The sequence below is a fragment of the Artibeus jamaicensis genome, unplaced genomic scaffold (genome assembly GCF_021234435.1).
Source record: "Artibeus jamaicensis isolate MK-2021 breed Jamaican fruit bat unplaced genomic scaffold, CSHL_Jam_final contig_3152, whole genome shotgun sequence".
Classification (NCBI taxonomy): Eukaryota; Metazoa; Chordata; class Mammalia; order Chiroptera; family Phyllostomidae; genus Artibeus; species Artibeus jamaicensis.
The window spans coordinates 1,496,369-1,563,822 of NW_026521729.1; the positions used below are offsets into that span (position 1 = coordinate 1,496,369).

Genomic DNA, 67,454 nt, shown 5'->3' on the forward strand with positions numbered 1-67,454 from the left:
GGGAGGGGTGCAGTGGTCGCTGCTCCCCGGCCGCTGTGGCTGGCCCCCCTGCGTGACATTTCTTGGAGCTGTAGAATCACAAGTGCTGACAGCAGACAGAGCGAGAGCCCTGAGGTTAGGCCCACTCATCTGAGAACCAAAACCTGAGCCAGGGCTCCAGCTCAGGAAGCGGGAGGCGGGGGCATGGCTCCTGACTCAGAGGGCGTCCGCGTTTCCAGGGCAGCTTGGCCCAGTCGGACCCAGGCCCACCTCGGGGGCTGACACAGATCCGTTCCCCTCGGTGCGCCCCCTCCCCTGCCGCAGCCCCGAAGGAAGAAAGTCACCCCATCACACGGAAGGGGCTGCCACACCCTTCCAATCTGCTTTCCAACTCATCTCCGAGTGGTGTCCTAATAATGAGTACGTCTTGTGCGGGGGTGGGGGTGGGGGGTGGAGGGTGGAGGGACACACCAAGGGTGCAAAATTTAAGGAGGTGCTTGCTGTCGGGCGTTGAGACCCAGCACCTCACTTCAGTCCTCCTGTGACCCTGTGTCACATGGTCATGGCCAAAACAAAACAAAACAAAACACAAGGCTCAGAGGGCAGGTGTCACGGGCCCTGGAAAGTGGCAGGACTGCAATTTGAACATGGGCCCCTGGCTGACCCTCAGGTGACCGCTGTGGCAGGGGGCACACAAGCTGAGTTTGCAGGATGGAGTTGGCATCTGAACTCCGGCCCAGGCTCACTGGGTGACCTCGGACAAGTCGCTTCTGTTCTCCATGTCTCAGTCCCTCGTCTGTGCAAGCAGACGGCTGTTCTAGAGCAGAAGTTACCAACTGCAGTGCCCACGGGGGCCGGGCCTGGCCGGCCACGCTAGTGAGAGCAAGGGGAAAGTTGGGGGTAGGGGGCGGGGGTGAACTGCAGGGTACAGGTCATCATGGGGCCACTGCCCAGCTCCAGCGACTGTCCCCTGAGGGGATTTGGGCTCAGAGTCCCCTGACTTTCCGTTTTCAAATGGATTTAAAACCCTTGAAGAATCCATTTGAGCCTACAGGGTCGGACCCCACCCAGGGCCTCCAGCTGGCAACCCCTGCATGCAGGTCAAACGCTTCAGGTGCACCCCAATGTCCACTTCTTCCAGAGGACCCGAACCTCAGGTTTTTAGCTGGGCTCATAGCCCCCCAAATAGAGACATCACCCCCTGATTCCCTTTGCAGCTGTGTGGTGATGGGACCAAGGGCACCCTCCGCCGAAAGGGAGATCACGGTAAGACTAACATTTACACGGGCAGGGGCTGCTTCAAACTCTTCCCTACCCACCACGACCCCCACAGAGACACTATCGTTACCCACTCTTTCCAGACGAGGAAGCTGAGGCAGACACCCAAGTTCCCACAGCCAGACAGGGACAGGGACAGGGTTCTCCCCGGGCAGGCAGCCCCGCTCTCTCTGTGGGTCCTGAAGGATCTGGGCAGTGGCCCAGATGGGCTTTGAGACAAGGGCACCCAGCACAGAGCCAGGCTGGCTGAGGGGCCCCCTCCCCACAGAGGGGCAGGAGAGCTGGGTGGAGGAGAGCCCCAAACGTGAATGGTCATGCACAGGCAAGCCTCCTGCACCTCAGGGTCCTCACCTCTAAGTGGGCTCAGCACGCACACCAGCCTCAGAGCCTGCAAAGCACCGAGCCCAGGGCCCTGCAGGCCTGAGGGCTCAAGCAGGGCTCTGGCTGAGGAGGCCAAGTCCCCAGGGGACCAGGGAGAGTCTGGGGTTTGAGGGCCCTGGGGCGTGCCTCAGCCCACCTGTGACAGAAATTGTGTGTCCCAAGCTGCTCCCCACCCCATGGCCCCTGTCTCTGCCCAGCAGCCCAGGCTGGACCCCAGAATCTGCAGGGCTCCCCAGGAACCTCAGGAACTCCCGATGGGGCTTGAGGACCAGACAGGCAGAGGGCGAGCCTGGATAGGCTGAGCCCAGACATGGGCACCCTCACCCCCTTGGAGAGGCCCCTCTGTGCCAACCCTGCCCGCCCCCTCCCCCCGCCCTGCCATCTGCCTGTTCCCTGGGGTCCTGGTCTCCCAGCTGCCAGGCTTGCCCACGTGATGCCCCCATCTGCTGTGAGTCAGAAGGAGGGGTCCACATGCAGTCGGGGCTGGGGGTGCACAGCCTGCAAGGCTCTGGTTCAGGGGAGGGCTGCCCCGAGTTTGGGGCTCTGTTGCCACATTTTCCCCACTCCGCCACCACCCCTGACATGTCTGCCACCTCCTCCACACCTCCCCTCAGAGCTCTGCCCTCCGACTCTTCACCCACCCACACCCCTGAAAGGGCGCAGTCCACCCACCCACACGCGGCTCTTGCTGAGGAGTGGGGAGAGGGCTGAGCTGCAGCGCCGTCCATGGGGACCCCTGCAGGGCTGTCCCTGGCCCCCCCCACCCCCGCTGCCTCTGTCGTGCCAGGCCATGCTAGGAAGGCCCTCCCCACAACCCACACGCCAGGCCGCAGCTCTGCTGTCTCCCCCACACACCATTCCCTCTGCGAGGCTGCCCCTCCCCCTCCCCCACAGCCACCCAGCCCCAGGTTTCCTCACCGCCCCCCTCAGCCTGCCCCCACCACGCCAAGCACCCCTTCAGGCCCAGGCCCCCCCCCCCACCGTCTGCTCCTCCCATAGGCACTATGTGACCGCCAGCAAGTCACTGTCCCCTCTGGGCTCCTCTCCATGGAGATGTATGCCCTCCCCGAAGTTTCTGATTTGATGGGTCTGGGATTTGGCAATTAGTCACCAAGCTTCTCCCGCCAGGTGATTCCAAGGTTAGGAAACGCAGAGGGTGGGGCTTTCTCTCCAGGCGTTTTGGGTGTCAGTCACCCAACTCTCCCCCCGCCTGTCAGTGGTTCAGTCTCCCCACTGGAGGAGTCTGGTACGTGGGGGCAGTGATGTGGAACGCAGAGACCCCACAGGGTCAAAGTCCGGGCTGGTCAGTGGTGGAGAATGCAGCCCTTGGCTGGCCAAACGCCGTGAGGGCTGCTGCCCCAGCAGCTCCGCAAACAGCCACCGCCTCCAAGAGGCAGGAGCCCTGGGGCCAGCCTCCTGCTGGCTGTCAGCCAGGGCCACCCCACCCGACTCTGCTGAGCCTCGCCAGAGTGGGAGAGGTGGGCGGCAGGGTGTCACAGAAACAGCCAGTCCCTGGAGACACACAGACCAGGGTCCGGTCCCCCTTCCTCCAACCCGCAGTGACCTTGGGCAAGTCTCCTTTAGATGCTGCGCCTCAGTGGGCCTTGATCTAGCAACAAAACAGTAAGGTGCTCAGCCCAGCACCCAGCCAAAGCACCATAACAGGGAAAGAAAAGGAAAAAAAAAAGCTAAGCTGATCTTTCCTTTTTCCAGAGCTTACAGAGGTCAGTAGAGAGTGTCCAAGGTTAGTATATCAGGAAACAGCAGCAGAAGTGTGTTCTTTATCACTCCCAAGACAAGCGACACCCGACGGGAGCCGCTAGAGTGGTGGCCTCTCAGGAACCGTCAGCAGGAAACTGGACCTTTCGATAAGTTCTTTTCACCGGTTCAGGTTTACTAATGTCTCTTCATTAAAAGTATTTATTAAAAAGTGACTCCGGCCTGGCTGGTGTAGCTCAGTGGATTGAGCACAGGCCTACGAACCAAAGGGTCGCAGGTTTGATGCCCAATCAGGGCACATGCTTGGGTTGTGGCCTGGTCCCCAGTGGGGGCGTGTGAGAGGCAACCACACATTGATGTTTCTCTCCCTTTATCTCCCTCCCTTCCCCTCTCTAAAAATAAACAAATAAATAGAAATCTTTATTTAAAAAAATTGACTCCGGCCTCTCCAGGGTTGTTTTGGGAGGCCACCACTGCGAACAGAAGTATTTTTGGCCTAAGAAGCCAAAATAAGGTCAAGTGTCCCCGCTGTGGAGTCACGCTACTGGGGTTCAAACCCTCGCTTGGCAACTGATGAGCTGTGCTGCCTGGGCCAGTTCCTTAACCTCTCTGGCCTCCATTTCTTCATCTACTGAATAGGAATAATCATCACTCCATGGTGCTGGCTTGTATAATCGGGAGATATAACTATTCTGTACACCCATAATTCATGCAAGCTATGTTTGACAGGAACGGGGGGGTGTGATTACATGAAGTCTACGATGCTTGCTTCTTGCCAAGATACCACGACCATTGTTCCGGATCAGTACATAGAGTTCCGTCTCATTCCAACTGATGCAAGAATTCCACTGCACAGAATGCAATATTTATTCACCCACAACCTCCTATTGAAGGAAATGCAGGCAGCCTCCATTTTTTAGTGTAATGAGCTTCTCAGCAATTCACATATACCCTGGGCACATGTGTGGCCATTTCTGAAGGGTATCCCTAAGAGGGGGATTGCTGGGTCAGAGAGTTCATGCAATTCAAGCTTTCATAGGCACCGCTAAATTGCCCTCCTTAAAAAGCGGTACCAGGTTAGAGTCCCTGCAGTACCGTGCGCAAGTGCCCATTTTCTCATATCCGTGCTGCTGCGTTTCAGCCCTTGCAATCCACAGAGGGGTGGTATAGGTTTCCACATGCCCGTATGTGACGGGGAAGGGGACCGGGCACCTTGTCCTAACTTCCACATATGTTTTTGGTTCTTCGTGTGTGAAACAAGTGTTTAGGTTCTTGACCCATTTTTTTAAAGATTTTATTTTTTTTAGAGAGAGGGGAAGGGAGGGAGAAAGAAAGGGAGAGAAACATCAATGTGTGGTTGCCTCTCATACGCCCCCACTGGGGACCTGGCCCACTATCCAGGCATGTGCCCTGACTGGGAATCAAACTGGCGACCCTTTAGTTCACAGCCCGCGCTCAATCCACTGAGCTACACCAGCCAGGGCCTTGACCCATTTTTAATTTGGCTTTTTGTCACTGATTTATTCATTTTCTTACTGATTTATAGGCCCTCTTTTCATATTAACGTCCTTTGTTTTTTAAACACATATAAGGCAGTATTTTCTGGTGGCCTATTACATGCTTTTTAGAAAACATTCTTAGCGTCTTTGGGATAGAAAGTTTTACATTATTATGTAGTCAAAGGTCGCATTCTTTTATGAGTTTTGGCTTTCGTACACAGAGATTTCCCTAGTTGGCATTTATTTAAAAAATCCCCTTATATTTTCTTTTAATACATTCATAGTTTTGTTTGACACTGAACCCACCCACCTTGAACGCCCACCCATATGGATGTGAGGTAGGGTCTCATTGGATTTCCTCCTGAAGGGACAGCCAATTGTCCCAACAACAGGTGTTGACTAACCCATCAGTTCCCTGATGACTTATGATGTCCCTGTGCCAAATGGAACCCTCTGACAGCTTAAGCAGGCTTCCTGTGACTGGCACACGGCAGAACTGTAAATGTTGACTCTGGGAACAGCTGAAATGACTTCTAGACGGGAAGCAGTGTGTACTGCGGGGCAGCAAAGCGCAGGTCTCAGAACTCAGAACTGACCACTCAGAATCTGAGTGGTTCCTGACAGAAATACAGTATTTGTGTCTTCGGCTTTGGTTTTGCTTTCATTTTTAAAAAATATTTTATTTATTTTTAGACAAAAGGGAAGGAAGGGAGAGAGGGAAAGAAACATCAGTGTGTGGCTGCCTCTTGCGTGCCCCCTAGTGAGGACCCCGCCCATAACCCAGGCACGTGCCCCACCTGGAATCTGGACCCCCAACCCTTTGTTTTGGTAGGCCGGTGCTCAATCCACTGAGCCACACCAGCCAGGGCTGGTTCGGTTTTCAAATTAACTTTCTATACCTACAATACAATTTCCACAGTTTAAGTATGCACAGGTCAATGACTTGACAAATGTGTACCCTTGTGTAACAGACACCCCAATCAAGATATACAATGTTTCCATCTCCCCAGAAAGTCCCTCTGTGCCCCTTCGCTGTCAACCCCCCTCTCCACTCCCCGCCCAGGCAACCATAATTCTTTTTAAACTGTGTGCATGGAGAACACTGATAACACGTTCAGAGTGAACCACCCAGCTGCAGCGTGAGCCCGCTGGCTGGGAAGGAAGGCTGACTTCCCCTCCAAAAACGGACTTCTCCCCTGGGGCTCACAGACACCTCCATGACCTGTTTGGTTAAAAGAGAGTGGGTACCCCAGGCCAGGTCTCCCCAAACTTCAGCCAGGCAAGTTCGTTCTCACATTTTTCTCCAAGTCTACAAATCAAAAATGCCTGGATCTTTTTAGGTCTATGGAACGTTTTAAATGAAATGCAAAATGATTGCTTTTAAAAGAAAACAAAATATCCCTGTTTAAATCGCCAGGGTCACATGCCATAATTAACGAAAGGCTATTAATGAGACTAAAATTAAAAATTACTCTCCCTGTGTCATCTAAGATCACACTGAGATTGCCTCATGGGGGAGAATCATGGATACAAAAGAGGTAAGTGAGCAGCCAAGGAAGGATCCAGAACTTAAAGATGGAGACTTGTGCCTTGAGGGGCCAGAGAGCATCTGTGGGGCAGGGTGGAGAAGCTGGCCTCCTCATGTCAGGGGGCTGCCTTCATCACTAAAGCGGTGGAGTTGCTTTGGGAACAGACCTGAGTCCATGCACCCTATTCCTGCAACAGGCCCTCAGCTCACAGGTTCTGGGGCCTTCCATTCATAAAAGAAAACAGGAGTATTTGGGGGGGCCACTCAGGGGGACGTACCTTTGGAGTCAGACAGACTGCGATCCATCTGTACTTCATTCTGGGTCCTTGGGGAAGAAAACAACCTTTCTGAGCCTCAATTTTGCCACCTGTAAAATAGGCAGAATAATCCCTTATTGTATGGCCTGAGCAAGGTGCGGTTTGTAAATGGCAGCGCTGGGGTCTCCCTCTCTGTAAATGACAGCCGGTCACCTTTGATCTCCCCAGGGGTCTTGGAGGATGCAAATTTTGGAGACAGCAGCCTTTCCCTGAGTGACAGAGTAGTTAATAAAATCAGTCCATGCTGAAGGAAGTGGCTCTACAGTCACCAATTAAATAATTGCTCATTAAAATCTTCCCATCTTGCTAATAGGAGCAATTCTCTGTGGGCAGGCTGGCGGCCCTAACTAAATGATAACGGATTTGGGGCGTGGCTTGGAGGCAGGCCCTGCAGGATTTGTGTGTGTGGAAGCCCTGGCTGCCCAGGAGGAACCGTGGCACCTGTTCTGAATCTGCCACACCCGAGGCTCCCTCTGGACGTGGACACCTGGGACCAGGAAGGGCCTGGGAGCTGGCTTCAGCCCCTCAGGCCTGATGGGGGCAGGGACGGGGCCTTAGTGGGTGGGAATTACCTTTTGCATTACCGAGCGCTTGCTCCGCGCCAGGCCCTGGGTGGGTTAGCTCTGGTAACCCCAGCCTTGCGTACATACGGAAGAAGGATGGAGGCTCAGAGAGGACAAATAGTATGAGGTTGGGGCCAGGGGTCCCCTGAGCTAACACTCAGTGCTGCCTTTCCCCTGCAGCGGGGGAGGTGGAAGAGACCCGGGCCACACACTGGGAGGGACCATCACACCCTGATTGGACTGACGGGCAGGGTACATGGGGCCCTTGAGACTGCTGTACAGTGTTCCCCACCCCTTTGCATTGATGGGGGACCGAGGCCCAGAATGGGGCAAGGACTGGCTTAAAGCACAGACTTGGAGGCCAGAACCCACCTCGGCTCAGGGCAGGTGAGACAGAGGGCAGCAGGAAGTTCTCCCCCGGGGCTGTCGCTCACCCCGGTTCCGTGAGAAGATGCTCACCCAAGCCAACTATTGGGTAACACCCTTGTTAGAGATATAGGTGTGAAGGCAATTGGTTTGGGGCCCCGCAGTTCTCAAGCTTTCAGGCTCTATAGACAGTTTCAACCAACTAATCATTTGGGGGCAAACTCAGCACCCACAACCCTTGAACCTCCCAATATAGACCTTCGCATTTGGCTATGACACCCCTATCCCCAAAGGTTGGATGGAGCTGGAGGCAGACAGAGGGATGACTGGCCCTTCCTCTGGGTTTACCAATACGGAAACTGAGGTCCGAGAGGAAACAGACCAGGCCACAGTCACACTGCCGCTCAGTGGTGTCAGGCATGAGACTGGGACCCTCAAGTGTTGCTGTCCAGGTGAGGGGGCCAGTGGCCTGCTGGGCGGCTCTGCCTAGCTATCCACCCTCTGCAAATCTGCTTCTCATCTATGATGAAGGGGTTGCCCTAGATGAGAGAAGCAGGCAGGACAGTAGTATTGTGTCCATTCATGCAGTTGACTTGGAGAGGAGCTTGAGGCAGATTTACAATTCCATTTTTTACAAATATTTTATTTATTTATTCTTAGAGAGCGGGAGAAAGGGAGAAAGAGAGGGAAAGAAACATCATTGTGTGGTTGCCTCTTGAGCGTCCCCTACTGGGGAACTGGCCTGCAACCCAGACAAGTGCCCTGATTGGGCACTGAACCAGTGACCCTTTGGTTCACAGGCTGGTACTCAATCCACTGAGCCACACCAACCAGGGCTACAATCCCATTTTTTAAAAGCAGATTTTATTTATACACCAGACATTCTCTTAAGGGCAAGACAATGATTAACCCAATTCTCCTACCAACTCTGTGAGATACGACATACAATTCTGGTCACCCCCCCTCCTGCGGATCTGGAAGCTGAGGCCTGGAGAGATGAGGTCACTTCCTGGGGTTGCATAACTCCCGCACCAGGAAGCCGGGACTCCCATCTGGCCAGCCCAGCTTCAGAGTCCTTGCTCTTCAACCAGCCCCCCACATACCCCATTTCATAAACCAGCCAGGCGGACATAGGAGGGGTCCCCGAGAGGCGTGCCAGTAGCTGGGGAGTTGGGGTCCACTTACCTGCCTCCCCAGGGAAAGGAAGTCCTCTGATCCCCCTGGGCCCTGCCTGTCACACCTAATTCACTTCTTCTCACACCACCTCAGAGAACACGGGTTCCTAGCAATGGTGACACCAAAACGGTGACAAGTTGCAGGCTGGACACATACAGAAACTGGCATTACAAAAGCAGTATTTTCTTTTATGCATCTCCACATGCTACGGCCCCTCGACGGATGCATCCCCTTAGGCCCTCAGACCCCGTGAAACTAAAACTGGTCTTGAGATATTCATCCCTGGTGACAGCGGACTTGCTTTTCCCACGGGACACAGTTTAGAATGCTGAGTGAACTGTTTTAAGAGACTGAAGAGTTTAAGTGACCATGGAGAAACAGCAGGCCAAATTCAAAGAAAAAACCCAGAGATGTCAGCAAAATCACAGAACCACCAAAGCCACTTCTGTATTAGGGGGTGTTGCAGATGCCGCACACTTAGCCTTAGGTTGGGGGGCTTTCAGGGTGAGCAGGGTGGAAGCCAAGGCCAAGGGCCAGACAAGGCAGGAGAGTAACACCTCTCCATGTAGACTGGGACCCCCACCTCAAACCAGAACTGAATCATGCCCTTCCCTCTGGCCCCAGAAAGTGATTTGGGACAGGGAAGAGCAGGAGCAAAGGGGAAGAGGAAGTGGAAGAAACCTGTTCTGAGAACTGGTAGCCACAGACTTTTACTTATGCACTTGGCCACCCCCTAGTACAGTGGCCTGAGAAGTTTCCACCTGTAAGTGTCCCAACTGCCTACCAGAAACAAATGCAAGGCCAAAGGGAGCCACATTCATTCCAGATATTAGGGGGAGCCCCACAAATAACTTACCAAAGCCAATGACCATCACAAGGTCAGAGACGACGAAGTTCACAAGGACAAGAGGGGATGTAAGGCGGAACCAGCAGAGCAGGTCTGTGGTTGGTGCAAATACTATACGGGTCAAATAAAGAAGCTCCAATAACTATCTTATTGAAAAGGTGAACAAGAACCTGAAAATACCTGCAGGGAGTAGGGAACTGTAAAAAGTAGCATGCATATGTTAAAAAGAATCAAAGGAAACTTTTAGAAATTAAAACAAATGTCAATTAAAATAGAAATGCAGTGGATGCATTTAGCAGCAGACTAGACATAGTAGAAGAGAAAATTAGCAAACTTGAAGATAGGTCAGAATATATTATCTGGAATGCACTGCAGAAAGACAGAAAGACAGAAAAGTAAGGTGTAGGAAACATGGAGGATTAGTGAGAGAAAAAAAAGCCTAATGTATATTTGACCAGAATCCCAAGGAAAGAGAATGAATGGGTCAGAAGAAATATCAAAAGATAGTGGCTGAATACTTTGCGTGTTTTCTGGGACCAATGCAAGACATCTGTCCTCTGACTCAAGTGGCCAAACCAAAGATATCGATATTCATATACACAAAGATATTGATATTGAACAGAAAGATAAAAACAATGAGAAAATACTAAAACCAACCAGAGGGAAAATTTACTTTGAAATGAATGATAATTAGCCTTGGCTGGCGCGACTCCGTGGACTGAGTACTGCCCTGCAAACCAAAAGGTCACAGGTTCGATTCCCAGTTAGGGCACATGCCTGAGTTTCCAGCCAGGTTCCCAGCAGGGGCGTGTGAGAGGCAACTATACATTGATGTGTCTCTCCCTCTCATTCTCCCTCCCTTCCCCTCTCTGTAAAAATAAATAAATAAATAAATAAATTTTTTAAAAGAAAAACAAAGGAAGAAATGGTAATTAGACTCACAGATCATTCTTAACAGCAAGGATGGAAAACAGAGAACAGTTCAATAAAATATGTTATGAAACAAAACAACTGCCAACCTATAATCTATAGTCAGCTCAAATATCTTTCAAGAATGAAGGCAAAACAAAGACGTTTTTTGCTGGCAAACAGAAACTGAGAGAGTTCATCACCAGCAAACCTCACTAAAGAACATTCTAAAACATGTCCTTGAGGCAGTAGGAAAATTATGTAAGTGGGAGGCTAAAGGTACAAAAAAAAAATCAGAGAGTAGATAAAGTGGTAAATCTGTGGGAAAATGCATAAAACATGAACTGTATAAAACAGCAATAATAAAGTCTAGCAGATTTTAAAAGGCAATGAAAACAGCAGACAGCATAACATAAATTGGGAGATGGAAGTAAATGCTGTAGAACCAAAATGTTCTAATAGCACTGAGTTATCCAGAGGAAGGACAAGGGTCTGGGCGAATTTTAGACTTTGATAAATTCAGTGTGCGTGTTATAACGTTTAGGGTGAACAGTGAAACAACGGTCAGGACACTTTGACCATGACCCGAATCCGGCTCTCGATCTGCTTTTGTATGGCCTGCAAGCCAAGAATGGTGTCTTCATACGAAAAAGTTTATAAAACTTCAAACAAAGAATGTGTGACTGGCGCAAAAAGCTAAAAATATTTACTGCCTGGCCCTTTGCAGAGAGAGCTCTCCAGCTCCTGCAGTAAACGAGGAGAGAGAAAGCATATCACTTCAAACCAGTTAAGGGAATAAAATTAAATGATAAAATACATGCAAACAACTTTTTTTCAAGCTCAAGGAAGAAGAGAAAGAGATGAAGATGAGTAAGGCAAGCGGCATCGAGGAAGATGGCAGAGTTCATTCTGAATATTTGCGGTAGATACGTTACATCTAATTCACCCACATAAATTTACACCACCTGTGACTGGGCTAAATGGTCTGTCTAGTTAAATGGCAAAGGATTTCAGATGTGTGAAGGGGAGGGCGTTTGCTGTTTGAAAATGGACACATCTAAGACATAAGACTAGAGACAGGTTTAAAGTAATTACATTAAATCATTGTAAAGGAAAGAAAACTGATGTAGCTCTACTGTTAAAAGACAAAGTAGGATTTAAGGCAAGAGGCATTACCAGGGGTAAAGATCATGATAAAAGTTAATTGGCCCAGGAGGACATAAAATTAAATTTGTGTGTACTTAATAACATAAGATGAAAATACACAAAGCAAATTTACTAGGTCTACATGGAAAAATAGATTAAGAGTTACAACAGGAGATTTTAAGATACCTTTTTCAATTTCACAGAAAAAGGACATAAGGACGTAGCAGGTTTAAAAACTCAGTTAATGAATGAGACTTAAAGAACATACACAAAATCCTGCACACACCAGTTGTAAAATGCACATGTCAAGCATATTCAGATGCTTGGCCTATATTCTGGGCAATAAAACAAATCTCAACTCATTTCAAGGGATTTAAATCATTGAGATAATTTTATAAGGAAACCCTCATATGTTTTGAAAAATTTAAAGACACTCTTTTTAATAACATATGGGTCAAAGAAAAAAATTACAATTAAAAAATAAAAGTATTTCACCCTGGCTGGGACACTAGGTTGGTTATGGTGTCGTGCTGGACACACCAGGGCTACAGGTTGGATCTCCCATCAGGGCACAGATGAGAAGCAACCACTGAATACAAAAATAAGTGGACCAACAAATTGATGTCTCTCTCAAGTCAATAAAAACCAAAAAATTTAAATTTCTAACAGAACAATAATGAGAATAGCACCATTCAAAAACAGTAGTAAATTTTTTCTAAAGTAACACCTGTCAGGAAATCTATAACATATACAAAGAACGAATAAGGACTTAAGCTTCATGAGGTAAACATCCATCTCAAGGAGGTAGAGAAAGAAAAGTACATTAAACCTTAAAAAAATAAGGCAAAAAATTATAAACACAATAGTATAAATTAATGAAATAGAAAACAAACATACAATAAGAAAATCAACAGAAATCAAAATTGTCTTTTGTAAGGTGGATTTAACATTAGAAAAAACAATGTAATTCACAACATTAATAGATCAAAGGCAAATATCCTAACGACCATCGAAATACACACAAAATAGATGCTCAACAAAATTCAATCTTCACTCACAATTTAAAAAAAGAAAACACCCAGCAAACTGGAAACAGAAAAGGGACTTCCTAAATCTGATAAAGGGCGTGTCTTGTTTTGTCTTTTGAGTGGGTCCAACTCTGTTTATTTCACACATACACTTTCGTTTTCTTCTGCTGCCCGGGAATGACCACAACTTAATGGCATCTATCATCTCACCATCTTGTGTAGGTCGAATGGGCCCAGGGGGGCGCGGCTGGCTCTCTGCCCCCGTAGAAATCACGGTACCCTTCCGCAGGGCTGCGCGGCTTTCTGGAGGCTCTGGGAACAAGTCCACAACCCAGCTCTTGGCTGATTTCGATTCCGTGCGGTTGGCTGCAGGACTAAGCTCCCCTTTCTGGGCTTGGCTCTCCGCCAAGGCTGGTCTCTGCTCCTAGAAGCTGCCAGTTTCCCTTCTCCTGCTTTTTCCTTCTGTTCCCTCCAGCAGCAGCAGGTCAAGTCCCTCACACACGCCGCATCTCTGAGTCCAGCTGGAGAGAATGTTGTGCTTTTTAAAGTGCTCCTGTGATCAGGCTGGGCACACACAGATAATCGCTGATAATATTCCTGGGTAGTAGTCTGCGCCGTTAACTACACCTGCCAAGTCCTCTTGGCCAGGTCATGTAACTTCATCCTTTGTTTTTACCTTCTTTCCTCCCCTTTCTTTATCCTTTGGAGAAAAATCCCAGGATCCAATCCTTTTTTATAGGAGTAAAGAAAACAGACGTTTAACACCTTGCTGAACTTCAGCAGTAAGTAAGGGAGGCAGCAGGTTATCAAAAGTCAGGGAGGTTTATAGGGACTTCATTCATCATCACCAAAACCAGGAAGCAACAGGTGAATGGACACATAAATTGTGGCCCATCCAGATGCCGGGAGGAAAAATTAGCCTCTACCCTTCAAGATTCTACAGGCTGGACGGGCCATCAAAGGTGAACACAGACTCCCCGGGGCTCACACTGTGTCGGAGCAGCGTTCTGTGCGCCCGGAAGGGGCGGTGGGCCCGGAGGGCACGGTCCAGGTGCACCCGGAAACCGAGAACGAGAGCGAGAGCGAGAGCGCTCTCCATGGGCTGCTCCCTGGAAGGACCGAGCTCCCATTGGTCCAGGCGCTGGCTGGGCGGGGACGCCCAGAGACCTGCAACGCAGAGAGAGGGGCGCAGCACTGGTTCAGCTGACAGCCCACCTGCTCGGAGCCCACCGTCTCGCACCCTGCCTCCCAGCTGTGAAGTCCCCTGGGCGCCCTGAAGCTCCCCCTCCCGGGTGCCACACCAAGGGTGTGCTTTGAGCAAACAAAAACAAAAAACCCTATAGCAAATGTATTTTAAGGCAAAACTGTCAAAAAAACTTTCCCTTTGAAACTGGCAGCGAGATAAGGAAGTATGCTTTTACTACAGCTGTTCGATATTGTTACATAAAACCTATGCACAGTGACGAAAGGAGGAGAAATAACATATACAAGAAGTGGAAAGAAGAACCAAAACTTCATCAATCACAGATGATACGAGTTCATAGAAAAATTACAGATAAACTATTAGAATTAATTAGAGTTTTACTAAGGTTGGATACAAAAATCAGTATTAAAGCATCATTATACAATACTATATAGTAGCCACAGTCAGAAAATAAAACATTTTTTAAATCATTGAAAAAGGCCTTATAAGCTGGTCCCAAATGCCCCCATGTCCTGGTAGCATGCCTTAATGGAATACCCTCCCCTTGCGTGGGCTGCCGTTAGTAACTCATTTCTAATGGATAGAAAGAATATGGCAGAAAGCGTGCAATGTCACTTCTGATATTAGGTTATTAAAAGACTATGGCTTCCATCTTGTGTGCTCTGTCTCCTTCTCCCTCAGCTCCCCCCGCTCCCGGGGAAGCTGCCATGTCATAAGGCAGCCCTGTGAGTCTCCTCCACAAGTCAAACCTCCGTGTGAGACCACAGCCCTAGCCGTGAACTTAACTGCAATCTGATGAAAGACCTTAGGCTGGTGCCTCCCAGCTCAGCGCCTGACCCACAAAAACTGGAGGTGGAAAACGTTTGTTGTTTTAGACACTAAGTTTGGGGGGGGATTCGTAACATGCGAATAGATAACTATTACAACCACCACTGACAATACTTCAAAATGTGTCAAGTAACTAGAAATAAATCTAACCAGAAATGTGCAAAACTCAGGGGGGAATTCTAAAACTTAATCGGGGTGGGCGGAGGTAGACTACAGCAGGTAGTAACAGTCCCACATGTATTTGGCTGCCTGGCTGCTGACCGAGGTGGCATATCTGGGCGTTATGGAAAGAGCTGACTTTTCGGTGAGTGGTGCTAGGACAGGTGGGTATCCCCGTGGGAAAAACAAAATCTGACCCTGGCACATGCTGTTCACTTGCAGGCAAATGACAGATCTCACCGTGAAAAGCTGTAAAACTTTCGGCCAACAATATAGAAAGGTGTCTTCCTAACTTTGAAGCAGGGGGGGGTTTCTTAAACACAAAATCACTAGCTGTAAAGAAAAAGTTAAATCAATGAGAGCAAATTAAACTGAAGAATTTCTGTTTACCCAAACATCATGGGGAAAAAAGTGGGAAAAAAAACCCTCAAATCACTGAAGGGGAGAAAATATTTACAGTAATATAACTGACAAGAGAGTAGTATCCAGAATATGTAAATATCTGCTACAAATCAGCAAAAAAAAAAAAGATGAGAAGAAAGCCTGGGATGAGCACTTGCGTGTGGCCCTGTATCTAGAAGAAACTGCCAGAGGCAGCAGAGGGTGGTGGGGACAGTGGGACAGGTGAGCAGACACCTCAATAGAAGGTCATTATCAAGGTTGCTGTTGAAGGCAGGGTTCTCCAAGACCTCTGAGGAGCTCCAGAGTTGTTGCTATGAAGGTCGGAAAGCTGGAGAATCTACCTTCCCATCAGCCAACCCTCCACAACGTTGGAGAAGACCCCAGGGTAGCATAGGGAAAGCCAGGCTCTCTGACCCTGGAAACCTGGCTTTCCACCACGTGGTGGCTGAAATCAGAGTGACACTGGCACGAGAGGCATCTGTCACAAGAAGAAACAACCCAAAAGAAAACAGGCAAAAGACGTGAATAGGCACTTTCAAAAATATATAAATAAAAGAGGAAATCCAGCTGGCCAATACAAACACACACAGAGTGGCTCTATCTCACCAATTGCCTTGGAAACGCAACTTGCAAATGCAGCAATGAGGTACCGCTGCACACTCAGCAGGTCACCAAAAGTTAGCAGTGCCCGGTGCAGAACCAGGGAGTCACGGGAACAGTCACCCACAGGGCGGTGGGACTCCAACTTCGTCTAACTGCTTCAGAAAACTGGCAACATCCATAAAGTTGAAGCTGCCTACGACCTGTAGCCCAGAAATTCTGCTCCCAGATATGTAGCTTGGAGAAAACCACATATGTACGCACCAAATCTTACATATAAGAATGTCCCTGGAGCACTGCTTCCGTGGCGGCCCAGCCTGCAGAATGTCCTGGATGCCCATCATGGGACAGTGGGCCCGCAGCTTGCAGCATTGTCCTTACTGGGACAGCACAGAGCAGTGGACACAGATACACGGTATCGGCATGCGACAACTCAGATGGCTCCAGCAAGCGGAACTGTGAGCTGGAAGAAGGCAGGTTCTGTTTACAGTGTACCATCTCCCCAAACAGGCAAAACCAGAACTCTGTTGTGCAGCCATGCAGATTCGGGTGGTGAAACTGTCAAAAGTGAGAAAGTGGTTCCTCTAAACATCGGGATGTTCCGCTCTCCAGTGCAGGGAGGTGTGGAATGGAGGGTGGGCGCCCAGGGGCTTCTGGGGGGCGGTGAGGTGGGGGTTTGCTTTATAATTGCCATTGAACTGTGTGTATAGCCTGCATGTTCTCTATGGTTCACACTTTTTTAATGTTTAAAGTAAACAATTAAATAAAACTGACACGCTTGCCACTTGTCCTTCCTTCCTGAGCTCCCCACCCAAGTTAGAGACAGGCCACCCCAACTACCCAGGACCCCAAGAGTCAGCTTCGACGACTCCCCGCTCCACCCTGATGCCCAGTCAGGCACTCCGCCCCGTGGAGGGTCCACCTCCCAGCACCTCTCAGAGCCGGGCCCCTCCCTCCCTCCCTCCCTTCTTAGCCTGCTGGCCTCTCTCTTGCCCCTCCCACTGCTATCCTGCCCACCAAGCCCACTAAACTTGCTCTCTCTCTCTCTCTCTCTCCTTCACGCCCCAACCCCAAGCCTCTGCCCCAAATACTTCTCACCTTCCCCATTCCCCTGTCCCACCCTATTCAACATGAGGTCTCAGCTAGAAGTCCCTTCGTATAAGAAACCTTCCTGTCGGGTGGGGTTACACCCCCCACCCTGACCTAACACCCCCCACCCCGACCTAACACCCCCCACCCCGACCTAACACCCCCTGCATAAGGAAATGCCCAACCCATAGGCTTCTGGCTCTGGCTCCAGCTCCGGCTCCGGCTCCGGCTCCGGCTTCGGCTCTGGTGAGGTTTGTGTTTCTGCACCCCAGGTGCCTGGGCTGTGGGAATAGAGCCAGGACCTGTCTGAGACCAGAGGCTCCCACTGTTGGGGACCTACTGGAAGTAAGGTCTGAGGTGCCTCAAGCAAAGCTTCCCCCCAAACCAGGAAGCCTGAGGAGGGACAGGGCGGAAGCCAGCGTAAGAGACTCCATGGGCTTGAACATGAGGACCTTGAACAGACGCAGGGACCAGGGGGCGCTGAAGCTGAGCCGCAGGCCCTCTCCCCAGATTCCTTCCAGGAGGAACCTGAGCCTCCCAGACTGTCATTTAACACAAGAGCCTCCTCCACAGATGACAAGCTGAGTGTCCTGCCCATGCAGAGGGTGGAGGGTGTTAGAGCCTAATGTGATAAAAAAATTAACAATGACACATGGCAGTCGTGCACCCAAGTTCGTTCGCACACATCACACTGTGCTTTCACTGCCTGGTCCCTGAAGAAACCGTAAAGCAGCAACTCTACTGCACCTGCTGTGTCTCGTCCACCAGCAGCTTGACCTGCTCCATGTACCCAAGGCTCCCTCCTGCACGAAGCCACTGGCAAAGACGCCTCGGTCCGCTTCCGGACTCTCTTTTCTGTGCCTTTGGTCAGTCTGTTTATCCCTGTGACAAATTTCTAAACATACAGGGGGGTTTCATTATATTTTTGTTATTACTGCCTAACTTTATTGCACTGAGGTAAAAAAAAAAAAGTGCACTCTGTACAGTATCTATTGTTGAACTTTTGTGGGGCTTGCTTTCAAAGCTAGCATGCAATTAATTTTTAAAAAATGGTCCGTAAGTGCTTGAGAACAATCTGGCTGACACAGGATTCAATTACTGTCCATTAGATCAAGCTCTGTACTAACGCATGTTATGCAATCCTTCTATCCACGGTCCAACTGTTTCAGCTTTGCTCTCAGTCATTGGGATGCACTTGAAATATCCCACGTTGACGGCAGATTGGTCGGTTTCTCTTTATTCGATCATTTTTAAGTTAGTTTTATTGAAGTACATTTACACATAATACAATTCACTCATCCCTGCCCCCACATCCGGTGGAGCATTTCCTGGAAGTGGTTGCATCCCAGAGCCTGGACCCCAATGGGGCTCAGGGCCACAGGCCTGGAAACATTTTCTGCAACCACCAAACCTGTGTCCCCATGGCCACATCCTCTGTTGAGTAGCCCTTGGCAGGGTCTAAGCGGCCAGGCCCAGACTGCGGGTGAAAAGGGAGGTCCCAGGCAAGACCCTGCTTCACTGGGCTGCCCATCTGGCCTGGCTCACTGCTCCCTGGAGCCATGCAGGAGAGAGGCTGGAAGTTTCCATGACCTCTTAGTGCCCTAATTAGAATAAGAACCACCCCAAGGCCTGGGGAGCCTTGTACAAGGCTAGGCTAAACCTAAACCGGGGGACTCAAATGGGGGCTCCCATCACCCCAATAGTGAGGGTGCACTCTGCTTGGAGTCAGATTGGGAGAGACACTTTCTCTGGGGGGCTCCTATGGAAGAAGCGGTAAATGAGCCATAAGGTATCTACATGGAGCAGGGGGCTGGGGGATAGAAGGGTGGGGGGCACATGGCAAGGGCACGGAGTCCGCACTGTGTGGGGAACACCCCTGAAATAACAAAAGGCCAGCTAGAGTGGAACACAGGCCACTCTGTGGAGAGCAGGAGGAGGTGGCCAGGCTGAGGGGCAGCAGCAGGTGCCCAGGGAGCAGCTGGGACTGTGACGACTAGCAGACCTGGGGCTGGGGCTTAGACGGGCTGGCGTCAGAGACTCAGCTGACACTGTTAATAAAAATAGCAAACACACTAATGGGAACAACCATAACCATTTATTGAGCATTTACTCTATGCCAAACCTCCTTCTATGGATTATTTTATTTAACCTTCAAAGTAACTCCTGCTGTTGTCCCTAGGTACAAGTGGGGAAACTAAGGTACAAAGAGGGTGAGTGGCTCGTCCATGGCCACTTAGTCAGCAAGTGGCAGAGCTGGCCTTTGAGCCAAGGCAGCCTGGCTCTGGAGCCTATGCCACTCAAAGTCGTTACAGTTTGTCTGGTGGCCTGGAGCCTGTCCCACTCACTGCTCTAGGGCTGGGCAGGCCCAGAGCACAGGATCCCGAGAGCCAGCACAGGCAGCTGTGTTGGGTAAAGAGACAGATGGCTGTGTGAACAGTGCGGACATTCCTCCTCCTGGTCACTCAGCAGGGGCAGCCCCTGGAGGCAGGACCTCGCCCTCTGGTGTGTCCACAGACATGTGATGTCTCTTCACAAACTGGTGATCTCAGCGTTTCCAGACACCGTGCAGTTTTGGGGCCACTAGCTTCTGAGCACATGCCAACAGCGCCCCCTGGTGTGCAGCCTGGGAAAGGCTCTAGTTTCAAGAGTTTCCCACTTGCTCTGACAGACGGGTCAAGGGCAGTGTTGATTCTCTGCAACTGTGGCCAGAGCTTGGATTTAGAACCCACACCTTCACACTTACCAAGGGAAATTCAGCTCTACCCTATCGTTAAGTAGCTGGGTCACTGAGGTCCTGCTGGCTCAGGCGTAGGGGAAAGAGACATTCCCCTCCCACCCTCTGGAAGCCCTGTGGCCCCGGCTGCGGTCCAAATGGCCTAGGGAGACTTGAGACCACTGGAGGGAGGAGCCTCCGGGAAGGACCAGACTTTCTGACCTTTGAGAAGGTCATGGCATTGGGGTCATCATAATTTGGGGGGGGGGGGTGGTAAAGGAAAAGAGGCCTCAGGCATAAGCTGGTGAGGTCTCAGACAGTGGATGGGTCCCTAAGTTCTGGGCCAGGGGCCAGGATGTGGGCAGAAGGAAGGGGCAGGGCCCAGCAGCAGGAGGAATTCATGGGGCCCGCTATGGCCCTCTTCTTCCCTAGTCTCATTCAGTCTTCACAAAGCTTAGGCTAGGCAGGACCAGAGCCATCTGACTCATGTCGATGTGCAAACTGACAGTCAGTGGGAAATGACAGGCCTGGAGTCCTACGGGAATCCTCAGAGCCACGCCTCGAAACATGGCCTCCTGACTCCAGGGCCAGAGCTCTGTGCATAGGCCTGGCCAGCTGGCCCCGAGCACTGGGGCCGAGTTTGCTGCCCCCTGGTGGGGTTGGACCTGACCCAGAGTAGAATACCAAGGGCATTCTGGGCATTTCCCTCTGGACCTGGGGAGGGCATGGTGCTGAAACGCCTCCCTAGAGGGCACGATGCCCCTGGTGGGCAGCAGCGGGCCTGCCACCTTCTCTGGTGGAAGCCAGTACCTCCGGGTGCAGGCAACCAGAGAGGCTGGGGGTTCCGAGCGAAGAGGTCCAGGCTACTGTATCATCTGGGAGGAGCTGAAGGCCTCCATCTTCGCCTCTGCTGCCGCCTCCGCCTCAGAACGGCACCTCTGGAAGCAGAACCACAGGAAGAGGAAGAAACCTACGAGGGAAAGGCTGGTCTGTGAGGACACCGTGGGAGCATCCTGGGGCCTCTCCCAGGAACCAGGGACCTCCTTGTCGGGGAGAGAGGCCCAAGAGTAATTCTCAGAAAGCCCTAGTGTTGGAGGCTGAGGGGTGGGGCACAGAGGAAGGAGGGCCCGGACACCACAACCCAGAGGGTGCAGATAACAAGGCAACACCCCTTCCTCTTATGCAGATTACAAGTCCAAGTCCCTTCCTCCTGGAGGAGGTAGCCCCCTCCCAGCTGGTCAGGGGGCTAGATGTCAGCTCCTGACCCCACCCCTCCACCTGAGCCTTTCAGCAGTAAACACCTGCCAGGTATGCAGGACCTCCCAGGGCTGCCTCCAGGCCCCCCACGGGACCCACCGTAGAGTGAGTTGAAGATGGTGAAGAGGAAGAGCTGGGGCAGCAGAAAGATGCTAAAGGAGAAGAAGGCCAAGGTCCAGGTGGTGCCCAGCAGCATGGTGAGGCCCAGCACGGTGATTGTGTCCTTGCAGGCCCGGGTGCCTGGCGCCTTCTCTTGAGCCTTCAGTCTGCGTAGGACCCGCAGCGCCCAGACCAGCACCACCAGGTTGAAAAGGCACGTGAGGCCACCGTAGCCTATGACCAGGGCCCCATGCACCCCAGGGCTCTGCACCCAGCATCTGTAGGGGAGGAGCAAAGCATCAGGGTCAGTGCGACTCTCAGGCTGGGCAAAACTGTGGGCTCCTGGGCCTGGGGACTGCCTCTTGAACTGGTTTTGTTCCCTGGCTCAGACATCTTGCTTCTTTCCTGACTGTAAACGAGTTGAAGTCCTGGGCCCAGCTTTCCGGCCAGGCCACCACAATAAGACCCACTTGCCCCGCATCGGCAGCCCCCACAAGCCTTCTTTCCACCCCTCTGACTCCCCAAGACATCTTAGCGACAGGTGCTGCCTTTTACCCCGGCAGACGCTGTGTCACATACTTTCAGCAGATTAGTTCGTTCAGTCCCCATGATGACCCTGTGAGGCTGGTACGTGATCCTCCCCATCCTACAGGTGAGCAAACCGAGGCCCTGGCTTAGGAACACACCCTAGTAAGGGGCAAAGGTGGGACCTGAAGCCCCATGGTCTGAGCCCAGAGCCTGAGCCCCTAACTGTCACAATCACCTGCTCGGGCTGCTGCCACTGCAGTCACAAGGGTCCTTGAACATTATTTGGGGGGCTTCATCCACATTCACGAGTGTGACCATGGAACATCCCTTTTCACCGCCAGATAACATTGCATTTATCAACTCAGGGTCTGGTCAGTGGACACGGGAGTTAGTTATTTTCAGGCGTTTTTTACATTGTGGTTTGTGTTTAGGAATACCTGGGTATGTCACCTTACACCTGTTAGAATGGCTACCGTCTAAAAGACAGGAAGTAGCCGGCATTAGTGAGGATGAGGAGAAGGGAAAACCCTCCCGCCCTGCCCGTGGGCTGTAAGCTGGAGCAGCCACTGTGGGAAACAGTACGGAGCTTCCTCAAGAAATTGCAACTAGAACTACCGTGTGACCCAGCTATTCCACTTCAGGGTATTTATCCAGAAAGAAACAATGAAAACAGTGGCTGGAAAAGACCTCCATGTCCACTGCAGCGTCATTTAAAACAGCCATGGTGTGAAAAGAGCTGAGGTGTCCATCAGTGGACGAATGGATAAAGGATGTATGGTATGCATTTGACCCTTGACCGGCGTGGGGGTGGGGGCGCTGACCCCCCGCACAGTCAAAAATCCACGTATAACTTTTGAGTCCCCCCAAACTTAACTACTCATAGCCGACCTTTCACCCAAAGTCTTACTGATAATGGTCGATTAACACATAATTTTTTATGTTCTATGATTACATACTGTGTTCTTACAATAAAGTAAGTATACGAAAGACAACGTATTCTTACAGTATTTATTGAAAAACTCTGTCTCTGAGTGCGATTGAAACCCATGTCGTTCAAGGGCCAAGTGTGCGCATATACAATGGAATACGACTTCACCATACAAAGGAATGAAGTCTTGCCCTTGGTGGCACCGTGGACAGGCCTGGGGGGCGCTATGGAGCACTGGGCCAAGTAAAATAAGTCAGAGGAAGACAAAAACTGTATGACTGTACTTACATGTGGAATCTCCAGAAATAAAAGTACAAATAAAAATAAGCTCTTAGATACAGGGACAGATTGGAGGTTGCCAGAGGCAGGGGGTGACGATGGGTGAAAGAAATGGGCAAGGAAGCTCAAAAGGTACCAACTTGGAGTCACAAGGTAGTTAACTCGTGCCGGCAAATGCACAGCACAGTGCCCACCGGGAGTGACCTGCCTGCGTGTTTCAAAGTTGCTGAGAGAACGGATCTTAAAAGTGCTCATCCCAGGAAGAAAAAATCTGCAGCTCTGTGTGGTGACGGATATGAACTAGAATTACTGTGGGGATCATTTTGCAATAGAGACAAATATGGAATCGTTACACTGTATAGCTAAAGCTAATCCGATGTGATATGTCAATTATATCTCGATTGAAAAAATGGCATTAAACTGTAAAAATAATGGAAGGAACACATAGGTACGTGGGAACGGTCTTCAAATGCAGGAGAGTGAAAGCCACAAGCCCAGGGTAAGAGTGGGGGGGGAGGCGAGGGAGGCTCCAGAGAAGCCAGTTCTGAGGGTGAGTTCTCTACCAGCCCAGCTTAATGTGCTTCCTGTCCCGTAGAAATGTCACCTGAGTCCTTCTATCCATGTCACGTGTTGTATCATAAAACACAGGTTTAGAGAGTCACACGTCCCCTAAACAACCAGCCCAACCCTCACGAGGGGAAGAATCAGCCCCACTCAGCCCAGGGCGCTCACTTTGGGGGGCCAAGGGGGGCCGTGGTTGGGGGCCAGCTCTGCCATTGACCGGCTGGGTCTTCTTGGGCAAGGTTCTTAAGCTGCCTGTGCCTCAGTTTCCCCTACCGTAAACAAGGGCTAGCATGAGAACCCTACTTTTTGTCCTGAGGATTAAACAAGCTAATCCACAAGGTCCACCAGAGTCAGCCCTCAGTGGCCGTGTGTCGGCCGGGCAAGGAAAAGAGGTCAGCAGGGCTTTGGGGAGCTATTCCCCCTGTGTCGGCTGTTATGGACTTCCCATAACGAGAAGAAGGTTGGCATCCTGGGTCACAGAAAGGGGCAGCAGAGTCTGTCCCCCAGACCCTCAGAGTCCACTGCTTCCCTCACCTCTCCCCCTGCACGTGCTGAAGCCCCATCCCAGGGGTTGGGGTGTCCCAGCCCCCCTCCCTGGGGAGGGTTTGAGTCTGACCTGCAGGCACAGGTCAGAAGGAGCCAGAGCCCAAAGCATGCAGGCGGGACAGGAGCAGTGTGTTACCGGGAGGCAGAGGCCTTGGAGACCCGTGAATGGGCCGGTACGGGTCCAGGCCGTGGTTTCCTAGAATTAGCTGGCATGGAACTCTAGCCTGCCCCTCAGGAGACCGTGGGATCCAGCAGAACGAGGTGTGACAAAGCCCCCAGGAAACCGCCCCTGCCAGGGAGCCTGCCGCAGCCCTGCGTGCACTCACATGGACAGGTTCTGGGAGCCCGTGGTGTTCCTGCTGTCTCCCTGGTTGCTGGAGAGCGGGATTGTGTGTCGTCCGTAAACTGAGCTCTTGATGGCCAGGAGGAGCAGCACCAGGAAGGCTGGGACCCCTGAGGAGGGGGACAGAGGCTCAGCACCTGTCAGGAGACCCCAGGGACGGGCCGGTTGTGGGTCCCTGGGGCTGCTGATACAGAATTCCACTGGACAAGGAGGGCAGCGAGGGAAAGGAGACTGTTCTGAGCCCCCAGGCCCTGTCACGCCGTCCAACTTCAGAGCAGTTAGCCGCAGAGAAGGCTGTTCTCCGAGGTGACGTGAGTGAGGTCTCTCAGATGGGGCCACAGTGGCAGCAGTCGTGGTCACACTGGGGAGGTGGTGGCTGGGAACTAACAGGAGAGAGGGCTGGGGAGCAGATGAGGGACAGATAGAGAGGGGCTAGGATGGTACTAGAGATGACAATGACAACAGTGCCAGAGGTGGTTATGAAGACAAGAAAGAGGATGGTGGTGTTGGAGGTGCAGGCGGTGGAGGTGACAGTGGTGTTGGAGGTGGTGATGGAGGTGAAGGTGGTGGAGGTGACAGTGGTGTTGGAGGTGGTGATGGAGGTGAAGGTGGTGGAGGTGGAGGTGGTGATGGAGGTGAAGGTGGGGGAGGTGGAGGTGGCGGTGATGTTGATAGTAAGGTAGGAAGTGGCAGTGGTAGTGGGTATTGGCAGAGATGGTGACCGGTAGTCATGGTGGTGGTCAGGGTGATGAGGAGGAAAGGAAGGAGAGGGACAGGCAGGGGCAGGTGCCCCGTCCAGCTGGAGGTCTCAGGCAGTGAGAGGAGAGGGGGCGGGGCTCACCCCAGCCCACCACGCAGAGCTTGAGCACGTATCTCCGGATGTGGATGTTGTAGACGCGCACCAGGAGGAGGTAGAGGTTGAAGCCTTCGATGGCCATCCAGGTGAGGCAGCTGAGCAGCGTGTAGTGCAGGACGGCGGCCAGGGCTACGCACGCTGACCCGGGCACGGAGGGCATGGCCAGGGTGGGGCTCAGCAGGAAGGCAACATTCAGGAGCAGCACGGAGGCGTGCAGGTTCATGTGGATGCATGTTAGGGAGTCGCCCTTCTTCCTGTGGGTGGAAGCATGGCCCTCGGCAGCCTGTGGACAACACCCAGGCAGCACTGCCCCCTGGGCTCACAGACACACAAGGACGGGGACATGGGTCTCCTGCCTTGTGGCCTCTGCCCTCTTGAGAAGCCCGTCCCGCTCTGGGGGACCAAGTGGGGAAGGAAGGAGGAGTGCTGAGCAGTGGCGGGTGGGCAGGCCTGGCACCGGGGCGGCGCATACCTGGTGAGGAAGTACAGCAGGAGAGTGATCAGGGAAGCCACGATAGAGATGCTACAGCCCACAAGGGAGATGTACGTGAGAGGCGCGAGCAACTCTGCAGGGAGCGGGTCCCGGGACAGTTGCTGTGGGAGGGAAGGGAGACTGGAGGCCAGACACATGGAAATGCCTCTCCCAGGCTCAACTGGAGACCCTCCAAGACTCCTGCTCTGAGCTTCCCCTGGCCCACAATCCTCACCATGGTCCTGGCTCAGAGAAAGCCATGGGAGACACAGTGGCTTTTCCCTCCTCCATCTCCCATCTCCCCTTCCTCTGTGAGAGCCGCCCTTCTCTCACTGTCTGGACCCAGCATGTCTCCCACTCTGTGAGCACAGGAATACCACTCCCAGCCTGCCAGAGCCCTCCCTCTTCCTGTGCACAGTGATTGGTTAAGGAATAGGTGTGTGACATACTCTAGGCTGGTGGGACTCAACTGCAAGATTCTGGCTGGCACATCTGGGTTAGAGAAGCTCTCATTCTACTGGTCTAAAAGCTAGTAGGACATGAGGCCTATTTTGGTGATATGAAGCCCCTGGATCAAGCCATGCCTGAAGCCCGACCCAGCCATGTCAGGGACATAAACTCCTAAGTTTCTTTTTTGTCCCTGTGAGCCAATTTCAGTTGGGTTTTCTATCCCCTACAACAGCGTTGGCCCTGTGTCTCTGTCCTGATTGTGGGGTGCTCTGCAGCTCTGACTGCCCTCCCCCAGGCTGTGCGCACACATACCATGAGAACAGCAAAGTAGCTGAGGTGGTTGCAGCGGCAGAGCACCTGCGAGTCTGAGGGGTGCTCCGTGCGACAGCCCTCAGGGCTCCAATCACCCCAGTGGTGCTTGCCGGCTCCCTCCTTCCAGAAGACACAGGTCATCGTGTAGCTTTCCTAAAGGGGGATGTTGGAATTGGGTGCATCCGAGGGGGTCAGGGGAAGGATCGAGGTCTGGAAACTGTGGGGGGGCCAAAGGTGACCCAACTGCACCCTTGTCAACATTTTCCTAGGCAGTGGCTGGGCATTGCCCTCAAGCGAATTCAGATTCCAGCCCCAATGCTCCTGTGGACTCTAAGAGTGACGTGGGCAAGTCACACAGATCCTCTGGGCCTCAGTTTATTTATCTGCAAAACGGGATCATTTATGCCAAGTCATAGGGATAGTGGAAAAATTAAAGGCAATGAGGCATCTTGAGTGCCCAGCTTCGGCCTACTCAGTAGGTGCTCTCTAATCAACTGTCCCCCTCTGCTGCCTCCCTGTGAGGAACAGTGGTGGGCCAGACCCTTCCCACAGGGGAGAGAGATTCATCCACAGACAACCCTGACACCAGGCCGTGTGGGAGGAAGTGTAGGGCAGTGCCATAGAAGCCCACAGAAGAAGCGGCAGCGAAGGGAAGGGACAACTGGGGCACTGAGGCCTTGGGGGACACGTTGGATCGTGGCAGAAGTGGAGCAAGAACATTCCAGATGAAGGGAACTACGGAGGCGAAGGCCCAGAGCAGTGAAAGGAAAGGTGAAGGTGAAATTGAAAGTGCAGAGAAGAGGCTGATGGGAAGCCAGGGCGGAGCGTGAAGGCCCTGGGCTTTTCAGGAATGCCAGAGACAATAAAAAGGAGGCATCGGGGCTTGCCCCCCCCCACAGCCTCACTGCCTGCTTCTCATATCAGCCTCTGCATTGCTCTTGGGGACCCGGCCCTCCCACAAGGGCAGGTCAGATAAATCCAGCTTGGTCCCTGGGCCACGTGACCCAGGCCTGGCCAATCCATGCGCCCCATTCACCTGGGCAGTGGTGGGTCAGGTGACCTATCAATCATAGGTAGACCATTAGGACTCCATTCTGGGACCCTGGTTTGCTCACAAGAAAGAGAGAAAGAGAAGAGAGAAAGAAAGACCAATACTTCAGCTGCCCTCTTGCCACAGAGTGGAGAGTCAAGGCAGGAAACCATTGCTGAGAGATGGAAAGAGACTGAGCTATCATGGCATCCTATCAGTGCCTGGATCCAGCGGTGCCTGAAGCTAGCCAGCCCTGGATATTGCATTTACATGAACCAATAAATTCCCTTTCATGCATAAGTTGACTGGAATTGGTTTTCTATAATGTGCATGTCAAAGAATCCTGACTAATACCATGAGCAAAAGCTTCTCTCTCTTATTTCTTTAGCATAAATTTTTAAAGTGTGACAGATTTAAAACAGTTCATTCCCAAGACAGTTCCACAGATTTGTGTTTGGTCAAGCTGATGTTCAACAGGACAGTTGCAAGTGGGTAGAGATGGGGTGGAAATGGGGGCGCCCCACAGTACCAGACTTTCGTTGTGCCAGAAGCTGATGTTGATTGGCTCTCTGAGGTTGTTCACGGGTTCATTTTCCAGCTGGGCCCCCAAGACATAGTTATGGAGCAGAAGTGAGTTGTTGTCATTCTGGAAGGGCGAAAGAAAAAGGGCTGACTAGAGGGGACGTGAGGAGACCTGACGAAGTCCCAGAGCCCCACTTCTCCAGGCCCTCCTTCCTGGCTGAGAAGAGCGCCATGCCTTTCCCATTTGCAACAAGGGCCACCATCCAGGCCTTTGAACATGCTGTCCCTCCACCTGGAAAGCTGTCCTCTCACCACCCTCCTGCTCCACCTCCTCTCTGTGTAACACACTTTCCACTTCACCACTACCCAAATCACTTCCAAAGCCAAGGTTAAAAGGCACCTCCTCCGGATGCCCTCCTGGACTGCACACTGGGAACAACTGCAACTCCACCCTGACTCACTCATCGCTTTGTATCTCTAGGGTTATAACCAACTTTGAACTAAAATTAAGTCTCTAAGGTCCTAGTCTAATTGTCAAGACAGAGTTCTCTGAGGAGAGGGCCCATGTGACCTTCTTGTCTGTCTCCTGCCTGGGCACATGCACAGACATAAGTAGGTTTCTTAGGTCTCATTTGCACATTGTAATTGTGCCTCCCACCATTCTGCTAAAGCTGAGGCCCAGAGAGGGGCAGTGGTGGCTCGGGTTCCACAGTGGGCTGGTCCCACTGATGCTGGTCCCCACCCAGACCCCTGGCAGTGGCCAGAGTGCCTCCAGGAAGGGACCAGGGTCCACCGTGTTGGGCCCACCATGGCACTGACCTGGAAGAAGTGGTTGGTAGAGAAGTAGATGCAGATGAGACGAAGCTGCCTGGGGCGGCGAAGCCTGCAGGTCTTCTGGGTCAGCTCCTTCGGGAACTGCATGGCGTGCCGGACCTTGGCCGCGGCCTGCAGAGGTCCAAAGGCTGAGCCTGGCGTCTAGACTGGCCCCAGCACCTTCCTTGGTCCTGATCCTTGTGAAGATCTCCCGAGGCCCTCCCAGCATTTCTTTCCCTGGAGCTTCCACTGGCAGAACCCTCCTCCAGGGCTGCGCCTGCTCCCAAACTTCCTGAAATCCAAGACCCAGGCCTTCCCCCCAGGCAGCTCTGGCCCCACCCAAGAGGACCCCGGAGGATGGAGCCTCTCCTCCTCTGCCTTCGCATGGCTCCCCCTCCCTCCAGCACCCAAACATTCAGCAGGAATCACACCAAAGTCCTCAAAGGAGCCCAGATTCCCTGGCCTCTCCCATTGCTGCCACGGGCCCCTCCCACCAGACCTGCAAAAGCAGGAAGAGGACACTGACTTAGAGAGGCCACGCACGAAGCAGCCCTCTTTCTCCAGTCACATGAGGAACATCAGTCCCATTTTACAGAAAAGGTAACTCATGGCTATTAGGACAGAGCCCCAGTTGGTGGGGAGGCAGAACGGATGGATCCTGGGGAAAGTTCAGACCTTAAACCCCTGGACGGTTTCTGGGATGGAGGCATGGGCCACCCCCCCCCCCATCTCCCAGACACCTCTGACCTGCCGTGGCTGCTCCAGGGCATCGCTGCTCAGGGACAGGCTGGCAAAGCTGCAGTTTAAGTTGAATGCCAGAGCCTGAATGGTCTCTGACTGCAAGGCGAGACTGTAGGTACCAAAGCTGGCATTCAGCAGTCTCTGCTCCAGACCGTGGATGAGCATGGGAGCTGACCTGGAGTGGGGGTAGGGAGAGAGAGGGTCTAAACAGCCTGGGTGTGTAGGGCTGCCCCCACTCCGTGTTCCTGTCACTCTCAACTCTGGGCTTGTGCACACCCAGTGTCCCTGGCATACTCTTACCTTCCCACCCTACTCACCCCCTTCTCTGATTAACTCTTGTTCAGGTCCCAGTTTGTTTATACCTCCTCCGGGAAGCCTTCCTGGGCTGCTCCCTGTTGACTGAATGAATGGGGAGTACCCCATACTCCCCAGGCTTCCATGGCTAATCATCAGCATCGATCTCTATCCAGAGCTGCTTGGCCTTTGGGTCCCAGACTCTGGAGACTCCAGCCCAAGTATTGGAGCCCCTTCTAAGACATATGCCCAGGGATCCAGATTCTGCACCTGGTTCTATGACATCCCTGGTTAAAGGCCCCCGGCCAGATGGCAAACTTGATGAGGGCAGAGACATGTGTCTATCCTACATCCCCAGAGCCTAGCGTCAAGCACATAGTAGGTACTCAATAAATGCCTGATGACTCCATGAAGTAATGGTCTACACTAGACCAGCTTTGATCCCCTGATTCCAGCGCAGGCAGAGTCTGGGAGGCACAGCTGCCTCTAGGTGGGCGAGGTAGGACCCGCAACTCACTCAGGAGAATTAGCGGTCACAATCCGTCTCTTCGTCACATCCATTCCATTCATCCAGACCCGGGCTTCTTGGACTGTCTCTGTGGGGAGCGCATCAGACATGCCTGCCTCAACCTCTCTCCACAGCTACTTCCCCGGCCCCATGGGCTGTGGGCCTTCCACCCCAGCCTGAGACTGCCAGGTCACCCAGCTGCTGCCCCGGGAGGCCCCTTCACCCTCCCCTGGTTTGAGGCCGCCCCCTTTCCTGTCACAGCCAGGGGTCTGGGCTGGGACTGCCCACACAGCTCAGCAGCGCCCTCTCACCTGTTGCCCCACTCTGAGAAGTCACAAGACACAGGCCGAGGAGAAGAGCCACATGGTAAGCCATGTCTTGAGCCAAGTCTTCTCCAAGAACCAAGTCCCACCCTGGAAAAGGGACCTGCTGTCATCATCAAGGCCAAAGAGTGACCTCGAGCTTCTTGGGGTCTGGCATGTCCCAAGGGTAGGACATACAACACCATATTTGATCCTCATTACTTCTGCATTTCCCAGATGAGGAAACCGAGGCTCAGAGAGCTAGGAGTCTTGCTTTGCTTGAGGCAGCCCAAAGCCAGGTGTCTGTAAATCCAGAATCCTTGACCAGTTAGTAGGTAAAAAACAGGTAGAGTGTTTGAGTCCCTCCACCCCCCCTCAAAAAAAAGAGTCCTGCCCTGGCTGGCATAGCTCAGTGGATTGAGGGCGGGCCTGCGAACCAGAGTATCGAGGTTCAATTCCCCATCAGGGCACACACCTGGGTTGCAGGCCAGTTCCCAGCAGGGGATGCATGAGAGGCAACCATACATTGATGTTTCTCTCCCACTCTTTCTCCTTCCCTTCCCCTCTCTCGAAAAATAAATAAATAAAATAAAAATAAAAATAAAAAGAGTCCTTCTGGGGCCTTTCCCCGAGGCCCTGACCTCACCCAGGGAAAAGTTGCTTGGGGGCAAGCCACATGGAACCCTGTCCAACTCTGTCATTAACCCACCGTGTGACTGTGGGCAAGGAGCCAGCCCTCCCTGCCTTTGTTTTCCTTGGTTTTAAAACAAACTAATCACGACTTCTGTGTAAAGGCAGCAAATGTGTGGCCAGCCCCTGCACGTCCACTAAAATGAGGGTGAGTGAATAAAATACACACCAAACCACAAAGACACATCAAAGAGAGAAGACAGCAGCGGGTGAGTGACGTCAGCAAAACCGGCGAGGCTGCAAAGCAGGTGATGGACGTAGCAGATCTTAAAACGCTGACCCCTAGTGTCTGCAGTGGGGAGAGGGGTGGGGCTGGGGGCGGACAGTGAGAAGCCAGCTCGCTCGAGCCTCCCAACCCTGAAGCACTTGAGAGGCAGAGGCCGCAGGAACTTCTGAAGGCGCGGACGGAGGGGGTGAGGCTGAAAATGAGATTATTGGCTGTGACACTTGCATAGGACCCCCTTAGCTCCCAGGTCTCTTCTGGCACCTGAGTCATCCAGAGCACCTTCCTCACCATGCTGCCAGGGTGACACAGGCGGGAGGACCTGGAGAGGCCGTCAGAGCTCTGAGCCATGCTGAGTGCAAGGTGGTGACTGGCTGCCCCTAGAGACAGACATCAGCACCCGGGCCTTCCTCGGATGAGACACCCTCATCCCACAGGTCCCCGACCTGCCGCCAGGCAAATGTCTGCTGCCTCTGGTGGATAAAAACCCGTTATGTACAGAAGATGAAAAATCTACCTGCCCCAGACCCTGCACTGACACTAGGCAAAAGCCACTTGCCACCGGCAGGGAACAGGAAACCCGCCGTGCCCACCTCTGCGATAGAACGCAGAGGGTGGCTGTTGCTGGGGAAAGGCGGGAAGCTCGTTCACACCCAAGACCCCTCCTACCCCACCAGACAGAGTTTGGTGAAGGACAGGAAGTCTGCCTGCGTCTAGCACCTGCTCCGAAGAACAGGCAGAGGCTGTCAGTCACTGAAGGAGAATCAGAGAAGCTGAGAAAGCCCCACGCCTGGGGCTCAGGCACAAGGCTGTGGAAGACCGAGGCTGGAGCAAGAGATCCAGGAATCCACAGCCTCTGCACCAGCCCTGCACCAGGGAGTGAGTGACAGCTCAGAGTTCTCAGAGGAACACTGAGAAAATCCCTGTGGGACTCAAGACCTCACACTCGGCACCAAGCAGTGGCAGTCCACCACCAGAGAAGTCTGAAGCCCGTGGGGCGTAGGAAGTAACTATGGCAACAAAATCTAAACCCAAGTCTACTGCAGACTAGACTGGCTCGGTGGCCTGTGCTACAGCCACAAAGCACGTAAGACCTGTGCCCACATCCAGGTTCAAACGGGGTCTAAGTCCCGTTTACCTCCCTTACTGCTGTTCTTCTACACGCAGTGCCTGGTGCTCAGTCAGAGGTTGTCACCCATACGTAAAGTCAGGGAAAAGGAAAGACCCATTGTAAGGAAATGAGAGAGGCCACAAAACCAGACCCGGCAATGGCCAACATGCTGGAACTACCTAAATCTGTAGCCAGAATGAGCGAGAAAAAAAGAAGGCACCATGACCAGCACCAGCTATGAAAGAGAGGCCACCACGGCAGAGCCACCTGACATTAAACATGATACGGGGATAATATTAACAATTTATGCTAATAAATTACACAACTTGGATGAAATGGAAAGATTCCTTGGAAGATACACACCACTAAAGCTTACTCAAGAAGAAATAGATAATAGTCATACTTATTTATTTATTCAGGAAACTGAATTTGTAGTTTAAATGCCTTCCCACACGGGGACAGAAAGCACAGCAGAGGAAACCTGGTCAATAACATCGTAATAACTGTGTATGGCGCAGGCAGGGGGCTGGCGTATCGGGAGGGACACTGGAAATTACATAAATATCTAACCATTATGTCGTATGCCTGAAACCAACCTAATGTTTCGTGTCCACCGGGATTGGAAAAGAACAATGAACCTTCCCACAAAGAAAACATTTGGCCTCACTGGCTTCACTGGTTCATACTTCTAAGCAGTTAAAGACGTTTTCTTTTCTTTAGTAGCATCTTTCATACACTGTTCTGCCCTTTGTTTTTTCTCTTCTTGGAAACAAAATGTGGAGAGATTTCCACAGCCATGCCCAGCCGAGGGTTGCAGGGATGAACTGTAGCGTATGGAGCCAGTTCCCTGGTGAGAGCCAGGAGTGTGGGTTCCGGCCTCTGCTCCCCCAGATGGCACAGCCACCCTCAGAGACTTCCCGCTACGTCCAGACTCATTGTCTGCCCATTTTCATATTGGGCTAGGCTTTTCCTTCTCAACTCCTAGAAGACCTTTACCTCTAGGTAGGAAAATTAGCTCTTTGTCTATCAGGTGAGTTGCAGATTATTTGCCTAATGGGTCCTTCACCTTTTGACCTTACAGATGGCCCTATAGCCAGGTGGAAGTATATATAATGTTTAGGTAATAAAATTACCAGTGTTTTCTGTTTTGGCTTCTGTATTTTGAGTAGCAGCTAGAAAGGCCTTCCCCACGCTAGCATTCTGATGGAGTTCTAGGTTTCTTCTGGGATGTTCAAAGTTTCGTCATTCGCACTGGGGTCTCCAGTCCATTAGCACTGATCCTGGAGCACAGAGATGCAGGTTCCATTTCTTTTCCCCACTGGGCATCCATTTGTCTGCACTTTGTTTATTAACACATATTGATACAGGGTGCAGCCAAGGGGAGGCCCAAAAATGATTTGGAATGGTGTCCAGAATTCAAAGTGTATAGGAATATTGGAGAGACATATAAGATGTCCTCACCCCCCCACAGGTGTGAGTTGGAGGAAGAGACACATGGAGCAGGAACATGCAGGGCTGTTTTGTACAGACACAGCCTTGCAGCTAATCCATGGCATTGTCTTTTAACATATCTATAGCCTTTGGCGGTCACTTGGATATGTTAAATGGCTGTGGCCAGGCTTGGAGCTAGGGGGATGAAGTCACTTCCCCCAAGATGTAACTAGGGGCAGGTCCCCCAAGTTACAGCGCCTGTGTGGGAGCTTGGAGAAGATTGGCTCTAGGACATGGGATGATAACTGCCCAGACTAACGATGGCAGCCCAGTAAACTTGTAATAATACAGAAATACTGGCAGGTGTAACTGATCTTGGGAGGAGTCGAAAATAGGGGTACAGAGGAAGATGGGTGCGAGGATTTAAAAGCCAGACACAGCAACCATTGAGAGGAGAGCCACACGGTTTCAGCAGAGTGCGGACCCCCTCTTGGTGAGGTGAAAGAGGGAGACACGTGGTTTTGGCAGGGTGCGGACCCCCTCTTTCCCAGTTGAAAGGGAAAACCATGCAGCTTTGCCGGAATGGAGATCCCTGCAGCCAGGTGAAGAAGAAAGCCACATGCTTTTGGTGGAATGTGAACCCCTGTAGCTTTGGTAGAAGAGGCCCACGGGGCTTTGGGGTGCCCCCTTTGGCCGTGTGGCCTGGAAAGCAAGAGAGACTTTGACTAGAACTTGGTACAAAAGAACTCTTGCCAGTGGACTGTGAGAGAGTGCCACATAACTTTGGATTAACTCGACAGCCTGCACAGTGACACAGCTGATGGTGCCAGCGGCCTGCAACACAGACGTGTGCTCTTTTCCTGATTTACGGTACCCGGAGTTGGGACAGTGGGAGAAGGGAGTGCTGTGTGGGTGTAGGTGTATACCCTAAAGGACTTTGATATTTTAGTGGAGGCATTAAGCCTAAATAGCATTAAATAAACATTTTGTTTCCTTTTCATAAATCTCTAGCATTGAGAGATGTCTTTCCAATTGGCGGCGGACAGAAGAGCCCAGTAGATATTAGTATTTTGTCCTTGGGAGGGGCCCCTGTTGTGTAGCAGTTTTTGGCGTTCCTAGGTGGGCCAAATATTGCCCCCCCAAACCTGTTGTTCTGTAACAATATGTTTACTTTTTAAAAGAGAACAGGGCACATGCCTGGGTTGCAGGCCAGTTCCCAGCAGGGGACGCACAAAAGGCAACCATACATTGATGTTTCTCTCCCTCTCTTCTTCCCTTCCCCTCTAAAGGTAAATAAATAAAATCTTAAAAAAAAAGAGAGAGAGAACAGAGACTTGGGAGTCCCGGAGTGTCGGGTCCTTATTTCTTTGGTGCCATCACCTTGGGCAAGTCACGCCCCCTCTCAGAACCCCAGAGAGGAGATAAGGGAAAAGGCTTGAGAGGAAGCCACTGAAAGAAACCACGTGAAATGTTTCAGGTGAGAAAGCCGAGGACCTGATAGTGCAGAGATGACCTCGGGCTGTCTTATCTGCTCTCTCACGCTGCGGATAGGGAAACTGAGGCCCAGAAGGTGGTGCAGATTTGACCTCCAGGGTCTGGACCTTAAGGTCGGGTACCAGGCAGACAAGGAGAGAAGCAGAGACCAACCTCAACGCCCAGCTCGGGAAATCAGGCCAAAGCAGAAGTGACGCCTCTCCGGGCGCTCCAAACAGAAGCCGTGGTTTCCCCTCTGTTTCCCAGGAGCAAACCACCATCTTCACTTCTGCTTGCAGTACCCAACATCCCTGCCTCCATCCCTCCCGAGGCCACCACCCACCCACCGTTACCACCGACATGTCACCCCACAGTTCACAGTGTAGGGCCCTCGGGAAATGGGAACCCCTGACCTGACTTCCAAAACGGTTCCAACTGACCGTGGGAAAATGGATGGCCACCCCGGGGGTATGCCTGGGTTTGTACAGCAGCCCAGCGGTCAAACTGGGACTCCAGCCAGCCCAGGGCTCCAGTGTCCGGGTCAGATGCTGTCCCCGCTATGTAGTGGGGGGTGGCGGCTGGGTGGCTGAACTGCTGCTTGGGCAGGTCAGACCCTATTTATCTACCAACAGAGAGGTTGGGAGACCTTCGGAGCGCAGAACAGAGCCTTTGAAGGATGGGGATTTGACAACCAGTTCTGGTGCTCAGTGCCTGGGCTCTGACCCTGGGCAAGTAAGGTGACCTCACTGTGCTTCAGGTTTTTTCATCTATGAAATGAGGCCAAGAGGACCTATTTCCCAGGGAGAGACTCGGACAACCATTTCCATGACTCACATGCCCCAGAAAATCCAGGCCTGACCCAAAGTCCCTGGCCAGGAATACACCTGCGCTCCAGACTTGGGAGCCCCTGCCTTCCTCCCGGAACTGACCATGCACCTCCGCAGCCCACCCTCTCCCCACCAGCACCAGGGCCTGGGGACCCAGCCACGCTCCTGTGTGTGGCCCCACCTGCCCCTTCCAAACAGCTGCTCCTGCCACCTGCAGACTGGAGCTCCACCTCCAACCTCCCTCAGGCCTGGGTGAAGCCTGGTTCCAGGGTTTCTGCAGAAAAGACCTGACAGGTGCTATTAATAGCCCATTTCACAGGTAGGGAAAGCAAGACTGCGCCAAAGCCCAACAGGGAGTCTGAGACCAAGCCAGCACCAGAGCCATTTCCCCGACAACCGTCCCCAGGTTCCAGTCCAGGTTCCTCTGACAAGAACTGCCCCTGCTCCAATTTGCCCAGCACAAACTCTGCCAGGCCCTTGCTCCTGGCACCTGAAGCACAGGTTACAGGATTAGCCCCATTTTACAGATGAGAAAACCGAGGTCCAGAAAAGAAAAGTCCAAATACTTGCTCCAGGCTACATGAGAGGAGTTAACATTTGAACCCAGCACCCAGCCACCCCTTAATTTGAATGACCTTTTTTCAAAAACAGATCTCTACATTCCCCTACAATTTGAAGTTGCCCCCAAGAGCTCAGAAACCGGTGAACAGAATGAAAGCGGGCGCCCAGCTTCCTGCGCTTGGGAAGCCCCAGCCCGGTGCCACCTGGGCAGGGACAGGCCCAGAGCCTGCTGGGGAAGCCCCAGAGGAGGACAGAGAGCTGGGGGGAGTGGGCAATAGCGAGGCCCGGAGGGGCTGACCTGTGAAGCTGCTGCCGCCGCCTGCCGTGCTGCTGCCTCCGTGTGCAGAAGAAGGGGAAGGAGAAGGGGACCCAGGAACCTCTGTGCTGGGGCAGCCTCTCTGCTCTCTTCACCGCACGCCTGCACTTCTTCTTTCAGTGGTAGAAACCTTGTGCTTCCTCTGTGCTCACAGCAACACCCAGCTCACTCCTTGATCTCAAAGCCCAGAGCCCACAATGGGCGGGGTGCTTGGAGTCAGTGGGGTGGGGGGAAAAGGCTGGCCAAAATGTCACCTTGCCAAGTTCAAGACCCACCTCAGCTCTGTACCACTGGGCAAGGGATTTCACTTCTCTGGGCCTCAGTTTCCCCCTCTGTAGAAAAGGGAGAATGACCCCTGCCTGACCTGACAACTAATGAGACTGATGATGGTAAGGACCAGGTGGGGGCATGCCCGGCCCCTGCTGGGGAGTGCCCTGAGGGGGGCAGTTAGCTGGGAAAGTGGGGAATAGAGGGGCATAGAGGGGCTGACCTGGGCAGCTGCTGCTGCCACCACATGCCAGAAGGAAAAGGCGAGGACTAGCTGGCCTGCCTGGGTTCAAATGCTGGTCCCACCACTTGCAGGATGGGTGGCTTCGGGCATCTGACTGACAGTGGAGCCTCGGTGTCCCCTGTGTAAAATGGAGACCAGGACAGTGCCACCCCACGGGGCAGTGTGGGGCTTAGAGAAGGCGATGCTGCAGAGCCCTTGGTGTTTCACACGTGGGGAGCCCGTGGAACAGACAGGGGCCTGGCCCAGAGTTACCCAGGGGCAGAGCCCTCCGGGGATGGGACTTACTGGGAGCAGAGCTCAGAAAATGTGGTCAGAACAGTGGGGCTGGAAGGCTGGCCAGCTTCTCCTTGGGCCAAGCCTGTCCTAACACCAGCCACCTCTTCCAGAGGACCCTAAGGAACAAGGAGAGGTGCCCGTGTGTGTTGGTGGGGGGACAGCACTCCCCAGGGGAAACTTGCCCTACCCTCTGGGTGTGGAGGGGTGGGATGGGGGTGTAGCAACAAGGAGGAAGAAGGTAGATCCCAACATGGTCTCTTCTGTGCCCCCAGCTCAGGGACCTTACAGGTCAGCTGGAGCACAGCCCACAGATAGCCACTTCTTCTCTGCCCACCCCTGGGGTGGCCCAGGGGTTTCCAGCATCAGTTCAATCTCAGCCTGCAGGTAGCTCAGGTGGCCCCTGTGAAAAGGGAGAGGGGAGCTGCTCCTTGGAGAGTGGGGAGGTTTCACAGAGCACAGGCGTCCCAACAACGGCTGCAGTGCAAAGAAAGGCTTTGCAAGGCCCCCTGTGCACCTGCGTCCTGACACCTTGACCACACAACCGCTGGGTCTGCACATTGGTTTTCTGTGATTACCACCCTGGCATTGACCTCCAGACCCTTCCCTTCTGAGGTCACCCAGCCACCTCTGAGGTTGCAGCAGCAGCAGTCTTCCCCCCCCTCCCCCGCCCACCCGCTCGGCTGTCTGTGAGCCCGGGTGGCCACTCCCGGGGCCAGAGGAGAGGCCCTGCTCTTCTCGAAGTCCTTCTCTTCCACTGGGGGTCTGTGCCAGCCTCACTGGGCCCCACTTCAGTTGGGGGTGCTTCTTACCCGGCCCCGCACTCCAGATCCCGGAACTCCGCCAGCACACTGCCCGGTTCATCAGCCAGCAGGGCTCCCTCCCGCCTTCATGGCCCCGCCCCACCTGACTTCTACAGCCACCCAGTTCTGGATGCGCTGGCCATGTTCAGACCCACCTCCCTGCTCTGTCCCAGCTGGGATGCTCCCAAGCACCTGGGCAGCACCGCAGCGCCTCTCCATCCCTTAGGGCTCCTGCCTCCAACTCCTAAGACATCGCAGATGCTTCAGCTTTAGGGGGCCTGCCAGTCCCACGTTCAGTGCCTGGGGCAGGAAGAGGGAAAAACCACCTCCCACTCCCGGCCGTCAGAGAGCCACACGCCGTCCCAGTGAAGGGCCCCTCCACGCAGGGGCTGGTGATCTGTGAGAAGAGAGTAAGTGGGATCCCCGACAGGACGTTCAGTAAACTGAGTCACACCTTGAACAACTCGTATACTTTTCTCAATCCCGCTTACATCCGGAAGCCTCCTTTGAGACGTAAATTCTTTCTAACCCCTGCCTACCACGGCCTTCTGTCCTTTTCCCGCCCCACTCTTCGAACTGTATTGGACACAGAAAACAACATATTTTTTAAAGATTTTATTTATTTATTTTTAGAGAGAGGGGAAGGGAGGACAAAAGAGAGGGAGAGAAACATCAATTGGTTACTTCTGGTATGTGCCCCGACCAGGGACCGAACCCACAACCCAAGCTTGTGCCCTGACCGGGAATCGAACCTGTAAACTTTCCTTTTGCAGGACAATGCCCAACCAGCTGAGACACACTGATCAGGGCTACAACATATTTTTTAAATAAATTTTTTGTGCAAAATATACAAGTACAAAACAAAGTTTACCATCTTCACCATTTTTAAGCCTCTGGTTCAGCGCATTAAGCTCCTTCACACTGTGCAAACATCACCACCATCGTCTGCAGAACTTTCCACCTTCCCAAACTGCAACTCCATCCCCATCAAATACTCACTCTCCATTCCCCTCCCCCCGCCCCGCCAACCACCGTTCCACTTTCTGCCTCTGGATTTAACTACTCCAGGGACCTGATGCAAATCACACAGCGTTTGTCTTTTCCTGGCTGGTTTTCACTTCGCACACCAACTTTACGGTTAATTGATGCTGTAGCATGAGTCATGGTTTCCTTCCTTTTTAAGGCTAAATAATATTTCTTTAAATGTACAAACTCCATTTTGCATATCCACCTGCCCACCAGCAGACACTCGGGTTGCTGCTAGCTCCTGGCAATAACGGTGCTATGGACTCGGGTGGGTGCTCCTGTCACGTCCCTTTCTAACAAAGAAAAAGTTTCTACTGGATCAAAGATGTGTGTTTACATGATACTTATTTTTATGGTTTTCCTCTATTTATGCCAACTCATACAAATTGCCTATTCTAAAACATAAAATGACTCTAAAAAAACACTGAATAAGTAATGGCACAAGCTCTCTGTGCTGGTGGGAGACACCCGCACTGGCTGCACTTAAAAACCTCTCTGTCCGGAACTGGGGAGAGAAGCCCCTGGGGAGGGGCAGTGGGAGGCGCACACCAGATCAGCACTTCATCCTGAGGGCTGCCTGAAGGTGTGGTATTAGGGACAGGAGTGACGGTGGTAAATTGAGTCAGACCTGGGCTCTGAGCCCCTCCCAGCTGGGCAGCCCTGGGCCTTTCATTTGACTTTCCGATCCTCAATTTCTCATTGTGAGAGGGTGTTAACCCAGCTCACAGGGTGGCCGTAAAACAGAACTGTGAAGCCTACTGTTGGCACTCATCTTAGTTCAAAGAGTAGGTGGCTCCTCCCCACCCCTCCCCCTGGAAGAGACACCCCTAGAACAACAATGCTGCTTACTCTCCTAAGAGGGAAGGTCCACCCTGGCTGGTGTGCCTTAGTGGATTGAGCACTGGCCTGTGAACCCAAAGGTTGCTGGTTTGATTACCAGTCACGGCACAAGCCTGGGATGCCTGCCAGGCCCCCAGCTGGGGGCACGTGAGAGGCAATTCGTTTCTTTCCCTCTCTTTCTCCATCCCTTGACCCTTCTCTAAAAATAAAATCAAAAAAAGAAAGAAAGAGGGAAAGCCCAACAGTGACGGTGTTAAAATTGGAACTTGGGTCCATCATCATCTCAGCCTCCTCCACCTGCTCCCCACCTGGCCTCCAGAAACCCGGAAACCGTAAGGAACTCTGATCTGAGCTCTTGGTGCAGGGCTGTCCTCAGTGGCTATGGGACTTTGGGTGTGTGTGAGCCGACAGCCTCTCCAAGCGTTTCCTGAGCGTTAACATGACGTCCCGGTCCTGCACACAGTCTACCTCTCAGCCTCACAGGTCCGAGGTGTCGCCTAAGCTTCCCTCTCAGGCATCACACAACACACCCAAATCTGTCTCCCACCGTCTGGGGCTGTCCATGTTTAACCGTGCAAATACACAGCAAGTGTAAATCTTGAAACTGCAAATCTTGCAAAAAGTATGGGATTTCATGAAGTTGACGGAAGTAGTGCCATGGAAATGGAGCAGCAGCTAACCACAGAGTAAGAAAACTTCTGCCAGAGAAATGACCCTGCCCTTTAAGAGAACTGTTTGGCCATTAAAGGATTCAGAGTGACCCTTGGGCTTGAAACCCTGAAATATTTTTGGGGGAAAAAAAAAAAACGACCCTTTTGTCGCGAAGAGCCGATTCTTCCATCATTCTAATATGTGGGTGATGGCAATCATAATCTAAATATTGTTAACCACAGGCTAAAACTAACTTATCTTCAGCATTTTTTATTTTTGACGTAAAGTCCCAACTTGGCCAGGTTTCCCCCAACTCTCTTTCTCTGAATTTTTGGTTCTCTTTCCGGATGAATTCACCTCAGTCTGCCCTCCAGGGCACAGGATGTGGTAAGAGGCCCTCCCAGAGCCTGCCGGTCCCTCCTGCCCAAACCGCAGACCCCCACCTCCCCACCCACTGCTCAGTGAGGCAGGAAACCCCAAAGCTTCTGGGCGCCTGCGGACAGAACTTGCTGCTGCACGTCCACTAGGTAGCAGAGCTGACACTAGGCAGAAAGCAGTTAACAAAAGTGAACAGTCGGTAGGCAGGCTCCACGTGCTGAGCCCGAGACAGCCGGTGTCCACTTCTGCCGCGGGGTGCCTAGCACTTAGTTGGCGCTCTGGAAACCTGAAGCGGGAAAGCCGAGCCCCGCGGCGTCTCCAGCCCCTGCCTCCCGTTCTCCCCTTGCTCGGCCCCCCATGCAGGGGTGGGGCCTCTGCCGGGGTCCCGCCCGCTCTGCAGCAGAGCCCGAGGCCCAGGCCCAGGCCCCTCGCCCCAAAGTTAGGCGGGTGCCCCCCTCCAGGGTGTCAGCCGGCCAGGGTCGCGGCCGGGCCGCAGTTTGCCGGGCGCCCCACAGCCCCCACCCCCCGGCCGTCTCCTTTCCCTCCCCTCCCCCCCGGGAGGGAGGAGGAGACTCCGCGGCCCTCCCTCGGCCCTGCCGGCGGCGGCCGCAGTCAGCCCCGTGCCCGCTCCGCCCAGCCGCGGCGGGTCGGACGTCCGGAGCTCGAGGGTCCCCGGCCGAGGTGAGCGGGGGCGATAGTGCCGGGATGGAAAGCCACGGCGTCCCAGGAACTCCTTCCAGGCCGCGATTCTTCCGAGGGAGAGAAGGGGTTAAGTTGGGGGACGAGCTGGAGAGAGTGGGGGCTGCGGGCTTCCCGCGTCCGCAGCAACTCCAAACTCAGGCAGAACTTCCGAGTCCCCTTCGCTGGCTCCCCCAGCTTCTGGGCCCTTGGGCCTCAGATGTGGAGGGGATGCAGGGTGGGGGAGACAGGGCCGCCTCCGGAATGCCGCGGGCCCGACGGGGCGGGCGGGGGCATCGGGCGGGGGCGGAATTTGGAACTTTCCCCGGGGGACCCAACACAGTCACCATGGCGAGTGAGTGATGGACGAGTGGCGTGGGCCAATCGGAGCACGAAGCCACCTCCCCAGACCCGCTAGGCTACCAATGGGGACCGCGCGGTGTGGTGGGCGGAACAGCGCCCGGTGAGCCGGGGTGGCCCTACCGCCCTCTGCCAGCCGCTAGGGGGTGCGGGGCAGCTCGCTGGACGTGGGCAGCCCGGGAGCGGGACCAGGAAGTTCGGCCTAAGGCGAGTCAAGCCTTGGAAAAGGCAGAAAGTGAATTTCTGTAAGGTGTTGGAGCAGGTGGAGTGACTAGCCCTAGGACAAAGGAGTGGGCCCCAGTTCCGCGCCGTTCTCAGGGTGCCAACGGGTGATTATGTGGCCAAGCCTCTCCCCACCCGGGGCTTCAGTTTCTCTCTTAAGTGGGTTTTTTTTCAGGGATGCGGCGTTAGATTGGTTCAGGTTGGCACCAGGTCTGCCCACTTTTAGGAATCTTGTTAGTGCCTCTCCCTAACATAAGGATAAGGAAACAGGCCCAGGGAGGGCAGAGACTTGCAGATACCACACAGCGTAACACTGGCACAGCTGGGACTAGCGGGATGTCTGCTCTGCAAGAGTGAATAGATCAAGAAGTCGCTGAGACATTTGGGGCTGGGGGGTCGATCCCCAAAAGGGGCTCCCACTCTTTCACATACCAGCTATGCTGGGCCACTTGGCCAGATGCCTGAGGACCCCATTGTGGAGGTGCGCCTGAAGTAGACATGACCTAAGAAGAGAAACATCCAATCCCAGCACTCCAGCTTCCTGAAACTCCGCCCCCTACACACACACACACACACACACACGCACGCACACACGCGCGCACGCTTTGCTGTTTGTCCTCTGTGGATGTGGACAAGTGGCTGTTCCCCTGGGCCTCAGTTGGGCCATTCGTAAAGGAGTTCCAGGCTATCTTGATGGCTCCTCCGTCTGAGATGGGGGTATCTGAGACAGTCCAGGGGCACCGACCCCAGGGCTCAGGTCCAGCCTGCAGGCCCAGCCTGCAGGCCCCGCTTGCCTGCCTCCCTCCCTCTCAGTCCTCTCCCGGAGGTCCGGTGGCTGGAGCCCAGGCAGCAGGTCAGAGAGACAGGTGCCCGCAGTTTGTGGGCTGACCAGCCTTAGACCCTGCACTTATCCAATCAGGCTGTCCTCTGCGGTTTCCTGCTGGGCTCTGCTCCCTGCCCAGAGCCAGGCCTGTGGCCATGGGCCGGCCCCATAGCCCCACCTGAAAGGTTCTAGGAGGACATAGGGGGTGTCTGAGCTGGAGGGTGGAGTTGGGCTTCCAGGCGTACCCCCAGACCCCTCAGCTGGCCCCCATCCAGGCCTCAGCATCGCTCACTTCTTTCATTGGATATTGAGAGTTATCTAAACATGCTTAGAACAAAACACCAAGTTGTGCCCTTATGGGCCCGTTAGGCTTCCTCTGGTAAGAAGCCTGACCCCTGACCTGGCCATGAGATGACCTCTGACCCTGGCCTTGGCCACAAACAGGCTCAGACCCCTGTCTGTCCCTGTCCCAATGCCTGGCCACAAAGTGACTGCTGATCCTTAGGACAGCTCAGCCCTCCCTGGTTGCAAAGGGACCCCTAACTGCCCATCTTTCATCCATAGCCTGGGAAACATGTACGCAGCATCTGCTGTGTGCTGACAGCCAGCGAGGCCAAGGCGCCCTTGTGGACTTCACAAGGTGGCCACTGGTGAAGAACAGGGAGGTGCCGGTGCTTTGGGAGCACTGACGTAATCTGTGTACAAGGTCAGGGAAGGCGTCCTGGAGGAGGGGAAACTGAACGTGGGCCTTGAAGGATGTGTAGGAGTTTGCTGATAGAGAAAGAAGGGGGAGATACTCCAGATGGGTCCACAAGCAGCAGGAGCCACTGGTTACTTTCGGTGGACACACCTGACAAGAGCCTAGCTGGAGGCGAGTGTCCCAGCAAAACATTCTTGTTTCTGTCCTGAAGTGGGCCAGCAGCTGTCCAGAGCAGTGGGGCTGGCTGTGGGGCCCAGGAGCTCTGTGTCCCGCTCAGCACTGCTGCCCAGCTAAGGGGATGCAAGTCACAGTTCAGCCTCCGCTCTGCACCCCGCTGGTCACATAGCAGCAAATCCTCAAATCAGGGCCTGTCCTGGAAGCTCTGGGTGGCATAAGAGTCCCGCCTCTGTGGGTGGAACCCTTCTGTGCTACAAGAAGAGGGTAGCTGGCCAGGTCATGCTGCAGAAGGTTGTAGGGCTGTGCTCTCTGGGTGGGGCGTGGGGCTGGGGAGATCGAGGCATTTCCTGGAGGTGCTGGGACTGAGCTGGAAGGGTGGGTGGGGGTTTTGGGCTCCTGGTCGGGAGGGGTGCAGCTTGAGCAGCAACCCTGAGGGTTAGAGAGAGAGGAGGCTGGGGTGAGGAAGTGTCCCTGGGGCCTGTGGTGGTTGGTCCCTCACAGACCTGCTCCTTAAGGGATGGTGACACCTTGGGGGAATCAAGAGGCCACCCTGCACACATGTGGGCACGCCCGATGGGAAGAAGGCACCGAGCCTGGGTGGAAAGGGCAGCAGGGCAGGGCAGCTAGAGCCCGTGTTGCGTCTGACTCTCCGTGAGTTTGTGTGCTACCAGGGCCATGTGTGAGTTTTGTCCCCAAGGCTGTGTTACATGCCAGGGGGTGGGTGGGGGCGAGGGGAGGTGTGCATTGCTTGGCAGGGTCTGGTTGAATCTACATGGGTGTGCAGGGTTCCCGGTGTGCTGGGGGATGGGCTTTCTGGAAAACCAACCTTGGGGCCCCCCACCCCCACTCCTTCCCACAGGTATGCATACACAGCCCCCAAGGGACCCTGATCTGCAGGAGGAAAAGCCGGAGGGCCCCTCGCAGTCTGTCTGTCCCCACTGCTGTCTTATCCTTTTCCCCAGCCCCTGGGAAGGGGCGGGCCAGACTGCTGAGGAGTGGAACAGGAGCTGAGTCTGGAGCCCACCCCTGCCTTTAGCGTGGGCGCCTGGAAGCCATTAGGGGCCTGGGTGGCGCCCGCCCTGCCCCTGCGCGACAGGCTTGGGATTCCTGGAAGGAGCAGGCCGTCCCCTTCCTGCCTGCCGAGCCCGTGCCAGGCCTGGCGGCTCCCAGAGGCAGAGAGGATGTGGCGGTGGCCCCCTCCTAGCCACCCTCTCCGTTTCAGAGCTACAGAAGGGCCCAGCAGACAAGGTGCCCAGGCCCCAGGACCCCCTTAGCACCCACCATTCCTAGTACAGCCCTAGTACTGCCAGGCTGGCACTCAGATTTCCTGCCTCCTTCCCCTCCCCCGCAGACTCTCACGTTGTTTTTCTTTTCCAAGAGCTTGTCCACGTGGAGGCTGGCCAGGAAAATGGGGAGAGGAGAGCAAATGTCCTGTCCATGTGTACGTTTGTGTGTGTGAGTGTGCATCTGCTTGACTGTATCTTTGCATCTCTGTGTGTGTATCCATCCGTGTGTTGGCCTGTGTATGTCTCCAGGTGTCAGGTGTGTCTGGGACTCTATCTACAGGTGAGCACCTTCCCCTGCATCTGTAGAGTTTTGCACGCATTGGGTTCATTTCTGAGTATGCGTGTGCCTGCCTGTGTCTCTTTGTATCTGTTTTTGTGTAGGCTGTGTGCGTGTCTGAGAGTGTGCCTAGATGTGCACGGTTGTCTGTGAAAGCACATGGAATCAAGGCCAGCTACCTTACTGCACAGGTGGAGAAACTGAGTCACAGGGCACTCACCTGCCAGGGATCCTTTGGGGAATGAGTGGTATTCTGGGAACTGGAACCTACATCTGTGTGGCCGTGCCTGGGTGCATAACTTTGGGCAGGTGTTAGCGGAGCTGAGACTCATGCACGCGTGTGTATGGTCTTCGGTGTGGGGACAAGGCATCACCAAATCCCCAAAGGTCCTAAACTTGTATCATTAATATGGTTCCCAGCCTCATGTCCAAACCAGAGACTGCACTGAAAGAAGCTGTCCTCTTGTGGGCAGAGAAGACGGGACTCTGGGGCGTGGGGCCGGACAGGGAGGCAGTGCCAGTCTGCGGGCTCACCTTTTCACTGCCACCCCTGACATCGGATCACCTGCCAAGAGGGAGGGGTTAGAGACTGGAAGAGGGGACACAGAGCGGTGGCCAGGCAGTGTGGGGACAGTGCTCTGGTTGGTCACTCAACAGGAAGGGAGAGAGATCAGGGCGGAGCCTTAGGGGCTGGTGTGAGGGACAGGCTGGCTGAGTGGGGAACAAAGGTTGGGCTGTCTCGAGGGGCAGCTGGAGGTGGTCAGAGTGAGGCCACAGAGAAGGAGAATGTGGCAGGTTAGGGACAGAGAAAGACACATGTCTCATTTATTTTCAATGGGATGCCTCCCATGAATAACAGCCTGAAACGTCACTGCTGTACGTCACCCCCACCATCTAACAGACACTGGCTTATCGCCATCATACCACCTGTGCGTGTGTGTATTCACCGATGCCCCCCTGCCAGTGTTTGCGTGTGGACTCCCCGGACACCATGGCTGGACCAGCCCCGGGGCTTAACCTTCCCAAGCCTTCCTCTCCTCAGTAAAGGTCATTCACATCCCTTGAGTCTGTTGAGACAAATGAGTGAAATAATGCACATAAGCCATGGTACCTGGTCTGTGGCCAGCTCTCCACAAATGCCATTGTCATGGTCATTGTGTGCTAAGACTAAAACAGTGACCAGGAACCAGCTTCTGCCCTCCACAAACTCACAGCCTGGGGTGAGAATGAGGAGCAGACAGGACACCCACATAAATGAGGTTTAGTTAGTGCAGTGATGGAGTCAGGTCAGGGTCTGACTGCCTGGCCTGAGATGGTCCGGGAGGACTTCTGGGAAGGGGTGATATCTCAGATAAGTTTTAAGGATGCGATGAGTTAGGCCAGCGTGGGAGGAGGCAGGAGGGCCAGCGTAGAAGTGCGCTGTGTTCAGGGTGCGAATGGGGGGTTCAGTGTGTGAGATGGGACCTGAAGGTCACGGGCAGCAGATCAGGGTTGCAGCTCAGCACTTGCTGCTGCAGATTGAAGGGACTAAAGCAGGGAGTCTGGAGGCCAGTGAGAAAGTGGTTGCAGGCCCTTGCTCACCCGGGGCGGGGGGGGGGGGGGAGTTCTCCTGGAGCAGACCATTTTCACTCCTTCTGCCTTTGCCCACGCTGCTCCTGTCACTTATGCCCTTCCCACGCTGATCTTATGGATATGGACAGGCGGCAGCCACAGTCTAATAATGATGTGTTCTCCTACAGGTGCCAGGAGGCATCCCCCATCCCGTGGCCCCAAGAGCAGTGGGTAGAGGTGGTCATCATGCACAGTGGTATCATATGCGCCAAAAGTCCCCGGCACCTCCCTTGAGTCCAGCCCAAGTTCAAGCCCGGAGCCTGTGAGCCCCCTTGCACCATGAGCCACGGGCCGAGCCCGCGACTGGCCGAGTCCCCGCAGCTGTCCAAAGGCAGCCTCCTGACCATTCTAGGCAGCCCGTCGCCGGACCGAATGGGGCCAGCAGACTCGCTGCCTCCCACGCCGCCCAGCGGCACGCCCTCCCCTGGGCCGCCCCCCACCCTGCCGCTGCCGCCACCCTCTGCACTGCTTGCAGACGGGGACTGGGAGAGCCGCGAGGAGCTGCGGCTGCGGGAGCTGGAGGAGGCGCGCGCACGGGCAGCGCAGATGGAGAAGACCATGCGCTGGTGGTCGGACTGTACTGCCAACTGGCGTGAGAAGTGGAGCAAGGTGCGCGCGGAGCGCAACCGTGCGCGCGAAGAAGTGCGCCAGCTGCGCCAGCGCCTGGACGCACTCACCAAGGAGTTGGCTGGCGCCCGCCGCGAGCGCCAAGAGGTGCAGGGCGAGTGTGAGGCTCGGGGCCGAGAGCTGGCGCGGCTCCGTGGAGCCCGGGGAGCTGCTGACCAGACACCTGATGGACCCGAGACAGAGCCGGAGCGGGAGCATGAGCCCGTGCGCGATGTTGGGTCAGAGAGGCCCCAGAGCAGCCAGGTGTGTGGATGAGGCGGTGCTGCTGGACAGGGAGGGCATTAGCCCTTGGGTCTGAAAGTGGACTGGGCTGATTGACTGCACAGAGGTGGAGGCCGCCTGGCCCAGCAAGGGGATGGTAAGGGCCTGGTGCCCTAAGAGGTTTCACTCCTGTGGGTCAACGTGGTGGGGCCCCAGGTCACCTCCCTTCCAGAGACTCCTAGGGCAGAGAACCCTGAATTCTGGTGGTCCCTCTACTCTCACACCTGAGTAGTCAACAGAACCAGGGAATCACCCACTCCGAGCAGGAGTGGGATTGAAGTACTTGCCTGAGAGGCATCCATTAGTAGTAGCGCTGAATCCTCCCTTGAGTCCAGCCCAAGTTCAAGCCCGGAGCCTGTGAGCCACGGGCCGAGCCTGCGACTGGCCGAGTCCCCGCAGCTGTCCAAATGCAGCCTCCTGACCATTCTAGGCAGCCCGGCGCTGGACCGAATGGGGCCAGCAGACTCGCTGCCTCCCACGCCGCCCAGCAGCACGCCCTCCCCTGGGCCACCCCCCACCCTGATCATTCAATCAACTTGAATTGAGGGTGGGGAGGTAAACATTTATAGCAAGCATCAATTTCAGCTGAGAGGTAAGGGGCAGTAAGGGCCCTAGGAGCACGGATCCAGTCTTTGGGGAGGGGCTGCACAGAAGCTCTCCTGAAAGAGGTCCTGTTTAAGTAACTGAGACTAAGAGGACGCACAGGAATAGCGGTGAGAAGTGCAGAGAGGCACTCCAGGCTTGGAACGGCCTGGGCAAAGCCCCGAGGCGGAGAGCGCCGGGGGAGTTTGGGGACTGGCAATAACAGCTCCCACCATTCTGGGGCCATCTGCACAGAGCCCTAAGATCTGAGGTGCATTTTCTAGGTCATTCTCACAGCAGCCCCAGGAGGGGTTTGCTTTATGCATGGAGAGGTTAAGGACCCATGTCTCCCAGCTGGTGACAAGTTGCTGGGGAGTTGAACCCAGGTGAACTTCAGAGTCCATGGTAATAATCAGTGTGGCTGGAGCGTGAATGGTGGGTGTGGAGGGCAGCCTCCTCTGAACCAGCAGGCCTGTCGCCAGAAGGCCTTCTAGGGGCAGAGTCCAAGTTCAGGTTGCTCCTAGCTCCATCCCCAAGCTCTAGCTAAGATTCTTGGTTGCCCTGCCCCTCCCCTGTCCTGCTTCCTCCACCCCAGCAGGCTAGAGTGGGCACCACTACCTTCTGGTAACTGAAGCTCCCTCTTCCCTAGCCTTGCCTGGTGTTTGGAGGTGGCATTCAGTGCTCTTCTTGGGGGCAGACCATGGCAGTTCCTGTCAGCCAGCCCTGCAGTCTCTTCCTGACCTGGCCTTGTTCTGGTTGTCAGTCACAGTCCAGGAGGTGGCAGGGACAGCCGTGAGAACCTTAGAGTTGCCATCTGAATTTGCCCTCCCGCTCTGCCACTTTTTTGCTCTGTGACCCAGAATAAGCCCCTCCCTCCCTGTTTCCCTGTTTGTGAAGCAGAGCTTTGGGCCAGGAGGCACCTGAGGCCCCCGAGGCCCCCTTCCAGACTCTGAGTTACGGGAGGGGTGGAATCTCACTCCTGGAGGCATTCTCAGAGCCACAGTCCCCGTCTGGTAGGGAAACTGAGAGCAGCCTGGGGAGGGGCTGACACACTCACATGGGAAGGCCATGGGGAAGCCAGGCTGGAACAGAGGCCATGGTGTCCGGGGCTTGTGATCAAGGCAGGCCTTTGGGGTGCACAGGGACAGGGCAGAGGGGAAAGGGAGGTTCAAGAGGGGAAGCAGGGCTTGGCATTGGATTAATAACCCCCCACGGCTTCCTGTCTGGGAGCTGGTTCTGCTTGCAGGACCATCTTAGCATTCTTCTCGGCGCTTAGCTCCCAGTGCCTTAGCGTTAGCCCCTGAAAAATGGGGTTCTAGAGCCAGAATTCCTTTTGAAGGAATTTTGTTCTTATTCGCTGTAGGAATTCCCTGCCTTGGCATTCACACCAATGTAAGTATGTTTGCATACTTACAGTGACAGGGAGCTTACCACCTCTCCTAAGAAATCTTCCAGGATACAGGGAACCTTGGTGGCTGACTCAGTGTGCAGTTCCAGGACAAGAAAGGGGAGGCCCCGAGGAGGCTGCATCCTTCCCTTTTTAGGATGGACAGCCAGGCTACAAAACAGGGCGCTGGGCCCCAGAAGGGCTGTGTGACCTGCCCAGGGTTACCCACCAAGCTGATTCCAGACCCCAGTCCTGGGAGAGGCCCAGAGGGCTCAGCAGCCACTGGCCCGCTTTCCACCTTGGTCCCTGCAGGAGCTGGAGCTGGTGGAGAACCTGCTGAAGAGCAGACCAGAAGAGCCCGAGGGCTGCTGGGAGGCACGCAGTGTAGGGGCCGGGGGCCCACGGGGCAGCTCCGGCCGCCAGGAGCGCAGCCGTCTGCCCTGGGAGGACACGGCCGCCATCGAGGAGGACGCCTCCAAGTTGACGGCCCTGCGGCTGCGGCTGGATGAGTCCCAGAAGGTGCTGCTCAAGGAACGAGAGTGAGTCCTGGGAGGCAGGAGGGGGTCCGGGGGGAGCAGGGCACCCTCAGCATCGTAGAATGAAAGTCGGTGTCACAGATGTGAGACTTGCTGACGGGGAGCGGCACTGTCGGGGCTTGAGTCTGGCAGCGTGAGTGCCCCACCCCAGGACCCCAGGTGCGTTTTGTTCGTATTCCTTCCAGTAACACGTGCTGGGCATCTGCCCTGGGTCAGGCGCCGTGCCAGCTGTGAGGGTGCGGCCGTAAATGAGACCAGGAATCCCCACCTTTGTGGAGCTTGCATGCAGGTGGGGAGAGAGTGCCGGGGGCAAAAATTTAACCAGGGGAGGAGGGACAGAGAGGTTGGGGGGTCGCAGCTGCAAAGTCGATTTGGATGTGTTGAGTCTGAGAGGGCAGGGTGGCAGCTGCGTATGTGAAGAGGCTGCAATTGGCAAAACAGGTCTCTCAAATCAATCATTAAAACATAATTTAAATAAAGAACATGCAGGTCACCAGTGACTTTGATCAGGGCACACACCGAATTATAATGAGTATGTTGTAACACGTCCTCTTCCATCCAGAAATTAAATTCATATTAGGATAATCTGGCTACACGTGGTTTCCTAGAAACTCATTGTGCCCTGGCTGGTGTAGCTCAGTGGATTGAGCACGGGCCTGTGAAGCAAAGGGTCACTGGTTCGATTCTCAGTCAGGGCACATGCCTGGGTTGCAGGCCAGGTCCCCAGTAGGGGACACATGAGAGGCAACCACACAATGATGTTTCTCTCCCACGCTCTCTTCTTCCCTTCTCCTCTCTCTAAGAATAAATTAATTAAATTTAAAAAAATCAATGTAATGCCATGTAACCTGGAAGGCAGATGTCAGGGTGATGCTCCCACAAGCCAAGGGACACCAGAGATGGCCAGCAACCACCAGAAGCTAGGGGAGAGGCGGGGCAGATTCTCACAGCCTTCAGGTGGAACCCAGCCTGCCAGCACCTTGATCTTGGACTTCTAGCCTGCAGAACTATAAGACAATCAATTGTCGATTTAAACAAACAAAAATCAACCTAATGTGCTAACTGAAATATTAAGTAGAAAGGCAAAGAATTCATAATAAAATGTATGTACAATTGACCCTTGAACAACACAGAGGGTAGGGATACCAAGTCTCTCACAATTGAAAATCCGTGTGTAGGATTTCACTCCATAAAAATTAACCACGGTTGTCCCTCGGTATTCACAGACGCTCCAGTCCCTTATATAAAATGTGGTAGAACAAGGCATATAGCAACAAACTCCAGTTCTTGAAGGTCTCCCATCTTGAATGCTTTAGTTCTCAAAGAGCCTTCTGGAATACATGAAGTTCAAGAACTGAGGCTCCACTCGGAGTTGGCCCTTTGCACCCACAGATTCCCAACCACAAATCAAAGACCCTGCAAAACCTGGAGACACAGAGGCCGACTCTTTATTCACTGAAAAAACGTGCGTGTGAATGGGCCTGCCTGGTCCAGCCCCGTGCTGTGTTGTGGCGTGGGGAAGCTAGGACACGGCCCCACTGGAAGAAGTAATGAGTGGAGGAGAATCTGGTGACTTGATGCAGAATGATAGTGACGACCGTGACAGCAGGTACTCACATAGCAGGTGCTCCGAGTCAGGCCCGTGCTGAAGCTGTGTGCGCGTCTGTCCATTTGAGTCACCTGCTAGGACGCCTAGCAAAGCATCAGGTGCAGGCGTGCAGGGCTGGCAACTCCAACGCCCGAGGGGTGTCGCTGTGGTGATGGGATGTCCTGAGAGGTGAACAGCCTTTGGTCAAGTTCTCAGCAAAGCCAAGTGCAGTCTTCCCTCAATTTGTACAGCAGTTCCGTCCCTGGGAAACTGTTAGGTCACAAGGCACTTCCCACTCACGTGTAAACCAGAGCAAGGGTCTAGGCTCAGATCATTGTCACCCCCAGGAGTGTCAGGCAGCAAGTTGTTACCTGTGTGCTTCATGTATGTGCGTGGGGGGTCATGGAAGAATAAGGGAATCCCACCCAGTGATGATGACAAGCAGGGACCACTAGGTCCAAGAGTCACTGGACAGTGTTTTCCAGCTTTTCCAACTACAGAACTGTATTTTCAAACAAGCCTTCCAGGAAAACCATAGTTCAAAAAACAGGGGCAGGGGTCATATTTGGCAGATGACCCTGGGGCCCCAGAGGGAGGGCGGCACCTGCCGGGGGTGGCCAGGACCCTGGAGGAGGCCTGGTCATGTCCCCAAACCACGAGCTGGGCACCTGCCATTGTGGGAGGGGTACAGTTCCAGGAGAAATGCAAAACCAGGGTGCTTCCTGCAGTGTGGGCTGCCAGGGCCTTGAATGCCGAGGCAAGGACTTTGGGCGTGGGTTCTGCAGGTGCAGGCTGCACAGTGGGACTCTGAACGGAGGGCCCCAGTGGGCTCACCCCCATGTCTGCCTCTCCCTCTTTCCTCCCCAGGGATAAACTGGCACTGAGCAGGAACATTGAGAAGCTGGAGGGGGAACTCAGCCAGTGGAAGATCAAGTACGAGGAGCTGAGCAAGACCAAGCAGGAGATCCTCAAGCAAGTGAGTCTTGGAAACCAAGGGGGGCTTTCTGGAGGAAGCAGCATTGTGCGGCTGAATTTCAGAAGTGGGAATGGAAGAAAGAAGGGAATTCATTCATTGTCAAGTGCCAGCCGTGCGCCATACACTGTTCTGAGTGCTGGGGTGGGCAACGTCCCTGCCTCCAGGAGCTCACCTTGTGGGAGGGGCTTGGGGGAGACCTACAGAAACCAGGCAGGTAAATTCATAAACTGTGAAAGACTCAACGCAGTATTAGAGCAATGGGGCGATAGGTCAGGAAAGGCCTGGCTAAGAAGGTGACATTTGAGGTGAGAGTTAAAGCGATTAGAAGATGGGGGGAAAGTTCCCAGCAGAAGGCATAGCAAATAGGAAGGACCTGAGACCAGAACAAGCCTCATGTGTACAGAAAACGAGCCAGAGTGTCTGCAGGGTAGTAAGTAAGAGAGGAGGCTGCAAGGAGAGCTTGGTGGGACCAGGACGAAGGGGAGGAGTCTGGACGTAGCATTCGCTGGGCGCCTAGTGTGTGCAAGAGCTCGCTGAAGCCCCATGGCGTCTGGAGGCTGTCCCCCCTTTATCAATGAGGAAACTGAGTCCCCAGGTGGCAGAAAGGGGACTTGGCTTTACTGCAGTGTGGAGGACTCAGAGCAGGCAGGGGTCAGGCTAGGCAGCCTTTGCCACTTCCTGTGCCGGCCCCCATGGCCAGCAGGGGGCACAGCCACCCAGAGAAAGCTGGCTGGACTGGCTGCGTTTCTCGTAGGTGGGAGGACCACCCATCTCAGACCACCAGTCTCAGAAGACCAGTGGAAAGATTGACACTGGCCTTAGGGAATCTCCCAGACCCCACTCTCACCCTCCTGAATCAGCATCTTTGGGCTTAGGTTCAGGAATCTGTCCTTCTAGTTTGTTTAAATCGTAAAGTGCAGTCATTTGCAGTAAAGTGAATAAAACACGAATGTGCAGTTTCACGGACAGTTAGAAAGATCTGTTTTTGTATCTGACTTCTTTCCTCAACGTTTAAGTATTTCAGGCTCATCCCTGTCTTTGCACAGAGTGGAGTTTGTTGCTGTTCCCTGCTGGCAACACCACCTCAAAAGCACCCCAGGCGATTCTGATGTAGCCAACCCCGCACCCACCCTCAGACCAGGTTCAGATCCACAGGATGCGTTCAGCCAGTATACGCTGAGGGCTCCCCTGTGCTGAGGCCACGCAGGGGTACAAAACTGGACAGACAGACAAACAGACAAGCTGTCTGTCCTCCCATCCCCAAGGGATGTGGGATGTTCTCCAGGTGGGGAGAGCAGGAGAGGCCTCCTGACGGGGGAGGCACGTTTAGGCCAAGGCCTGAGAAGGAGAAGCGTCCATGCTGCAGAATACCTCAGGAAAAGCGTACCAGGCAGAGGGAGCCACACGTGCAAAGGCCCTGGGGTGGGCAAGGTATATTCGAGGATTAGAAGGGAGGCCGCACAGTGAACTGAGGGGAAAGAGGTGGGAGGACTTTGTGAGGCCATAGGGAGGGGTCAGTCTTTACCCCAAGGAGCCCAGGAAGGGGACGTGAGTGGAGTTATCTTTTTAAAGTTCACTCCAGGCTGCTGTTGTGGAAAATGGGTTGAAGGGGGCTAGGAGTGGATCTGGGAGGCTAGGAGATAATGAAGTAGGAAATGAGAAGTGTTGGAAGCGGCACAGTGGTGAGGTTCAAGGTCAGCTCTGGACACCCGCTGGGTCACCACCTGCTTGCTGAGCACTCCTCAGCAGTGCCTGCCCCCCAAAGCTGGTTCTGGGGTGTAGCCGGGTGGTGCTCACGTAACCAGGCCAGGCTGTGTCCTGCAGCTCAGCATCCTGAAGGAGGCTCACCAGGACGAGCTGGGCCGCATGTCTGAAGACCTGGAGGACGAGCTGGGTGCGAGGTCCAGCATGGACAGGAAGATGGCGGAGCTGAGGGGCGAGGTAGGGCCACTGGTAGGATCTGGGAGGGCGGTGAGAGTAGGGGACGGAGGCCCTCCCTCCATCAGCTTGAAAGAGGCCTGTGCTCTGAGATGGGCTGGCCACCCCTCAGGGGGGTACCCCAATCTACCAAGGGCACTCTCCATCCCTTACGGAGACCAGAGCACCCTCACATCCTGCACATGGTGAAATAGCCAGGGTTCGTTATAGCCACTGCAGCTGGGCCTGCTTCCTGGCATCAAAAGTGAACGGCTCCAGGAGGAGGTGGAGTGGAGGGAGCGGAGTGTCCAGGGAAGGCCCTTCCGTGCTGTCCTGCCCTGGCCAGGGGCCCTCACCCCTCTTGCCCTGTTGCAGATGGAGCGTCTGCAGGCGGAGAACGCGGCTGAGTGGGGTCGCCGAGAGCGGCTGGAGACCGAGAAGCTGGGCCTGGAGCGGGAGAACAAGAAGCTGCGGGCGCAGGTCGGGGACCTGGAGGAGGCCCTGGCCCGGCGGCGGCGGCAAACAGCCAGCGCGCTGGACTGCGACCTGCGGGCCAGCCAGGCCGCTCTCTTCGAGAAGAACAAGGTGGGGTAGTGGGTGGCGTGGCCAGGACTGGGGCAACCCTGCCTCCCCGTTCAGCCAGGGCAGAGCACGTGCCATGTGTCCAGTGTCAGCCCTCAGGGGTCAGGGGGCCCCTGAAGTAACAACTGAGGACAGAGATGATGATCACCCAGAAGCCACCCCTCCTGGGCACCCACTCCGGGTCAGGCTCAGTGATAACTGCAGTGTCTGTACTTCTGGAGCACCAACTGTGGTCCCTGTGCTAGTGCTGTCCCTGTTCCCTGGGGCAGCAAGAGGTGACAGAGGCCTAGACCAGGCTGTGGTTGATGGAGATAGAACAAAGAGGATGGATTCCAGAGACTTTCAGGCCGTGCCAGGCCCCATTTTACAGATGTGAAAACTGAGGCTCAGAGAAGTCACAGAGCTTGGGGGTGGGCGTCTCCTTTCCTGGCTGCTCATCCTCTTCTCAGCCACTCTGGCCTCTGATCTCTTTTCTGGGCAGGCCTCATCCCTGCCTAGAAAACCTGACTCAGCTCCGGTACTCTGCTGGACAACCCCCGTCATTTCCAGTAGGCACATTCGAGTTACACGTCCAAAGGGGGGCCACTGACTCACCCACCCAGTCCTTTCCCCTCATCAACCCCCAGGCCTCACCTTGCCAGACGGCTCCCTGGCCTCCAGCTGCTCAGCCAGACCTCTAGTGCCGGTATTTCAGACAACAGGTGGAGAGATTCCAGGGAGAAGGGATGCCGGCGCCTGCTAGAACCGCCTGACGCTGTGGGACTCCCTGGCACGGTGCCCTCTGACTCGGAGCCCTCCCCTCATCTTGGCCCCCCTGCAGGAGCTGGCAGACCTGAAGCATGTGCATGGCAAGCTGAAGAAACAGTTCCAGGAGAAGGTGGCGGAGTTGGCACATGCCAACCGGCGGGTGGAGCAGCACGAGGCAGAGGTGAAGAAGCTGCGGCTGCGGGTGGAGGAGCTCAAGAAGGAGCTGGCCCAGGCCGAAGACGAGGTGAGCACCAGCTGGGGTCCGAAGGGCGGCCTCGAGACCTCAGCTGGGGCAGGAGTGTCATCTGTGCTGGGTCCCTGGTGCCTGTCATGAGCCTGACTCGCAGGATGTGCCCAGGGTAGAGCGGGCAGGTGCGTGGATGATGGACGGAAGGGAGATAGGTGTGTGGGTAGAGGGGGTGGGAAGGAGAATGGACGGACAGGGTGGAGGAGTGGTTGAAAAGATTAGTGGATGGATGAGTGGGTAGATGTGTACATGGTAAATGGAAAGCAGAAGGATAACTCCACGGATGGATGGACAGGCGATGAGGGACTGAGTGGACAGATGGGTGGGCGAGGAAGGGAGGAAAGAAGGATGGGTGGGTGAGAAGTGAGAGCAGATGTCTCCTAGGCGATTGGGTGAGCGGGCGGGTGGGTGGATGGGTGATGACAAGTGTATGGAAAGACGGATGGCCGAGTGGACAGTGGAAAGATGGATAGACAACTGCCTGGACCCATGAGTGAAAGAATGAATGCACAGGGAAAGAAGGACAAAGGGTGGATGGATGGACAGCATGATAGGTGTGTCTGGGAGAGTAGAAGGACACGCGGACGGACAGGATGAATGGGTGGCTGAACAGTTAGGTAAGTGAATGGTGAGTGGGTAAGTGGGCATCTCCATGGGCAGATGGATGTTTCCATGGATGAATGGTCACGTGAACAGACTGATGAGGGTAGATGAGCTGATGGATGGTCAGTAGCTTGGAGCATTGGAGGATGGGTGGGTTTAGAGGGGAGGGGCAGGAAGGAGGGAGAGGAGCAAAAAGGCTGCTTCCCTGGGGGAGGTGGGCCCTGGTCTAGGCCTCAGAGGACAGACAGGGCCTGCTCTCCAAGAAGGACATCCCCACCAATGAATGGCAGTTGGCAGGCCAGGCGGGCCCAGCCCACGGTGATGCTCATGCTATTGGTCCTGCTCACCCCCCAGCTGGATGAGGCCCACAACCAGGCACGCAAGCTGCAGCGGTCGCTGGACGAGCAGACGGAGCAGAGCGAGAACCTGCAGGTGCAGCTGGAGCATGTGCAGTCCAGGTGGGCCCCACGTGCGCCCCTGGGCGGGACCGGGCTCCAGCGGGCAGAGGGTTCCAGGCCCGGGACACAGAAACTGGCCAGGGAGACTTCCAGCCAAAGAAAACCTCCCTCCTTCCGGGCAGGGTTGGAGCTCAGGCTAGAGAGGAAGACAGAGGAGGAAGAGGGCTGGGCTCCCTGGGGCCAAAATCCTGTCCCCTCCAGGCTGGAAGAGCCAGGAAGCCAGGGAAGGGAAGTGCAGGAAGTGAGGACAGCTGAGAACCTGGAATTGTCTCCCATGGCCAGAGAGCAGGAAGGGTGGCCAAACAGGTCAGGGCCAAGGTGGGGCAACCAGCCAGCTGGGATCAGGGGGAGGGATCCGAGGAGCCCTGGCCTGACAGTGGGCCCGAGCCCTCAAACAGGACCACAGGGTCTCTGGGGGACCCACCCTCTGCATCCCTTCCTCTGACCCCTCCCCATCTGAGCACCCTGGGAGGGGCGCCCTCTCCTTAACACCCCTTGGAGCCATGAATATCTATCAGAGAACATCAATTCCAAGCCCCTCTCCACTCCACAAGCCCCCCCCCCCAACACACCTGGTTCCTGGGCAGGCCCTGGCAGGCCCTTACTCGCTTCCTCTTATTTCATGGACTGGAGGGAGCCAGGGCTCTGCAGCCAGACTGCTGGGGTTGGGGGAACCCTGACTGCTCCAAAGCTCTGTGACCTTGGGCCACTCACTTACCCTCTTTGTGTCAGTTTCCTCTTCTGTGAAGTGGGGACCGTTCTTACCTCCAGGTCACTGTGAGAACTAAAGGAGCCAGTGTGTACCCAGCACTTCATAAATGCTGAATAACTTCAGCTGCTGTGGGCACTGCACTCCTGGGCAGCGGGCTTACATGTGGGTCAGATACTGTGCTACAAGCATCATGGTCCTGGAAGAAGGGAAGGAAAAGACTTTTCCTATGGGGTTGGCAGATAAGGAAACTGAGGCAGGAGAGGGTGAGTCCTTCCGTGGCCACACAGCCGGTGGGTGGTCCGGCCAGATTGCCCCTCACCCCTTGGCCATCAGCCATCTGGCCCTCAGTTACCAAACACGTGCTATATGCTTCTGTGTGCGGAGAGTGAAGAGAACAGGCCCTGGAACCAGACCCAACAGGCTCATGATATGGCTCCCAAGCCTCAGTTTCCCCATCTGCCTGGGATGTTACTATGAAGTGTCGGGCAGGAGCCCAAATCAGGCGGCATCTGGCCAGCTCTGCCCGCCCCCCAGCACACACCCCATGAAAGGCTGCCTAGCCCCAGGGCTCCTTCGCCCTTCTTGGCCACATTCTTCGGGAGCTATAAACTCCCCAGACGGACAGGCAGGCTCTGCCCAGCCTCTCAAGTGCTTCCATCAGGGAGGGTGTGGCCACCCAGGGCCGCTGGCCCTTTTCCTTTCCCAACTTTTTGTGCTCTAATGTTCCGGGGACAGCGCACTAAATCACTGCGCAGTAATGGAGGGCCCTGCCTGGGCCCCTCCCTGCCGTGTTAATAATTCATGCCTTCCAGTAAGATGCCGCCAGGCGGCCGCTCTGCTGGGGGATGGGCGTCTCCTCTGCAGCTCAGGGTCCAAGTTTGCCTTGCACATTTTGGCTTTAGGAACTTGAATGTGGGGAGGGACTAGAGTGGGTCACTTCCTCACTGAAATGGGATGAAGAAGACTTACCCCCCACGGCCCCCAAACTCTCTCCCTGTGGTCTTTGGAGCCTGGTTTGGGTTCAGACCCCAGAGCGTGACTTTGAGCAGCGGCTCCCCTCTGCAAGCCCCTCTCGCCCATTGCGCCCACCCCAGAGCCAGCCCCATTCCCTGTCTATGGGACTTCGGGCCAATTACTCAATTGCTTTGTGACTCAGTTTCCTTGTCTGTACAATGGAGGTAACAGTAGTCCCTCCATCATTTCAGGGACTTCTAGGAGGGTGAGGTGATGAGCTAGTGTGTGTAAAAGTCTCAGCCTGGTGCTTTGCAGGGGGATGTGCTAGGGTAGGCTTAGCTTCGGTCAACCCCAACCAATGAGACCCACACTCTGATGTCACCCCCCCCCCGCAGGCTGCGCAGGCAGCAGCAGAACGCCCCCCTCTTCGGGAAGATCCGCAGTGCTCGCTTTGGCACCGAGGAAGCCGGGGATGGGGCCAGCGACCTGGACGAGGACGAGGACCTGCAGATCCAGGTGGCCTAGCGCTCCCAGGGCTGGCAGGACTGGCCCAAGGCCACAGGCACCCTGGGTTACCTGGCCGACCAGCAGCTTGAACTGATGCAGTTGCCTGCGCTCGCTCTGGGAGCGACCCCAGTCCCTGCCATGAACGACTCATTTTCTCCCAGGGCAGACATTGATGGCCCACTCTCCAATTGGAAGAGAAGCCATGGCGCGCGTGTGTGTGTGTGTGTGTGTATATATATATATATATATATATATGCACCTGGCATTATAAACACAATACCACTCCCAGGCCTGGCCAAGAGACCACCCCTGCCCACCCAGGACTTTTCATGCAGGGAGAAGAGGGTGTCAAGAGAGGGCTGTGGGGTCCCTAACCCAGCCTGCCCCTCTGAGCCTTGGGGATTGGGCAGGAGCTGTTCATAGTACAATGTAATAAACCCTCTTTTGTAATAAACGAGTTGAGGTTCTTGGGGTGGGGTCCTGAGGGGCAGATCTGGACCGGCGGCAGTGGGGGGGAGCATCCTACACCTGACACCAGACCTGAGTTCAAAAACGTCGGGTGACTTAATAAACGGAGGAATGTGAGAAAGAATGAACGAACATCAGAGCTGCCGACTGAATGGTCTGGAATGGTCCTCACAGCTCCTGTGAGGAGGAAGAGAAAATGCGGTGCACGTGTTAGCTGGAGAAGAGGAGACTGAAGTTTGGCACCAGATGGATTCAGATCCCAGCTCTGCCCCTTCCTGGCTGTGCAACTCTGGGGAAGTTACTTGCCCTCTCTGAGCCTCAGTCTCTCCATCAATCAATTAGCTGTCCAACAGAGCCATCCTGAGAATCAGATGGGCTCATCTGGAGCTCAGTGAAGGTTAGTTATTGTTAAAACACTTGAAGGGCAGCCCCCGGGGAGGAGAGACGTGCCAGCTGCATTTCGTCACAAGGGATGACATTCTGGCCACCAGTGGTTTACCCAGAGGTTGCTGTAAACACAGTAAATAAGAAATCCTTTTGTCCTTCCCGTAGCCCTGCTCTAGGTAGGGAAAATACAGGTCATTTTAATTTTATTTTTTTATATTTAGTCTTTAAGTCTATAACCAACAGATTTATATTAAATCTGGTGGAAGTGGTTATTGAAAACACAGTAGCATACATTTGTTAAGGTTTGCAATGAGGTGGCACTTGGGACATCTGCCTGTTAGGAGACCCCTTATTTGAAGCACTGGGGCCTAATTTTTGCAAAAGGAGGCACTGTTAGAATTGTGCTAACGTGGAAGGTGGTGAGTTTCCTGTGCTCAGAGGTGTGCAAGGAGAGGCTGGGGCTCCAGGCAGGAGCTGGCACCAAAGAAGAGTTAAATTCTGTTGTTAAAGGGGCTCCCTGCCAGGGGTGAGGAGCAGCACTCAAGGACTTTCTTACTGTGGCTCAGTCTGAGGGACCCCTGAGGCTGCAGCCAGGGGGTGCCAGGGGCTGTGGGGGGTGAGAGGAGGGGAAAGGCAGGCCCAAGAGCCCATCTGGGGGTAATAAATACAGGCACTGAATATTTGCCCTACTGCCAAGCCTAAACTAACGATGCTGGTGAGGTGGGGTCTGCTGTCATGGCATGAAGGCCCCTGTCCCCTCCCAGTGGGTCCTTCCCCACAAGCCAGGGCCATTGGAAAAGGGACTGCAGGAAGATCATTTCTTGCAAGGAAGGGGTCGTTCTGTTTTCTCTCCCAAACAGGAAGTTGGCCCCAGAAGAGGCTGAAAATGCTGCCCTTTGACCCCTGGGAACCGGGAGCCGGGCCCTCACTGACAGCAGTGCTGAGAGCTGCCCCCAGGCCCCCAGGCAGACCTGCCATTCCCAGACACAGAGCAGACCCGTTGGCGGGCTCCCCCAGACTCCCTGGCACCTCCAGCGAGATAGTGCAGAGCAGGGGCCCCATTACAGCCCCTGTCTGTGGGCGGGGCCACTCCTGGGAATGTCAGTGAGGAGAGGGTCTGGCCTCCCACCTCCTTTATCCCAGGGAAAACCCAGTCCCCGGAGGCGGGTGCAGCCGCAGACATGGTGGGGGGGGGGAGTTGGAAGATCGTCTGGGCCTGGAGTGTGGGCTTCCTCCCTGCTCGCAGCCCTTCTGTCCCAGTGGTCATCGTGGTGGCAGCATCTGCCAGCAGAAGTGGCAGCTGTGGCTCATGTGATGCTTTAAAAACTTTAATGCACTGCTAATAGTAGTCGTGCGGTTTTCTCATAAAAATATAGGTTTCTTTCCCTTGAAAAGTCAGCCCCTTAGAAGACACTGAGCTCACGCTCCTGCAGGGCCACTGCTGCCGGGCTGAGAGGCAGGTGCTCCCAGCTGTGGGGCACAGAAGTGCCTCAGTGGGCCGCAGTCCCCACCACTCCCTGCAGCCTCACCCTGCATGTGTGTTGATGGTCTGAGCTAGTCCAGAACAGGTGAGGAAACGGAGTGAGATGGGGAGGCATTGGCCAAGGCTAGGCCAAGTACACATGTCACTCGTGAAATCAGAACTCCTGCAGGGTCCTCGTCCTCACAGGGAGGACAGCTGACCCACTGAGCTATGTCGTGCCCTTTGCAGCCCAGTGCAGCAGGCACTACCACCACCTCGGTTTATGCTGAGAAGGCAGAAGCTCAGAAGGAGCGAGTAACTATCCTGAGGCTGCACGGCTGGCTAGTGGCGACGCTCATTCCAGGGCAGGTGGTGCTCCAAGGCCAGACCCCATGTGTCCTGAGTGTGATGCCTCCTCCAGGGCAAGGCCCCATTCTGCAGACCCTGCAGCTCCAGCCAGGAGCGCTCTTCCTTCCCCCCAGAACTACTCCTTCCCCATCAGAGTCCTACCAGCCCTTCGAAGGTCCATTCATTCTTAGAACGTTATTGGGCCATGTGCTGGTTTACCGTCCTGCCCCAGCGGGTGCTCCTAAAGGGCAATAAGTTCTTCCATCAGCAAACACAGGGCCCTAGGCCTAGTGGGCACCCTTGAAGGAAAGCAGGATGGACAGATGGATGGATGGGCAGGGTGGTAGAAGGCTAAAGCCAGAACCACCCCACCTCACCACCCCCCATGCTTGCCCCACTGCAATACCTGCAGGACTGGTTGGTTCTGTGTGGGTCTTTCTGCTGGTCAGCTAAGTCTTCTGAGAGAACCAGAGCCGCCCAAGGGCAGCAGTGCCTGCCTCCTCACAGGGCCTGGATGGGCTGGAGAACCGGCCGGGCCAGACACTGCCTCACCCAGCCCTCCTTCCCCTGCAGCCTGAAGCTCTGGGCCTTGGAATCTCCTCCAAAGGCTTGGCCTCCCCTGACTCTCCGGCTGAGGTGGTTTTTGGCCCAGTTTGCCTGGGGTTCCCCACTCTGAAATCTATATGTGAGAGTGAGCCCCTTGTACCCCAGCCCTCCAGGCGAGCCTGGCTTCTAGACCCAGCTACTTTCTGATTGATTGTGGGTGCTCTAGCAAGCTCCTGTGCCTCCCTAGGCTTTTGTTTCCTGATCTGCAAAATGGGAACAAAAGCAGCTGAGTTGTCTATACCAACATCCAATAACACGACTTTACTATTAGTATCAATTTCTGGCTTTTCTTATGTTTTGCATCCCTTCCCAAGACCCCAGTGCCTTGTCTGCTTGGGGGCCCACCAGCCACCCTGGGCACCCCCCTTGGGGCAGTGGGTGGGGGGTTGAGGCAGAGGCAGCACGAGCTGTAGCTGTCAGCCTGCCAGCTGCCCGCCCTCCCCGTGCCACCACCCAGCCTCCTCTGCCTGCTAATTGCAGGGTTGCACGATGCCAGCTGCTTCCCAGGCCCCAGGCGGGCGCCTCCCCAAAGAGCAGGAGCTCCCAGGAAAGCCTCCCAGTCCTCCTTGAACCCCACACAGAGCCAGCTGCACTGGGGGTGCCTTCCAGGGTCCTCTGACTGCCCCCTGCCCCTGGGGGAGGAGGCCTAAAAAGGTGTATATGTGAAACCTTCCTCCCGGTTTTGCCATGTCCCAGGCTTCCCCCATGTCAGGAACATCCTGGCCTTCCCTCCCCCACTCAGAAACCAGCAGCGGCTCCCACTGCTGGGCCAGTAAAGTCTCGCTCCACGTCTGGTGCGTGGAGTGCTCCAGACTGGCTGCTGAGCACATTCCCCGCGTGGTCTTGGCCTCAGGGACCTGTTGATCCAAGACACGGTGCAGCCAGGCCCCTTGCCATGGCCCCTCTCCCTCCCGACTGGCGGGACTGGCTTTCCCAGCACCGTCTTGTACCTGCCGGAGCTCCGGCACCCTGGGCACACTAGGTGTCAGCTTCACAGTGACCGGGGTGCGCCTCACTGGCTGGCACCTGGGTCTCGAGCTCTGAGGACAGGGGTCCTGTGTCTTGGGAATCCGGATCTCCCCAGGAAGAGGGCATGTGCCCCAGAGCTCACACCCCTGCTCTGTGGTGCCATTTAATGGTCATCCTCACCACCACCTGGGAGGCGGACAATGGCAAGACAAGGGAGCCCAGGCCGGGAGGAAAGGGGCTGGCCAGTAAAGGACAGGGCCAGGATCGAGGGTGGGCAACTCACTGGTCACGTGTGCTGGACTGCAGCCCCCAGCCCAGGCCTGGGCCAGCTCAGAGCAGGTGCTCCATACATGTTCTCTCGGAGTGGGGAGGACAGAAGGCGGGGGAGCGAGCTGATGGTGGAGAGAACCCCTGTCACCAGCCCTCCTCCCCTCAGGTCGTCCCTCAAGGCCCTTCCATCCAGCGCCCATGTGACGGTCTACCTGGAGCAGGTTGGAGGTGGGCACCTCATTACCTAGATGAGCAGAGTGAGGTCCAGTGAGCCAAGTAGCCCAACCCCTGGTGCCCAGCAACCGTGTCCTGGGAACCGCCAGTTCCTGTGAAAGGAGCCTCAACCCTTCACTCCTTGGACCTCCGCTATAATAAGAGAGCAAGCAGCCACACAGTTGCGGGTTCTCCTGCACCCCCAACCAGGCAAGAGGCTCCGCCCCCCCGAGCCTCAGTTTCCACATGTAACACAGGGTACCCTGGGGATCAGAAGCGCTGACACGTGCCAAGCCCACAGCCTGGGGTTCAGCACCCCGCAGTATCGCTTGTCCAGTTTTGTCCAAGGCCACCTGTCATGTCTGTGCAGGAGACCAGTTGTCCAGGCAGGAAAAGGCCACACCCCACACTGTCCGGGATCTGACTCAGCCTGCGCGGACCACTCCCCTCAGTCATACTCGGCTCCCCAGCCTCAGTCTGATACCAGAAACCTCCACTTGCTCCCTGCCTGGTTGCCTGGGGCGTCTTAATTCCAGGATGGAATGGGGCGGGGGGTGGGGGGGCCACTGGGAGAGCACAGGCACCTGTGTCTGTTCCTGGACCACCATCCCCTCCCCACCAAGCCACCTCCTTGGTTGACAAACTGGAGGTAGGTGTGTAACAAAATCCCCTGGGAATTTGGCCGGTGAGAGACTACTTTATCAGATAAAGCTTATCTGATCGCCCGGTCCCTGAGGGGTAAACTGAGGAAGCTGCCAAGCAGTGGGGGAGCAGGGAGAGTGAGAGAGAAAAAGAGATGCCACGTCAGGCAATCTGCCTGCTCTTCCTTTTGATGACAGTGACCGCCGGTGCAGCGGTCACACGAATGAACGGGGGCGAGCACCAAGGCTGAGACCCTGAGCAGCAGCCTCAGGTCTCATAGCAGCCGGGAAGCAGGTGTGAGCCGGGGCCGCCGCTCTGCAGAGTGGACGCTGGCAGCCGCTGTGCCCGAGGCTGCTGTGTTTTGGATGTCACATGCCTGTTAACCTCCATCTCTGTCCCTCAAAATGGGTTTTTCCAGATGGCTTTTCCTTTTGTCATTTACTGATTTATTCACCTGCCTGGTGTGGACGCGCCACTCCCTTGCTAGCCTGTGAGTTCCCTGAAGGCGAGAATTTGGTCCTCCTTAGTCACCTAGGTGCCCCCAGCACCTACGCCTGCCCCATATGGGAGCTCACTAAGCATTCAATGAATGAATGAGTGAGTGAATGAGTGGATGAACAAATGAATGAATGACCTTCCATGCCCCCTCTCAGGTCTCTACTCTGGGCACCCCAAGGCCAGGCCCAGAGGCTCAGGCCGGTCAAAAGCAACAAGAGATGAAGTTAGAAACCAGGGCAAGCGAATGCACTGCGCAAAGTTTTTTGAGAGGAAACTCAAAGATGCAGTGCTATTAAAAATTGATATTTCAATGAGATAATCCCTCTCCTAGGCTTTTAATTGATTGTCTAAAAAGCCTTCCTCTGTTGTCAGGCTCCTTTATTCACAGGGACCATTAATTTTTTTATGGACAACCAAACCCAGATAGAGTGGGAGGGCTGCTTCAAAAACAGTAACTAACCCAGGCGCCAGGGATGAACATCTGGGGGTCAGCCAGGAGAGGTGACATGGCCCCTTGTGGAGGTGGCCTTGGCTCTGAGACAGGGAAGAGGGGAAGACCCTGAGTGTTCTGGACAGACACACACTCGCCCCTGCCCCAGGGGACATCCTTTGTGAAGTTTGCGGGAGCAGAGGATGAGGGCTCCACCTGGGTGCTGGGCAATTGCTGCAAGGCAGAGCCCCGCCCTGGGAGTCAGGACCCCTAGGCTTCCTGTCACCTGGGGCCAGTCCCCCACTGCCCCAGGCCTCTGTCCCCCTCTGTCCCTATCAGGGAGAGGCTAGAGGTGGACAAGGAAGTGCAGGCGAGTGGGACTCAGGACCCCTAGGGTCTGCCACTTTCCCTCTCTGGACCTCTGTTCCCTCATCTGTCCAGTGGGGTGCCATGGGCACCACCTCTAGGGGTGACTTTGAGTGCAGAGCCAGGAAGTCTGGGATCCTTCTCCTGGCTCTGCGGTGGCCCTCAAATCTATGCTGCTCCCCGCAAGGTGACCTGAGCCACGTCCTTCCTCCTCCCTCTGTGGTGGCTCTGAACCAGCCTCCACGCCCTGCTGCAAGCCCTGTGGTCGCGGAGGTGTTCTGTGTGCAC

At 54.6% G+C, this 67,454-nt stretch overlaps 2 protein-coding genes across 3 annotated transcripts; one reads left to right on the forward strand and one right to left on the reverse strand.

Annotated features, from left to right (window-relative positions):
* Positions 1–19,094: 19,094 nt before the first annotated feature.
* Positions 19,095–37,323, reverse strand: ADGRG5 (adhesion G protein-coupled receptor G5). 2 transcript variants are annotated; one of them, XM_037141487.2, is made up of 12 exons: positions 37,190–37,323; positions 30,585–30,686; positions 30,283–30,361; positions 29,478–29,646; positions 28,737–28,862; positions 27,925–28,041; positions 26,366–26,518; positions 25,604–25,725; positions 25,117–25,385; positions 24,259–24,385; positions 21,088–21,365; positions 19,095–20,701 (listed from the first exon to the last, which is right to left on the reverse strand). In XM_037141487.2, exons 2-12 carry the CDS (start codon positions 30,646–30,648, stop codon positions 20,595–20,597), a joined length of 1,611 nt encoding a protein of 536 aa, XP_036997382.2. In that variant the 5' UTR covers positions 30,649–30,686; positions 37,190–37,323; the 3' UTR covers positions 19,095–20,594. The 2 variants fall into 2 exon arrangements, with proteins under 2 accessions (XP_036997382.2, XP_036997383.2); XM_037141488.2 differs by lacking the exon at positions 37,190–37,323 and adding an exon at positions 30,774–31,052.
* A 4,829-nt stretch (positions 37,324–42,152) lies between these two features.
* Positions 42,153–60,732, forward strand: CCDC102A (coiled-coil domain containing 102A). Its single transcript, XM_037141489.2, has 9 exons — positions 42,153–42,370; positions 47,952–48,693; positions 50,993–51,219; positions 53,672–53,780; positions 55,605–55,721; positions 56,073–56,282; positions 57,100–57,270; positions 58,231–58,334; positions 60,396–60,732. Exons 2-9 carry the CDS (start codon positions 48,103–48,105, stop codon positions 60,523–60,525), a joined length of 1,659 nt encoding a protein of 552 aa, XP_036997384.2. The 5' UTR covers positions 42,153–42,370; positions 47,952–48,102; the 3' UTR covers positions 60,526–60,732.
* The last annotated feature ends 6,722 nt before the right edge of the window (positions 60,733–67,454 follow it).

Bases quoted from the DNA above. Each gene is read 5' to 3' on its own strand.
- ADGRG5 (XM_037141487.2), bottom strand. From the start codon at position 30,648: ATGGCTTACCATGTGGCTCTTCTCCTCGGCCTGTGTCTTGTGACTTCT. The intron at 25,386-25,603 runs GTATGCGCCGCC...TTCCACCCACAG, and splicing joins CTGCTGTACTTCCTCACCAG to GAAGAAGGGCGACTCCCTAA. The intron at 24,386-25,116 runs GTGAGCCCCGCC...CCCCCTCCTCAG, and splicing joins GCTCTGCGTGGTGGGCTGGG to GGGTCCCAGCCTTCCTGGTG.
- CCDC102A (XM_037141489.2), top strand. From the start codon at position 48,103: ATGAGCCACGGGCCGAGCCCGCGACTGGCCGAGTCCCCGCAGCTGTCC. The intron at 48,694-50,992 runs GTGTGTGGATGA...TGGTCCCTGCAG, and splicing joins AGAGGCCCCAGAGCAGCCAG to GAGCTGGAGCTGGTGGAGAA. The intron at 58,335-60,395 runs GTGGGCCCCACG...CCCCCCCCGCAG, and splicing joins CTGGAGCATGTGCAGTCCAG to GCTGCGCAGGCAGCAGCAGA.